This window comes from Engystomops pustulosus, chromosome 1, assembly GCF_040894005.1.
Source record: "Engystomops pustulosus chromosome 1, aEngPut4.maternal, whole genome shotgun sequence".
Classification (NCBI taxonomy): domain Eukaryota; kingdom Metazoa; phylum Chordata; class Amphibia; order Anura; family Leptodactylidae; genus Engystomops; species Engystomops pustulosus.
This window is the reverse complement of record NC_092411.1, coordinates 272297396-272369484: the sequence shown is the minus strand read 5'-3', so window position 1 is coordinate 272369484 and position 72089 is coordinate 272297396. Positions and strand designations below refer to the sequence as shown.

Genomic DNA, 72089 nt, shown 5'->3' with positions numbered 1-72089 from the left:
TACATACTCTCCACACTATAGATGATTTTCTTTAACAACACAAACAAAGAGACAACTACTTTTACCATCTACTATAATGCTGTTACACTGCCAGGAAACCATGCTACAACTCCGGCATTGCCCGATAGAGACACTCAGGCCAACCTAGGGGAAGTTCTTAAATGACAAGTTTCCAGGTATGAGCCAATACTTATCACCTATCCTATGGAATGTAAGACAATGTTCAGACTGTGTTATTGCTGTCCGTTCTAAAGATACGTTAGCAGGATTGCTCATGTGTCTTTACAACGAGAGCTAAGACGAATCGCAATGCATACACAGAGTGGAATACGTCCTCCTGTTCCACACCGGAAAGCAGGAGGAGAAGTAAACAATGAAAGATGCAAGTTTTAGGCAACTGCCAATGTTCTAGAGGTTACCCCAGTGACATAACCTATAGCACATATGGTCAGTGATATCACTGGGGACCCCTCAGTGTACAACCAGTGGAGGCCGGTGATGGATGCAATACAGTGGCATCCATCCACCATAGGCTATTATGGTGTTTTTTGATCCCATGTTTTTTGCAGCATACAAAGTATACTGATCATACAGAGGAAAAAAAAAACCTGCCAGTATATCTCTACGAACACTCCGGGTGTATATGTTGTGAGCCCTGCTGGAATATTTACTGAGCAGTTCACAAAAACAAGCTTTTCCATCCAAAATCTTATCTTTTGCAGGAAGGGTCTCATAAGTATCAGCTGCCTCTAACCTGTTTGAGTTGCTCTCGTAACCGTTCCTCGGTGACCCCCAGCGCTCTCATCCCCCGGGCACGGCACGCTGCCTGCAGCTCCTTCACATTCAGCGTGTCCACTCCTTCCTCTGCAATCAGCTGACACCAGGAAGAACACAAAGCCACATGACTAAATATCGCACGCCACCAACAATTCAACCTTCTGATACATAGTGACGATGAGGATGCAAAGGATACAGGTGCATCTACACAAAGACACTTTACCTTGTCATCCGCCTTGATGGTCCTCAGCTTCATGGTGAGCTGGAAGCGCAGGAAGTTGTTGGTCCCGATGGACTGCAGCTCCAGGAGCTTGCACAGAGCCACCAGCTGCGGCCTGGTCAGGTTATCCAAGGTCAGCTCATCCTCAAACAGCTTGGAGAAGCGCACAATCTCTTCATTACTGGGCCTCTCGCCGGTGCTCCGGATCTGGGGATAAAACACGATTTTCCAATTACTACAAGTCAGAAAGGTGGAGATTGAGAGAGGTTTCCTTTAAGAGCTGAATGAGATCCGTCCAAGGCCATATAATAGGGCGAGAAGCCAAACTTTTATGCTGGCTTCACGTGCCTCGAAAAATTTTAATCTTTGACAAGGTAGCGGGCGCTTCAGGTCAGCTGAATCCAGCTGACAAAAACTAAGTTTCCCAGGTGAACTCCACCATGTGCAAATAGCCTTAGGCAGTGATTTGGTCAGAGTTTTGCATCGGGTATTGTGAGCCAGCACCAGGCTGGGAGAGGCAAAGGGGACTTATGAATAAGGGCTTAGGTATCTCCATGCTCTTTATGTACATCAAAATTCGGACATAAACCTGCAGTGAGATTCTCATTGTGATTTGGCTGGTTGCAGATTCCCAGCAGATGGTGAAGTCCACAGATCATGTTACCGCTCGCTTTGCTATTCCCACTAGGCTGGGAGTCATGCCGTTCACAACTAAAGAGTTAAATCTGTGCACAGCGAATGGGACGTGGTTATGTAACTTATGTCCTCTTAGGTGTCTGACCTTTCAGTCAGTTTCTAGTTCCCTGGAAAATCATTCATAATCTTAAGGCCAAAGGGACTTTGTGGAGGGTGAAGGAGACGGCAGTAATGACTCTTATCTCCTGGTAAGTCCCTGCGACCGCTGGTAACCTGGCCGAGGAATACTGGGACTGCTGGGAGCAACTGGAAAGCTTTGGCATATACCTATGATATATATGTAATAGAGAGGAGCAGACCAGACATTTGTTTTCGGGTTTGGCACCACGACCCAGACATATTGTGGGATTGGCGGGCGGAAAAATCTGGCAAATTGACACCCGTAACTACTAGCCATGGCTGTGCTTGGCCGGGAGTGTCCCCTTTTAGTTAGGGGCGTCAGTTCAGGCCGCTAGTCCGGAAATATGTCCAAGTCCACGCAACCTTCGGGTCCGCTCCATTCTAATAATAATCACTACCATAGCCAGAAGTCATCATGCCACTACCTGGAATACATAATGGGGTGCTTCCCTCCCTAAATATACCCATAGTAGATAGTCCTAGCCCTGATAGAGGTGGGACCAGCGCCTTAAAAGGTTCCCTGACCCACCACTCTTGTACACTATTCACCCAGTCGTAAAGGAACACAACAAAAGCCATACCTTTTGAAAAAAGTTGGAAAACTCTTCGGTCACGTTGCCTTTGGCGGCTTTGTTCCTGAGGGCCATCTCCTCGATGGTGTCTTGTAAGAACTTGGCCAACTCTAGTTTCACCCTCAGCTCCTTCTTCAGCCTCTCCTCCTGCGGGGCAATAATATTATAAGAAATTACACAAGAACATCTTCCTTATATCCGGAGCAGTGCCACCGTTGCCGGTAGGTTGTGGGTGGTACTGCAGCTCACCGTCATTGAAAGATGTGCTATTCTAGAAATGAAGCTGCCATATTTTTCAATTCCCATTAACCCCCATAAAGGCTGGAACCACACAGATATTTTGGTTACTGATTTAGGTGCCAGCCACATGCAATAATGTCTAGGACTGCATGAAGAATTTGGACGGGCTACATAACCCTAAACCACAACATGTCTTTATTTTAGGCCTCATGCACACAACGGCGGGCTTAAACGCGCCAGGTATGTGGCCCATTTACAGCCGGGTGATGAAGGGGTGCTGCTGCTCACCCCTCCCTTCTCCATCGGAAGCCGAGTGGCCACAGTGTGGAGAGACATTGTAACCGGGTGTAATAGGCCTCTGTGGGGGCCATGATCCAGGGAGAACTTGTGCTGCCCCAATACGCCCGTGTGCATGGGTCCTAACCCACATGACAGTGTGCGTCTCCAGAGCAGATCCTCACCTTCTTAGAAGTGGTCTCAAACGTGGAAGGCAGCATATTTGGAAACAGCTTCAATACAACTGGAAGTAGGAACTCCATGAACGGGACGATGATGAAGACGAGGAAGGGGACCAGCCGGAAGAGGTCGGCGCATATCCTCAGGAACTGCAAGAGACAAGCACAGCTACAGACTAATGCACACAGCGCATCCGCCGCCATTATTCATCCCCAGGATCTTTCCATTAACTTCAAGGTCAATGGGGGAGATTGATCAGAAGCGTCTGAGGTAAAACTGTTCTGGTTGACTATGAAACCAATCAGAGCTCAGCTTTCAGTTTAGAAACAGCTTTGGGAAAATGAAAGCTGAGCTCTCATTGGTTGCCATGAGAATCTAGAACAGTTCTGCTCTCAGACACTTCTGATAAATCTCCCCCCATTTATATTTTTAAAGGGGTACACAGGCTGTGTCATTAATGTGTCTGAGTGACAGATCTCATCACGGTGGGTACAGCGAGCAATGCCCACACAATCTCTATGACCGATATATAGATACGAGATAGATAGATATACAGACTTAGAAACCACCAGTAATCATATACCCATCTGTGTTGGGGTTTTGCTATGGGATGTAACAAAGTTTTAGCTCCATTATGTACTAAGCTGTCCTAGAGTAGAGGAAAATAAAAGAAATGTGATTTTGTTCTTTCTTTCTTCAAGAACAGCGCCACTCTTGCCTACAGGTGGTGTACGGTAGCGCAGTTCAGCTTGATTGGAGAAATCCTTTTGATCTACCATTGTTGATGCCTCAAGTGATCGGCTGTGGTAGGGGGGGCTACTTCTGCTCATCTTGTAACTCACCCTTGATTTTGCTTAAAAACACTTTTTTTTTTTTTTTTTTTTAAATGTATCCTGAAAAAGAGCAAACCCAACAGCCTCTAGTGACCTCCATATGCACAATGTGCAGCTGTGTGTATGAGGGAGTGTTATTCCAGACATATACATTCGGGTTACCTGCTGACCACTACATGGGGATCACATGTAGCTGGGGGCATTGTACCCGGGGGCTCTGGAGGTCTCTGTATAGTGTAGGTGCCATGTATAGAGACCAGCATGTGGAGGCTGAGTATTACTACCCTCACAGAATGAAACAGAAATTTACTACAGCTCTAAAAAAAAAAAAAAAAAAAAAAAAAAAAAAAAAGGAAAAAAGAGGAAAAAACACACACACACACACACACACACACACACACACACACACACAACATTCCGAAAATAATGTAACTATGACCACAGCCACAAGACAACCTCATATATTTTATACACTTATAGGAAACTTGACCTTTTAAACATCATACAGAAATCCCTAGCCCAGAGGGGAATTCAGGAGAGGACCGGTAAGGGTGGTCCGACTGCTGGAACTACTACCAAGAAGCAATAGGGTGTTCTGTATCCCCTCCATCCGGGTCACAAGACCACAGCCCACCAGGAGCCATGGGACAGGTCATCAATACCACAACTATGGAGGGATCCAACCCGTCCGCTGATTCCAGCAGCCTACAGCACTGGTATAGGAGAACAAGCTGCAAGTATAGCTCCATGATCTGTAAAGTGGACAGTGCTGGGAACTGCAGCTATTTAAGTATCAGATCCACAAAGATCATACAGATAGATTAATATGAACCTTCCATCTCTGATTACCCAGCAGGGAGGGAATAAAGTATGACAGTAACTTTTCCCCTACTTTGTCTGTATTGTTTCATGAAGAAAACTTTTACACAAAGCAAACTGTACCCAGTCTCTCCACGGACAGTCCAAAATTTTGGACCTTTCATTCTGCGTTTTATTTCTCCAAATTTGAGTTCTCCCTGAATAAATCATAACAAATGTCGTTTTCCCACAATCCACCACTTTTACCTAATCCATAGGATAGGTGACAATTGTCCGATCAGTAGGGGGCTCCACCACTGACCCTCTAAGCATCACACTGGGTCCAGTCCTGCTGCACAGTCTATGAGTATTGGCCTAATGGTAACATCCAGAGCTCAGCAATATCTGTCAGGTCTAAAGACTAAAAGGGGTTTTCCAGGATTAAAATACTAATGACTTGTATGATAAAACATAAGATCAGATAAGGTCTGACACCCAGGCGGCGCACCAATGTGCAGCTTCCCGGGCCTGCGACATTGCGTCCATCAGACACACGACCCAGTTGCAGCTGAGCCCTATTCAAATGCAGCATTTGCAGTACTAACCACGACCACTGTACAATGTGTGGCACTGTGCTCGCTTAGCATTGATAAGACCGCAGAGCTCATTCATACAGCCGATATGTGGGGCTGTCGAACACTCACAGATCTGTGTCCTGGGAAACCCCTATAAAGTGGAGAGGCAGCAGGCATACTCTAACACTGCTCTGTGCTAAACAGGGGGGCTCAGGACCCCCGCACTAGTGACTGTTACTGTTCGTGTCACATTACAACTAATCTACTGTAGAAAAGGAAACAGTAGCCGGGTGTCCGCCCCATTAATGTGATACCCCAGACGACACGACATGACAGACGTCAGTGAGGTTTCCCGGCAGCCGCTCCTGATAATTGCAGAAAACAATCAGCGAGATTTACTGGGGTGTGAGCCAGCGCCTGTGTGCAGACATGTCCCTGCCAGAACAGACTGTACACTCACCCACAGCAATGCCACGAGGTGCCAGTGTATAACCCTGATCATAATACCCCCCAGACCAGGCACCAGCACACATCACTTAACACCCAACCTAAAAGGGGGACTTCATCCTACATCACCCGAATTTATCCCCCTGCAGCGAGTGTAACACAGACCACGATTACAGCATCAGCCCCTCTCCTGACACATTTACCTGGGTGATAAGCGGGGCAATGTGCATCTGGGAGCAGCTCATCTCTCCCTTTGCCAGGGTACACAAGTTAAAGGGGTTTTCCATAACTAAAATATTGAGGGACTGAAGGTGACCTCTTACATCATCAAGGACATCCAGCGGTCCGTCGGGTTGTTCCATGACCCTTGACACCTACAGTCAGACCCAGACACCTAAAGCAAGTACACAATTGTGTCCTGTCTGCCGTTTAGGTTTTAAGCATTCCTGGAAAACCCCTTTAAAATCCGTAATCACTACACTTTATCCGTCACAGCGCTGGACACTGTATAGTGGTGGTGCCTGGTATAACAGCTCAGACAAGTTCAAATGACAATGAGCCAGAGAGCGGCCATGTGACCAATGTATGTGACATCACTGGGAGTGGAAAGTGCCAAGTGTCAGCCCATCACTGATCTGCTGCTAAGATCCATCTGGGAAAATGTCTTTATGGTGTAATTTTGCAGTCGGTCTATAAAATAACCTGATGATCACTTCACAACAACATGGCCGCTCGCCAGAAAGCGATAACAGAGACTACTAGCAGGCCTTTAACCAGATCCAATATGGCCACCATTCCCACTCTCAAGTTTCTCCAGGCATAAACAATCAAGAGACTTACCTGTCTCCTTTCCCGTCGGGATAAGTTACCCCCATTGAGGATATTCCACAACATCCGTGCTCCGATTTTGGTATCGATCCAGAGAAGTCGGAAGCCGTGATAATAGTGCTTTAACTCGTCCATGACCCGCTGCCCTATAGACTTCTTGACGGTCTCCACCTCTGTGTTAGGACTGTACACGGGGCCGCCCTCCTCCAGCTTTTTGTTTTTGTCCTTCAAAGACTTCAGTGATTTTTCTACCACAGAGTCATCGTATAAGGGGCTTGTAGAGTGCAAACCACGGACGGATGAGTACTGGGGTCCCAGACTGGCGGCCGCCCCCCTCCATGCGGCCGATGGATTGTGGACTCTAAAATAGGTTCTTTCTGATCTGTTAGTCCATGAAAATCCGGGATTCCCGTCTGGAAAGGAAATGTAAACAGGAGGAGCGGCTGTGCAGGTGCGGACGTGAGAACCCCTGGGGGACAAACAGAGATGCAAGACGCAAGTTACATGGATTATCACGGATATGACTACAAGTACTGGCCAAACTCATCCAGGACGGAGCCCGATATTCTAGTTTTATCGGAAATCACTAAGCAGCCCCACAAATGTTCTGCCTGTGCTGTACCTGGTGTTGTGGCAGCGTTTGGTATTGCAGCTCAGCCCCGTTCGCTCACATAAGCCTATATGATATCATTTACATCGACCCCCCCCCCCCGTTCTTGTGATCTGTGGAGGTCCTATCACGGAGACCCCCACAGATAAGCAAGTTTGGTCCTATCCACAGGATAGAGCCGAACTCATTTAATGGGAACCCCCATTAAGTATGCGTGTCACTCCCCATTCATGGATAGGCAAGGACACATACAGATACACTAACATTTCGCGCTGCACATGGGTTCCCAGACTTTCATTCTCATATCATATGTAGGCCCAATTATATTCTTGTAAAAAAAAAAAAAAAAAAATCCATAAAATCTGCGTACCACCATAAGGGTCAGAGCTCCAAATTCTCTGCTTCCTCTGCAAAGCTAAAGCGCTGCTCCAATATCAGACACTCAGTATACCCACAGTTCAATATCCATTCATCACATGGCCCGTTTACAGCTTCATTCTATGAAACAGGATGAGCTGCAATACCAAGAACAGCCACTAGACAGCGAACGGAGCTTTGTAGGAGTCACTGATGTGACAGCTATCAAAGGGGGGTGTGAGATACGTAGCGATACTGTGATATCCATTCCATACCGATCCTCCTCTCTACTGAGAGGTAAATGATTCTAGAGGACCCCTTTAAGAGCCTGCTCAGACTTAATACTATGAGGACAGGGGACAACACACACGTACCTTTGATTTATTAACCGTAAGGACGCGCAACCAAGACAAACCCGGTCCGGGAGGAGACCTGGGGAAGAAAACGGGATTTGTTAATAATATACACACAATATACAATGGATATTCGCTGCCTTGGTTCTGCCTTCTCTCTATAACCCAAATTCTAGTAAATAGACATGCATGCTCGGCCATGCACAGAGGAATGGCATCTCATCTGTATGGGGGATCCTAAGTGTCCACATATGACGGCTGTCCATTACCATACGATCTGCGGGGGGTTGGACTCCCACCAATCTCCTACACATAGATCAGCAATGAATAAGCTGCAGAACCTCTTAGCCAAGAGAACCCATTTGCATGACATTAAGGCTTTGTTCTACAAATCAATGCACATTGGGAGACAGAACAACATGCTCCTCATTGGCAAAACCATCCCCCACGGGGGACACATAAGAGGACATTGGGCACTTACATAAGAAGACAACAAATAGTTAAAAGAACATACATACATACACACATATATATATCAGGACAAAGAGAGAGATGCCAGGCGTTACCAGTGCCCAGACTGTGCCAGAACCTATAAGAGGCAGGAGGCAGGGGATTACACTATACATAAAATCATATATATATCTACGTGTCAGATAGACATAAAAAGGTCATATGGAAAGGTCGCATAGAAAAAGAAATATAAAGATTGCACAAACATAGGTAACAATAAGATGAATAAATAGATAAATATAGTTACAAAAAAAAAAAAAATAAATAAAAATGTAGTTGTTAAGACACAATGACACCAGAATGTCTCAGTAGGGATTGGATCAGTACGGATCGGATTTCCACAAGGGATATTGTATGGTTCTGTATAGCTGTGTGAACAGCGCCTTACACCCGGCATCCCTGCCTTCCTCTATCCAGCTCCAGGAGACAGCAGAGATTATAATAAAGCATGAACCAGCATGTACACCGGGGAAGACAAGTCCAGGCCTCACACATCAGCCCCATGTAATGCAGGCTGTACATACTGATGGCGCCCAAAAAATATCTCTTATAGACCCCGGGCCCTGTGTGTGTGTGTGTGTGTATATATATATATATATATATATATATATATAATATATGACAGTACAGACCCCCGGGCCCTGTGTGTATATATATATAATATATGACAGTACAGACCCCCGGGCCCTGTGTGTATATATATATAATATATGACAGTACAGACCCCCGGGCCCTGTGTGTATATATATATAATATATGACAGTACAGACCCCCGGGCCCTGTGTGTATATATATATAATATATGACAGTACAGACCCCCGGGCCCTGTGTGTATATATAATATATGACAGTACAGACCCCCGGGCCCTGTGTGTATATATATATAATATATGACAGTACAGACCCCCGGGCCCTGTGTGTATATATATATAATATATGACAGTACAGACCCCCGGGCCCTGTGTGTATATATAATATATGACAGTACAGACCCCCGGGCCCTGTGTGTATATATATATAATATATGACAGTACAGACCCCCGGGCCCTGTGTGTATATATAATATATGACAGTACAGACCCCCGGGCCCTGTGTGTATATATATATAATATATGACAGTACAGACCCCCGGGCCCTGTGTGTATATATATATAATATATGACAGTACAGACCCCCGGGCCCTGTGTGTATATATATATAATATATGACAGTACAGACCCCCGGGCCCTGTGTGTATATATATATAATATATGACAGTACAGACCCCCGGGCCCTGTGTGTATATATATATAATATATGACAGTACAGACCCCCGGGCCCTGTGTGTATATATATATAATATATGACAGTACAGACCCCCGGGCCCTGTGTGTATATATATATAATATATGACAGTACAGACCCCCGGGCCCTGTGTGTATATATATATAATATATGACAGTACAGACCCCCGGGCCCTGTGTGTATATATATATAATATATGACAGTACAGACCCCCGGGCCCTGTGTGTATATATATATAATATATGACAGTACAGACCCCCGGGCCCTGTGTGTATATATATATAATATATGACAGTACAGACCCCCGGGCCCTGTGTGTATATATATATAATATATGACAGTACAGACCCCCGGGCCCTGTGTGTATATATATATAATATATGACAGTACAGACCCCCGGGCCCTGTGTGTATATATATATAATATATGACAGTACAGACCCCCGGGCCCTGTGTGTATATATATATAATATATGACAGTACAGACCCCCGGGCCCTGTGTGTATATATAATATATGACAGTACAGACCCCCGGGCCCTGTGTGTATATATAATATATGACAGTACAGACCCCCGGGCCCTGTGTGTATATATAATATATGACAGTACAGACCCCCGGGCCCTGTGTGTATATATAATATATGACAGTACAGACCCCCGGGCCCTGTGTGTATATATAATATATGACAGTACAGACCCCCGGGCCCTGTGTGTATATATAATATATGACAGTACAGACCCCCGGGCCCTGTGTATATATAATATATGACAGTACAGACCCCCGGGCCCTGTGTATATATAATATATGACAGTACAGACCCCCGGGCCCTGTGTATATATAATATATGACAGTACAGACCCCCGGGCCCTGTGTATATATAATATATGACAGTACAGACCCCCGGGCCCTGTGTATATATAATATATGACAGTACAGACCCCCGGGCCGTGTGTATATATAATATATGACAGTACAGACCCCCGGGCCGTGTGTATATATAATATATGACAGTACAGACCCCCGGGCCGTGTGTATATATATATATATATAATATATGACAGTACAGACCCCCGGGCCGTGTGTATATATATATATAATATATGACAGTACAGACCCCCGGGCCGTGTGTATATATATTATATGACAGTACAGACCCCCGGGCCGTGTATATATATATAATATATGACAGTATAGACCCCGAGCCATGTATATATAATATATGACAGTACAGATCCCCGGTTAGTGTGTATATATATAATATATGACAGAACAGACCCCCGGTTGGTGTGTATATATATAATATATGACAGTATAGACCCCCGGTTGGTGCGTGTGTGTAAATATATATATAACACATGTATGTATGTCCCGGCCTCCTCTCACCTCTGTTACTGTCTCCCCGGTTCCACCGCAGCGGGGTCCGGGCCCCCCAGGAGGTCCTGGGCAGGCAGCCTCTCACCAGCAGGGCGGCCATAATGTGAGGACGGGCGGAGGAGGATGATGATGATGATATTACAGATCAGTCCCGGGATGTGTCCTGGCTGTGCTGCTCCATGTCCCGCTGCCAGAACAATCTCCACCTCTACCGCGCCTGCGCACAACCAACTGCCGGCGAAGGGGCCGCGCTACGCGGTGACGCGAGTGACACGTGACAACCCCGTCATGCGCTCGCGAGGCCATTTTGGGTTACTGCTGTATGGTACAGGAGGCAGCGGCACGCGATAGTTACAGGGTCGAATGACGTAATGGCTCGCGTCTCGTGCCAGCGGCCATCTTGGTTATGGGCAAAAGGCCAGCGCCGTGACATTGCAGGAGATTGCTACACGAAGGAAGAGGTCACACAGCCGTGTCCTCACCCGGGTGACAGTATATTACGTCATATTGTCATGTCAATTTTATTTCTCTTTTATTGTAGCTGTAAAACATTTCTGAAAAAAAAAAACCAGTAAAAACATTTTAAAAACCACATTTTTGTGTTGCCGTCACAAGTAGTTGTAGTACTGTGCAGTGCCCATATATACAGGATAGGAGTAGTAGTACTGTGCAGTGCCCATATATACAGGATAGGAGTAGTAGTACTGTGCTGTGCCCATATATACAGGGTAGGAGTAGTAGTACTGTGCAGTGCCCATATATACAGGATAGGAGTAGTAGTACTGTGCAGTGCCCATATATACAGGATAGGAGTAGTAGTACTGTGCTGTGCCCATATATACAGGATAGGAGTAGTAGTACTGTGCTGTGCCCATATATACAGGGTAGGAGTAGTAGTACTGTGCAGTGCCCATATATACAGGATAGGAGTAGTAGTACTGTGCAGTGCCCATATATACAGGATAGGAGTAGTAGCACTGTGCTGTGCCCATATATACAGGATAGGAGGAGTAGTACTGTGCAGTGCCCATATATACAGGATAGGAGTAGTAGTACTGTGCTGTGCCATATATACAGGATAGGAGTAGTAGTACTGTGCAGTGCCCATATATATAGGATAGGAGTAGTAGTACTGTGCTGTGCCCATATATATAGGATAGGAGTAGTAGTACTGTGCTGTGCCCATATATATAGGATAGGAGTAGTAGTACTGTGCAGTGCCCATATATATAGGATAGGAGTAGTAGTACTGTGCTGTGCCCATATATACAGGATAGGAGTAGTAGTACTGTGCTGTGCCCATATATACAGGACAGGAGTAGTAGTACTGTGCAGTGCCTATATATACAGGATAGGAGTAGTAGTACTGTGCAGTGCCCATATATACAGGATAGGAGTAGTAGTACTGTGCTGTGCCTATATATACAGGATAGGAGTAGTAGTACTGTGCAGTGCCCATATATATAGGATAGGAGTAGTAGTACTGTGCAGTGCCCATATATATAGGATAGGAGTAGTAGTACTATGCTGTACCCATATATACAGTATAGGAGTAATAGTACTGTGCTGTGCCCATATATACAGGATAGGAGTAATAGTACTGTGCTTTACCCATATATACAGGATAGGAGTAGTAGTACTGTGCTGTGCCCATATATACAGGATAGGAGTAGTAGTACTGTGCTGTGCCCATATATACAGGATAGGAGTAGTACTGTGCTGTGCCCATATATACAGGATAGGAGTAGTAGTACTGTGCTGTACCCATATATACAGGATAGGAGTAATAGTACTGTGCTGTACCCATATATACAGGATAGGAGTAGTAGTACTGTGCAGTGCCCATATATACAGGATAGGAGCAGTAGTAGTTGTAGTACTGTGCTGTGCCCATATATACAGGATAGGAGTAGTAGCACGGTGCAGTGCCCATATATATAGGATAGGAGTAGTACTGTGCTGTGCCCATATATACAGGATAGGAGCAGTAGTAGTTGTAGTACTGTGCTGTGCCCATATATACAGGATAGGAGTAGTAGTACTGTGCTGTGCCCATATATACAGGATAGGAGTAGTAGTACTGTGCTGTGCCCATATATACAGGATAGGAGTAGTAGTACTGTGCTGTACCCATATATACAGTATAGGAGTAATAGTACTGTGCTGTGCCCATATATACAGGATAGGAGTAATAGTACTGTGCTGTACCCATATATACAGGATAGGAGTAGTAGTACTGTGCAGTGCCCATATATACAGGATAGGAGTAATAGTACTGTGCTGTGCCCATATATACAGTATAGGAGTAATAGTACTGTGCTGTGCCCATATATACAGGATAGGAGCAGTAGTAGTTGTAGTACTGTGCTGTGCCCATATATACAGGATAGGAGTAGTACTGTTGCTGTGCCCATATATACAGGATAGGAATAGTAGTACTGTGCTGTGCCCATATATACAGGATAAGAGTAGTAGTACTGTGCTGTGTCCATATATACAGGATACTAGTAGTAGTACTGTGCTGTGCCCATATATACAGAATAGGAGTAGTAGTACTGTGCTGTGTCCATATATACAGGATAGGAGTAGTAGTACTGTGCTGTGCCCATATATACAGGATAGGGGTAATAGTACTGTGCCCATATATACAGGATAGGAGTAGCACTGTGATGTGCCCATATATACAGGATAGGAGTAGTAGTAGTTGTAGTACTGTGCTGTGCCCATATATATAGGATAGGAGTAGTAGTACTGTGCTGTGCCCATATATAGAGGATAGGAGTAGTAGTACTGTGCTGTGCTCATATATACAGGATAGGAGTAGTAGTACTGTGCTGTGCCCATATATACAGGGTAGGAGTAGTAGTACTGTGCTGTACCTGTATATACAGGATAGGAGTAGTAGTACTGTGCTGTGCCCATATATACAGGATAGGAGTATTAGTAGTTGTAGTACTGTGCAGTGCCCATATATACAGGATAGGAGTAATACTGTGCTGTGCCCATATATACAGGATAGGAGTAGTAGTACTGTGCTGTGCCCATATATACAGGATAGGAGTAGTAGTACTGTGCTGTGCCCATATATACAGGATAGGAGTAGTAGTACTGTGCTGTGCCCATATATACAGGATAGGAGTAGTTGTACTGTGCTGTGCCCATATATACAGGATAAGAGTAGTAGTACTGTGCTGTGTCCATATATAGAGGATAATAGTAGTAGTACTGTGCTGTGCCCATATATACAGGATAGGAGTAGTAGCACTGTGCTGTGCCCATATATACAGGATAGGAGTAGTAGTAGTTGTAGTACTGTGCTGTGCCCATATATACAGGATAGGAGTAGTAGTACTGTGCTGTGTCCATATATACAGGATAGGAGTAGTAGTACTGTGCTGTGCCCATATATACAGGATAGGAGTAGTAGCACTGTGCTGTGCCCATATTTACAGGATAGGAGTAGTAGCACTGTGCTGTGCCCATATATACAGGATAGGAGTAGTAGTAGTTGTAGTACTGTGCTGTGCCCATATATATTTAGGATAGGAGTTGTAGTACTGTGCTGCACCCATATATACAGGATATGAGTAGTAGTACTGTGCTGTGCCCATATATACAGGATAGGAGTACTGTGCTGTGCCCATATATACAGGATAGGAGTAGTAGTACTGTGCTGTGCCCATATATATTTAGGATAGGAGTTGTAGTACTGTGCTGCACCCATATATACAGGATAGGAGTAGTAGTACTGTGCTGTGCCCATATATACAGGATAGGAGTACTGTGCTGTGCCTGTATATACAGGATAGGAGTAGTAGTACTGTGCTGCACCCATATATACAGGATAGGAGTAGTAGTACTGTGCTGTGTCCATATATACAGGATAGGAGTAGTAGTACTGTGCTGCACCCATATATACAGGATAGGAGTAGTAGTACTGTGCTGTGTCCATATATACAGGATAGGAGTAGTAGTACTGTGCTGTGCCCATATATACAGGATAGGAGTAGTAGTACTGTGCTGTGCCCATATTTACAGGATAGGAGTAGTAGCACTGTGCTGTGCCCATATTTACAGGATAGGAGTAGTAGCACTGTGCTGTGCCCATATATACAGGATAGGAGTAGTAGTAGTTGTAGTACTGTGCTGCACCCATATATACAGGATAGGATTAGTAGTACTGTGCTGTGCCCATATATACAGGATAGGAGTAGGAGTACTGTGCTGTGCCTGTATATACAGGATAGGAGTAGTAGTACTGTGCTGTGCCCATATATACAGGATAGGAGTAGGAGTACTGTGCTGTGCCTGTATATACAGGATAGGAGTAGTAGTACTGTGCTGCACCCATATATACAGGATAGGAGTAGTAGCATTGTGCCCATATTTACAGGAAATGAGTAGTAGTACTGTGTCCATATATACAGAATAGGAGGAGTAGTAGTACAGTGCTATGCCCATATATACAGGATAGGAGTAGTAGTACTGTGCTGTGCCCATATATACAGGATAGGAGTAGTAGTACTGTGCTGTGTCCATATAAACAGCGTAGAAGTAGTAGTACTGTGCTGTACCCATATATACAGGATAGGAGTAGCAGTACAGTGCTGTGTCCATATATACAGGATAGGAGTAGTAGTACTGTGCTATGCCCAAATATACAGGATAAGAGTAGTAGTACTGTGCTGTGCCCATATATACAGGATAAGAGTAGTAGTACTGTGCTGTACCCATATATACAGGATAGGAGTAGTAGCACTGTGCTGTGCCCATATATACAGGATAGGAGTAGTAGTACTGTGCTGAGCTCATATATACAGGATAGGAGTAGTAGTACTGTGCTGTGCCATATATACAGGATAGGAGTAGTAGTACTGTGCTGAGCTCATATATACAGGATAGGAGTAGTAGTACTGTGCTGTGCCATATATACAGGCTAGGAGTAGTAGTACTGTGCTGAGCTCATATATACAGGATAGGAGTAGTAGTACTGTGCTGTGCTCATATATACAGGATAGGAGTAGTAGCACTGTGCTGTGCCCATATATACAGGATAGGAGTAGTAGTACTGTGCTGTGCTCATATATACTGGAGGAAAGTAGTAGTACTGCTGCCAAATAATGAATGAATGGAATTTTCTGCCACAGCTACAATGTGTGAATGCTCCAGTAGAGGGAGCACAGCACCAAAGTGATTGAGAACTTCATCTTTATCATCACCGGTGTGAAAATACTCAAAATCTGAGTGAAAAACCTACCTAGTTCTAAAACATACCTGTGGAGAGCTGTCTACTCCACCACTTCATACTCTTTTGCCATATTTGATTATCTTGCCCCCTAGCATTTGTATTTTCCTGCCACTGTAACTTGATGAGGGCTTGTTTTATGCAGGACAAGTAGTAGTGTTTAATGGCATTTTGGAGTACATACATTTCATTGATCAATTTGTAACTCTTTCTGGAAATAGAAAGAAAAGTAATGTCTACATGCCCATACAACTACAGCTATACACTGTTTCCCAACCCCTGTAAGACAGGCCGAGAGCTGTGATAAATCCTATAAAGTTGGTCAGAAACTCAACCTGTCACAGCAATCACAATCTCCTGGATTTAAATTGACAGTCCCATATTCTGCAGATCTGCACAACAGGTCATAGATCTAATTTAAAGGGGGTTTACCCTGAAAGGACGCACATCCCTTATTCTGTATCCCCTATGCCCCATACATCAAATAACATGGGGTCTATTGAATAAGCAGGATATGTCCAGACATAAAGCTGCTCCATTCATCTCTATGGAACTACTGAGACTGATATTTACCCTCTCTGGTGCTCCCGATGTCTCACGCCGCTGGCTTTTGGGTGCCGTGCACGCTCGGCTCTGACAACTTTAGCCCACTCTTCTCCTGACCCCAGCACTATGTTGGTTCCCACTGTTGAGGTGTCACCACGTGTCGCTGCTCTCCGGAAGGGATGGTAGGGCCTGGTGCACCCCAATGGGTAATAAGTCCAGAGAGTCAGTTTCCTTCTTTACTGAAGAAATTCAGGTACAAAGCAATACAAGCAAAACATAGGGGTGACTTCTCCAATGTACTCCGTGGCAGAAGAAGGGTTAATGCCGAGGAAAAGCCTGGCCTAGCTGTCCCTCTCTTTCTCAGAAGGCTGGAGCCCAGGGTGTATCCTTGGCTGAGCTCCTTCTTCTGGTTGCTCAGGTAGACTGGCAGTCTTCTACTCCAGATTCTGTTCCCTAACTGGACACTAAGGACTGGGACTGTTCTCCTTATATACCTTCTACCAGGGGAAGGAGCGGTTACATTTCACCACAAATACAATGACAAAGAGTTTCCTGTAGACTTACATTGCGTCCCCATAATATTCTATGGCAGCAAGATTCTAAAGTGTAAACAACTTTCCCGACAGCAGCTGTCACTCTAAAGGTCAGGCTGTCTGCTTGTCTGGTAAACAGGTCTGTACTATAGATGGAAAATTACTGGTTTCTCAGAGATACACAGTCAGAAATTTCTCTCCAATGTTCATTAACCCATTTACTAGTCTATGGTACTAATAAACAGAATGTACATAACAAACCAGGGATATTACTCATAGATCCAGGCACCGTGACTGTGATATCTTCTTATATTTGTTCTTCACTAAAAAAATTAAATCAAAAAGATTTCTTTCTCTATATATTTAATAACTACGAATCATTTAAACGTCTACTATAGCGGGGGTGTAACATTGCGCCTGGTTTTATCATGAATAAACTGCTGCTACTGTGTGTGAATAGGCCCCTAACATAATGGTCTGGTCCCTTCCCCCCCGCTCACCATTATTTGTAGCTCGCCCTCTGATCTTGGCGCTTCAGTTCAATTCTTCTCAAAAAATAAAGCCCTGTGGGAGGCCGGGGAGTCCTGACATAAGGGGCCGGGATGAAAGGCTTTCTTCTCACACACACACATAGGGGTATACGAGGACGGGAGTAGCTGACGGTACGATTTGGTTACAGTACAAAACTAGTACAGGTCCAATAAAATCCGGGTCACATTCACCGCCACAAAGTGAAATGTATCTGTATAAAAGAGGTGAAATAGAGATACATAAGACCCTGATGGACCCTCGATGGATTTTAGCACAGATTTTCTGCTGCCAATTGTCATGCTATAATAACTCATCATATAGAAATAAAGAATAGGATGAAAATAGACTTTGAGGAGTGATTGGAAGTTAGGGAGATGGAGAACAGCAGATACATTGTATCATTTCCACCAGTTTCTGCCGTAAGTTTAGCCACATCTGCAAAAAGTAGCAGTGTCCGAACACTATGGGGGAAGATCCGGGTCTCTATCCCTCTTATGTTTGGTTCGCGGAAAAATGGGTGAGACCTTTTAATAATAATTTTTATTTATACAGCGCCATCAAATTCCGTAGCGATTTACAAATCACCTCGGAATTCTCTACTGCTGTATGGCAGTATATGGGTATTTTCCTCCTCATTCATTACAATGTGCTGAACATTGTAATGAAAGGATTAAAACGAGACATCCTCGGGTCTTCGGAAGACCCGAGGCTGTCATGCTGATGGATCGCCAATCCCTGATGACGTCACGGGCAGCGACGATCCTTGTGCAAGCTCTTGTATTACCCCCTCATTTTCATAGAATGTAAAAAACAAGGGGTCAATCGGACCTCATCACTCCTCAGGGTGAAGACACACATGGCGTTTTTGGGCCGTTTTTACTAAGTGCGTTTTCAGATCGTTAAAAACGCATGCGTTAAAAAACGCATCCGTTTTTTAAAAACGCATGCGTTTTTTGAAAACGCATGCGTTTTTGTCCGTTTTTCATTGCGCAATTTCGGAAAAACGGACAAAAACGCATGCGTTTTCAAAAAACGCATGCGTTTTTAAAAACCGGATGCGTTTTTTAACGCATGCGTTTTTAACGATCTGAAAACGCACTTAGTAAAATGGCCCAAAAACGGCCCAAAAACGCCATGTGTGTCTTCACCCTCAAACTAATGGAGCAGACGGCCGCGCATGACTGTTCTTCTCCATTAATCTCTCTGGAGCTGATGGAGATGGGTGAGCGTGGCCGTCTGCTCCATTAGTCTGATGGAGCGACAAGGGGTCTGACGGAGGTACGTGGGAACCCCATCAAACCCCTCGTTTTCATAATCTGTGGGGTCTCAGCACTGAGACCCCACTGATCATCAGGTTTTCCTGCAGATAGGGCCCAACTTTCCTTTCCCCTTTTAATATGATGCTAGCAGCATGTTTCTAGGTGCTACAGAACAGGTGATAGGGGCTTCTGAATTGACACTGCACCTGCAACCACTAAACTCGACTCATCTCATGTGAAAATGAGAAGAGTCATATTTGCCTGCCTGTGAGGAGACTTTTAATAAGTAAACAGGTGCGATTTTACATAAATCAGTGGATTCTAGAAAGAACATTTCACCCCCTATCTGTTGCTCCCAAGATTCGGCGCTTAGTTAAAGGAAACCTATCATTTGATTTGAGGCATCATGAAGCAAACATACCTTGAGAATGCTGTAGCTACACTGATGCAGAAACATATCTTGTTCAATCCCTGAGCTTAGTGGTTTTGCTGAAAAAACAATGATAAAATTCAGGATAATGAGCCTCTGTTGCTCCTGTGGCTGCCCCAGCGCTTCTCTTTTTACACTGCTCAGGAGAATGAGGTCATCACTGACAGGCAGAAGTAATCATTCGCTGCACCATCCCTCAGCTGCTGTGTATGAGTCATCCAGCTCAGGTTCCATTAGTCCTGTCTGGAAAGTTCAAGAATCTCCGTGTAATGTGTTTATGTACTGCAAGAAGCATGCAATCCAGCTTCCCCAAGGTCCTGAATGTCATGAGTTGTTTTTCTGAAAAAAACAATTAACTCTGGGCTTAAACAAGATATGTTTCTGCATCAGTGTAGCTACAGCATTCTCAGTGTATATTTTGTTCATAATACATGAAATCAAATGGTAGGTTTCCTTTAAGCTGTCATTGCAGGAAAAACAACAATATTGGTTAAAATTGAGTAAAGTAGCAGAAAAAGAGCTATTGAATGGCTGCTGTAAATTCAATGTTTCCCTAAAAAAAGAAGCAACATGTTGTGTAGAGCGCTGCTCAGTACTACAGGCAGTCCCCGGGTTACATACAAGATAGGGTCTGGAGGTTTGTTCTTAAGTTGAATTTGTATGTAAGTCGAAACTGTATATTTTATAATGGAAGTTCTAGACAATTTTTTTTCTTTTGCCCCAGTGACAATTGGAGTTTCAAAATTTTTGGTGTAATTGGACCAAGAATTATCAATAAAGCTTCATTACAGACACCTTACAGCTGATCATTGCAGTCTGGGACTATAGTAAAGCATCCAGGGAGCTTCACCAGAGGTCACAGTGGGCAGAGGGGTCCGTCTGTAACTATGGGTTGTCTGTAAGTCGGGTGTCCTCAAGTAGGGGACCGCCTGTATAGTGATAGACCCTACTGAGAGACAAAGCAATGACTTGTGATCCCCGCTGTATCACTCTGAGAAATCTCGGTGTGACTGATGCTATTATTACCCTGCGGAGCTCCCCCCCCCCCCCCCCCGGAGGAAGTGGTTTCACTACAATGTAATCTAAACTGATAATCTTACTCTAGGTGTGTTACACACTCATGAAAAATCACCTACCCACCCCGAAAGTACATGCAAATCCACCCCGGTCTGGTGCATGACCTTATTCGGGTGATTGTAGTGCGGTCCACGTCCAACGTCACTAATGAGTAAACTACTCACACAGTCTCTAAGGGCGAGGAAGGGCTCAGTCATATAGAAACAGATTTCTAAATGGTCCTGTGATCCCCCACCAGGGCTCAGCGAGGGGCTGCTATTAATACTACGATTCGGTTAAAGCATCGTCTTTGTTGCAGCGGCTTCAGGATAGACCCAGAACTAAATTACATGAAGGAAATCTACTACCAGTATCCATCCTGATAAACCAGGGACATTACTCATGGATCCAGGCACCGGGACTGTGGTATTTTCTTATATTTGTTATCCATGACCTCCTCCCTTCTATAATACACTTAAAATTATGCTAATGTGACAGAAGGGCTCTAGGGGGCGTTACCAGAGCCCCCCTGTGCTGTAGCTTCTCAGGCTGATACACTATCATCCCCTTCCCTCTTCTTACTTAGTGGGAGGGGAGAGATGCTCCTGCACAGTGTAACAGCCTGTGAAACAGCAGCACAGGGGGACTCAGGTAAGGCCTTCTGGCTAATTAGAATCATTTCAAAAGTAGACGTTAGAAGGAAGGAGACCATGGATAACAAATATAAGAATAAGAATGCCTGGATCTATAAGTAATGTCCCTGGTTTATCATCATGGCGCTGTATTAATTATTTTAATGAAATTATTTGAAATCCACTATATTCGGCAGTGCGGCGCAGATAATTGTGCACGTATAAAAAAAAAAAAAAAAAAAAGAGGACGTTGCAGAGTAATAGGGGCCCTGCGCGCAAGAGCTTACAATCTATGTGAAAGGGGCGACACACACGAAGTGACAGCGCTTGTATAATGCTCCAACCATTCATTATAATGAAAAGCAAACACAAAAATTTGCTTTTATCATTGATTATTTTGCCCAAATATACAACAAAAAAAACCCCACAAGAGTACCCAAATTTATTTTCAATCATTTCACCTCCCCAAAATGACAGAATAAAAAAAAAATATGAAAAAAAATCCACATTTGCCCTAGTAGTAAAACTAAAAACGACAACTTGCCCGACAAAAATCAAGCCCTCGTAGTTTAAAGGCATTTGATAATAATTCTGGAAATCCTTACTCAGGCTACATTCACACAATGTATACCGGCCGTGAGCCCATAGAGGTGTATGGGGGACATATATACGCTCGTGTGAACGTAGCCTTACTCCGCTGCATGCTAAGGGGGAGGTTTTGAACCCATTTTGGTCAATCAGTGACCTCCTTGGACCGTGCAGTGTCCAAAGGCCTGACCAAAGCGGACCCAGTAACCTCCCTGAGGGTTTTTTTTAGCAGCACCCCTTCCCCAAGGTTTTTCCAGAACTTGAGGATGATCCCTTTAAAAAAAGAGTTCCTCAAAATACACCCCAGCACATTTCTTTTTATATATTTAATTAAATAATAGATTTTATCTTGTTGGGCCATTTGGGACACAAAACAAAACCCACAGATCAATATGGTTCTATTGTTTAGTGTCCACAATCATGACAGCAGAAAATCCCTTTAAGTTCCAGGCACCTTTTATCGGGGACATATAATATTCGATGTAATAATGTGTGTGTCTGCATTGTGTGATAGCAGGAGGACACTACAGGAGCACTGTAAGACAACATGGCCTCCTCCTCGAAGGAGAAGCTCATCACTGGCGGCTGCTCTGTCAGCTCCTGCACTTGTTCTCATCCTCCACCCTCAGCGGCGACACCTTATATACCCACAGGCCACGCCCACTCTCGTATTCCCGCCAAAATGGCGCGACGCGAGACGGGCACGGAGCTGCCGGTGTCCCTCCGCTCAGTAATGTCCGTGTAACCTCTGAGGTTGTTATCGGGATCTGAGAGGATCACCGGAGCCGGTAACGAGCGGTGAGTTAACATCGGCACGGAACTCCGGTTACAGACAGCAGCCAATCACCACCGCTGTTGTGTGTTGTGATGACGTCACATAAGTCTGGCTCCTCCCTAACTGTGACCTGGGAGGACAAGTGACGGTTTCTCGCTCCAGATGTTGTGTGTGAACAGGGTGCGAGTAAGCACGTACACAGGGTGAGGGATACTGTTAACATGCAGTCTGGGGGGGGAGGGAGGGAGTGTACTTACCTTAATTCAAAATAGATGCCTTGGCTGGAACCCACCTCAGCCAATCAGTGGTCTCCGCTGATCACAGGATGTCACTAGTCAGGAGGAGGCCACTGGTTGGCCAATGGGGCCAGCCATCATTATTGCAGACCGCTTGTACTGGCAGAGTCTACAATAAATGTAAGGTTTATTCCTAAATGTCATATTAAAGGAAATATACCATCAAAATCAATCAATACCATCAACCACGGACACTTAGGCCTATTGCCCACGAGGGCCACGCTCCCCGATCATCGTCGGGTCCATAGAGATTCAAAAGCAATGAAAACAGGTGCATTTGTGCTTTAAAAAATGCACCCGTTTTTGTCTTTGCGTTTTTAAAAACGCAATACAGGCAGTCCCCAGGTTACATACAAGATCGGTTCTGTAGGTTTGTTCTTAAGTTGAATTTGGATGTAAGTCGGAACTGTATACTTTATTATTGTAACCCCAGTCAAAATTTTTTTGGTCTCTGTAACAATTGGATTTTAAAAATGTTGGATTGTCATAAGAACCAGGAGTAACACTAAATCTTCATTACAGACACCTGTGATAACTGTTACAGCTGATTATTGTCTAAAGTACAGTAAATTACCAACATCCAGAGATCCGTTTGTAACTAGGGGTCGGATGTAAGTCAGGTGTTCTTAAGTAGGGGACCGCCTGTACAGGTAGTCTCCCGGTTACGTACTGAAGGACACCTGTCATCAGGTCTGTGTCACTATTTCTGTCACCTCTACCTGTTGGAGCAGCTCACAAGGATCCCATCCCAGCCTTTATCTAGTTATTTCATACATTAATCATTCTAAAATCATAATTTCTTTATTATGTAAATGAGGCTGGTCACATGGTCAGAGGCAGTGATGTCACCCCTGTTCCCCCTCCCCTCCCCTCCCCCTGCTCATGTCTGTGTGTATTGTATGGTAAAGCATTGCTGGTGTGTGTGCTGCATCTGCTGACATGCTGCATCCACTCATATACATAGACATCAGCTACACATGTACCTGACATGTTCTGCCATGTGGCTGTCTGGAGCTGTTGTATCTCTCCATTACACATACACAGGCTGCAGGGGGCGTGGCCACCAGCACTAGGAAGCACATGGAGGAGTCATTATACCATTATACCTCACATCATTATACAGGCTGTCAGTCATGTGTATAGGTGTATCTCATACACACACAGGCTGTAGGGGGCGCCAGCAACAGGAAGCACATCATTATACAGCCTCACACCATTATACAGGATGTCAGTCATGTGTAATGGAGGAGACATTATACCTTATAGCTCACACCATTATACAGGCTGTCAGGGGGCGCCAACACCAGGAAGCACATGGAGGAAACATTACATCATTATACAGGCTGTCAGTCATGTGTATATGAGTATCTCACACACACACAGGCTGCAGGGGGCGCCAACACCATGAAGCACATGGAGGAGACATTACACCTTATACCTCACATCATTATACAGGCTGTCAGTCATGTGTATAGGAGTATCTCATACACTCAGGCTGCAGGGGGCGCCAACACCAGGAAGCACATGGAGGAGACATTACATCATTATACAGGCTGTCAGTCATGTGTATAGGAGTATCTCACACACAGGCTGCAGGGGGCGCCAACACCATGAAGCACATGGAGGAGACATTACACCTTATACCTCACATCATTATACAGGCTGTCAGTCATGTGTATATGAGTATCTCATACACACACAGGCTGCAGGGGGCGCTAGCACCAGGAATCACATGGAGGAGACATTATAACTCACACCATTATACAGGCTGTCAGTCATGTGTATAGGAGTATCTCATACACACAGGCTGCAGGGGGCGCCAACACCAGGAAGCACATGGAGGAAACATTACATCATTATACAGGCTGTCAGTCATGTGTATATGAGTATCTCACACACACACAGGCTGCAGGGGGCGCCAACACCATGAAGCACATGGAGGAGACATTACACCTTATACCTCACATCATTATACAGGCTGTCAGTCATGTGTATAGGAGTATCTCATACACTCAGGCTGCAGGGGGCGCCAACACCAGGAAGCACATGGAGGAGACATAACATCATTATACAGGCTGTCAGTCATGTGTATAGAAGTATCTCACACACACAGGCTGCAGGGGGCATCAGGAAGCAGCACATGGAGGAGACATTATACCATTATACCTCACACCATTATACAGGCTGTCAGTCAAGCACTAGGGGGTGTGGCTGTGCCTCCAACTCATGAATAAGCTGGACAGCATGAATATGCTAATGACTCATTGGACATTTCACAGGTCATTTGCATACAGCTTTAGGACCTCATTGCTTAGGTTTACAGACATGTAGAGGGATAATGAAGGGATAGAGGCAATGCTCTCTAATGGCAGTTTATGAAAATATATTTAGTTTAGGGGGTTATTTGCCTGACGGGTTCTCTTTTAACATTGCATTAACCCCTTAACGCTCTGCGCCGTAGCTCTACGGCGCAGAGGTATAAGGAGTGTATGAAGAGGGCTCACGGGCTGAGTCCTCTTCATACAAAGGTGGGGGTTTTTGCATTTTGCAGAAAACCCCCACCGCTAATAACCGCGGTCGGTGCATGCACCGATCGCGGCTATTAACCCTGTCATTGCCGCCGACAAAGTCGACGGCGGCGTTTACGTTTTTACGATCGCCGCACCCCCGAACGTCATCGGTGGGCGGCGATTGGTTGCCATGGTAGCCTCGGGTCTTCTTTTGACACGAGGCTACATGGCTTTTGGAGATTCGTTACAGTGAGCCAGTGGCTCATTGTAATGAATGACCTGCAAAAATGCCATATATTGTAATACAGAAGTATTGCAGTATATGATAGGAGCGATCTGACCATCTAGGGTTAATGTACCCTAGATGGTCTAAGAAATAGTGAAAAAAAAAAAGTTTAAAAAAAAAAAAAATTAATAAAATAATAAAAATTCAAATCACCCTCCTTTCCCTAGAACTGATATAAAACATAATAAACAGTAAAAATCACAAACATATTAGGTATCGCCGCGTCCCAAAATGCCCGATCTATCAAAATATAAAAACTTACGGCCGACGGTGACCTCCGAGACGGGAAATGGCGCCCAAATGTCCGAAATGCGGACCCTTTTACATCACATAAAAAATGAAATAAAAAATGATCAAAATGTCGCACAGACCTCAAAATGGTAGCAATGAAAACGTTGCCTCATTTCGCAAAAAATGACACCTCACACAGCTCCGTGCGCCAAAGTATGAAAAAGTTATTAGTTATTTTTTTCTTTTTTGTACACATTCGTTTAATTTTTGAAAATGTATTAAAACACAATAAAACCTATATAAATTTGGTATCACTGCGATCGCACCGAACCAAAGAATAAAGCTGAGGTGTTATTTTGAGTGCACAGTCAAAGTCGAAAAAACTGAGCCCACAAGAACGTGACGCACATGCGGTTTTTTTTCAATTTTTCCACATTTGGAATTTTTTTTCAGCTTCACAGTACATGGCATGTTAAAATAAATAACATTACGGGAAAGTAAAATTTGTTACGCACAAAATAAGCCCTCACACAGGTCTGTACACGTAAAAATTAAAAATTTATGGATTTTTGAAGTGAGCGGAAAAACCCTGCGTCCTTAAGGGGTTAACAATGTGTTTTTTAAACGCAAATGTTAACAGTGATGTAATTGGGCAAATTTCCTCTCAACTGTTGTAATGCGTTTTAAAACGCAACCAAAGAGCAATGTGTGAACGCGGCCTCAGAGCGAGTTCCCACGTGGTGTTTTTCATGCGTTTTTGCATTTGGCCAAAACGCATCTGCCTTTCCAATAACCTGCATGCATTTAATTGGAAAGGCATATGCATTTTGGCTAAACCCCCTCCTACTTGCTGTTTTAGATGTGTTTTAAAATATGTCACGTGGGAACGATTCACTAAGATTGTGCGCCCGATATCCTGCATGTGTCGCTCCCCGCTCAGGTCCGACAGAGTTCACGTTCTTCTTCCTGGTGCATGTAAGGCTGGTGCCACACGCACCGTTTTCAAACGCAGACAAAGCCTCGCCTACCGGGGCGGGCCGCGGCCCGATCGCATCAGCGTTTCTATGGAAATGCCTGCGATCGGGAACAAGCCGCCAGTGTTTTGCATTAAATTAACGCAAAACACCGCCGGCTCATTCCCGATCACAGGCGTTTTCATAGAAACGCCGATGCGAGGCTTTGTCTGCGTTTGAAAACGGTGCATGTGGCACCAGCCTAAGTGCTTGGTCTTGTGACACAATGTGAAACTTAAATCCTGCGGTTTGTGTCCGAATCAGTCAGATCGTCCGACGGCCCGCCCCCGATTTCTGTCGCATGAAAGCCGACGCGATTGCGGCAAACTCCCCTTCTAAATACCCGTCCCAGCCGTGCAAAACCCAAAAATGTCGGAATATCCGAGACGAAATTGTGGTCCGCAGACCCTTAGTAAATAAGCCTCATTGTGTTTTTAAACGCAGTCCTAGGGCTTTCCCTGTGATTACTTGTGTTGGTAACATTGCGTTTCCATAGCGTGAAAAACAGCGTTACCTCGACATGTGATTAAGGGAGAAGGTATAGGGTTATGCCACACGTGGGGTTTTGAACCTGTTTTTGGGCCGTTTTTTAAGCAGTCCGTTAAAAACCGCTTGCGTTTATGAACGGTTTTACCAATTATCTTAATTAAAATGGGTCAAATGGGTTAAAAATGCCACGCGTGTCGCCAGCCTTAGGGTGAAGACACACATGGCGTTTTTGGGCCGTTTTTACTAAGTGCGTTTTCAGATCGTAAAAAACGGATGCGTTTTTGTCAGGTTTTCCGAATTTGCGCAATTAAAAACGGACAAAAATGGATGCGTTTTCAAAAAACGGATGCGTTTTTTAAAAACGCATGCGTTTTTTAACGCATGCGTTTTTTACGATCTGAAAACGCACATAGTAAAAACGGCCCAAAAACGGTGCAAAAACGCCATGTGTGTCTTCACCCTTAGGGTCTTGGCACACGTGCCATTCAGGCTGCGTTTGCGAACGCAGACCAAGCCTTACCCACCAGTGTTTAATTTAATGCAAAACACCGGCGGCTCATTCCCGATCGCAGGCGTTTCCATAGAAACGCCGATGCGATCAGGCCGCGACCCGCCCCGGTGGATGCGGCTTTGTCTGCGTTTGCAAACGTAGACAAAGCGGTGCGTGTGCCATCGCCCTTAGGATTGCTTCTTAAAAGGAAATGTGCAAGCGCAGACCCAGGGTGCGTTCACATGTGGCGTTTTGGATGTGTCTTTCCATTGCATCCAAAACACCACGTGTAAACGCACCTACAGGCAGTCCCCGGGTTACGTACAGGCAGTCCCCTAGGTTTGTTCTTAAGTTGAGTTTGTATGTAAGCCGGAACTGCATATTTTATCATTGTAACCCCAGCCAGAATGTTTTTGGTCTTTGTGACAATTAGATTTTTAAAATGTTGGATTGTCATAAGAACCAGGAGTAACAATAAATATTAATAAAAGACGCCTGTGATAACTGTTATAGCTGATTATTGTAGCCTAGGGCTAAAGTACAGTAATACAGAATATCCAGAGGGCCGTTTGTAAATAGGGGTCGTCTGCAAGTCGGGTGTTCGTAAGTAGGGGACCATCTGTATATGCTTTCATAGCATGCATTTAGAATGTAACGTGTGAATGCATCCTATTCCATAGTGCAAAACCGACTGAAACCAAGAACACCCCCATTTTACAGTGTTTGGGTCCCACTGCCAACTCTGACTGTGCCAATAGCTGGAAGCAACCATTAACAGGTGGGTGTGAATGTGCTTCATTCAGAGACTAAATTGGAAAAGAAAAACACCTCAAAATATGGATATTGTATTATTAATGATAATGGCTGAGGGGATTACAGGTGGACACTGATGTTATAATGTGCTAGTATGGCGGTGTTGTGTTTGATGATGACGCAGGCCGCCATCGCTCCTTCTCTCTACGTCACACCCCTCAAACGTTAGATTTGAAATTGTCCGGTTTGTGCCGCCGCTGCCTCAGCGCCGCGTCAGCCAATCAGGAGCCGGAGATTTTCCCGCGGGCAGCTGCGAAGGGGTGGGCGTGCCGTGTGTCTCTGGTGGGCGTCTCTGTTCGGATGAGGGGAGGGGCTTGTCGCCGCCGTGTGCCCTGTCTCTCTCTCTTGGTCTCCCTCCATTGATTGCCAGCCAGGAGCCGCGCTCGCCTCAGCCCCGCACGTCAGGAAGGATGCCACATACAGGTCACTATCCGCTTCTTACTGCGCGCCCGGGGCCGCCCCGCGCGGGTGCCCGTGCCCCGGCCGCCGCCGTTGCTTCACGCTCCCACAGCGGAGGGGAGGGGGGATGTGTGCGGCTGGGCCTCAAACTTGGCGGGATCGTCTATGTGCGTCTATTCCCGAGGTGTAGTGAGGGCCCTGCCACAGACACATCCCCTGCTATGTAGTGTCTGTAACCCCGGGGCCCGCCAGCTGCATTATAAGCCTATAATCTCCAGCCTGTCTGGCGTCTGATATACAGCCTAGACCCCCCAACTACAGACAGGATAATGGGAAAGCTGGATGACTGCCCCATAGTAACCATTTACCCAGCTTTCCCATTGACAGATGGCTGTGAGGGACTCCTGGGGGGGCTATGTGGTGTTCAGGGGTGTGAGAAAGCTTGGTGACTGCTCTATACGGTCCCCATAGTAACCATTACCCAGCTTTCTCATTGACGGATGTCTGTGAGGGAGTCCTGGGGGTGCTATGTGGTGATCAGGGGTGTGAGAAAGCTGGGTGACTGCTCTATATGGTCCCCATAGTAATCAATACCCTGCTTTCCCTTTGACAGATGAGGGAGTCCTGGGGGTGCTATGTGGTGATCAGGGGTGTGAGAAAGCTGGGGGGGGGCGCAGGTTTATGAAGTGATCTGTGGTTAAACCTGGAAGTCCGTGACCAATTGTTAGGTTTTCTGATTGGCTGCTGTGATCACGTGATAGTTTCCAGGATCGGCAGAAGGATTTAAAGGGGGTTTTTGAGGGGGCAAAAAAATGAACGGTGCAGGTTTTGTCTAAATATGGGAGAAATAAAATCAGTAGTGTCGGAAGTGATGACGTCTCGTATGATTGGCTCTGCCATCGCTTCCGATCTGCCGGGACCAAAACTCTGGAGACCCGAGACGCATCTGGAGGTGAGAGAACTCTCCAGAGACGTCATTGATTAGGAAAAAAAACATAATTTTTTTGGGTTTTTCTTTATTGTGGAAAACCCCTTTAACGTGTGGTTGCTGTGCTGCATTCACATGTTGCCTTTGAAGTACACGGGGGAGGAGCTACGCTTGTACATTTTGGGTTTGGTGAGCAGTAACGCATGTTTTGGATAGAGATGAGCGGTGCCGATGGTTGGGTTCGGCAGCCGGACCCAGACTTATTTCCTGCTGAACAGCAAATGTCTAGCTGTGGCCAATCATAACCGCTTCTAGGGGCGCCAAATTTACCGGATTGGCCGTTCGGCAGGACATATGTCTGGGTCAGGAGGCCAAACTCAAGCATTGGTTCCGCTCATCTCTAGTTTTGATTTGTTTACCGGCCAAACATGACAGGTTTTGGGAGTCACCATCTCCTCATTGCGTTTCAAAAGCCATGCCTACCATAGTGTGTGTGAACGCAGCCTTAAAGGGAACCTGTTGGATGGTTTGGGTCCACTACATCAGCAGAACATTGTTCAGCAGGTGAGACAGTCTTGGTAGTTTTGGAACTGGATGTTGAGTCTTGGATCCATCTCTGAACGTGCAGAATGTACCCACATGATACTCGGACTCCCCTGCCACCGTGTATAACTGGTAACCATTGCAGAGTCGTCTGGTTGGCTGTGGGTCTCTCGAATCTACTGACAGGTTCCCTTTAATGACCATGCACATCCTAAAAACGCCATGTTGCACTTGATTTGGGCTGAAGAATCTGTCACTGGAAATCCATGTACTTCACCTGAATGTGATTGTTGTGGCAGAAACTTCTGCAGTAATTTCTGCCGTGTCTGAATACACTCTTGTGAGGTGCAGTACCCAGCTTTGTAGTGTGTGCTGGTTGTCGGGTAGAAATTGAACTTACCCTGCTGGTGACAGTGATGTCATCACACTGCACAAAGTGATGTCATACTAGTGACTATGTGAATGTCCTGCTAGTGACAGTGATGTCATCACACTGTACACAGTGATGTCATACTGTGATTATGTGAATGTCCCGCTATCTGTGATAACTAGTTGTGACTGTGCCACAGCACACACTGATTGTGGTGGTATTTTGCATCGCTGAAGGGGGTGCGACCTCCATATTAAAGTTGTGCAGAACCTTGAGAAGAATGTTGTCTTCTATTGGTTAGTATAGAGCATGTCCTGTATTTGGTTAGCTGTGGTGCAGTGTTCTGATTGGTTGCACCCCATTTTCTGTGCACTGGCATGGGGAGACTGCAGGGCCTGATTGATGCTGTAAAGGCTTTTAGTCTAGGCAGTCCTCCTTATTTCTGCTATGAGACGTCTAAGTGACCTGGCAAGGTCGTTGTATAAGATCGACTTAGGTTACACCAAAAAAGATTAGATCTGGTAGAGGACCGAAAAGCTACCAAAAGCATAGATAAATGCCACTAAATACTTGAAAATAAAGGATCAACCCTCCAAAGTATAATCAAATATCATTCTTTATTGAGACATATAAAAACACAAACATCACAAAACATAAGATCGACTTAGGTGCAGAAACTGTTGTAGGTGTCACCTGACTCGGTTTTGTGTGAGATCTACCACGGGACTCCGTATTGCTGAAGCTTATTTAGAGTCTTGGCGGACACTTGCTTTATGGGATCCAATGGCTGATTACCGTCAGCAGTATTGACAATGCAAAATTACAGTGTTGGGTATTGTTCCTGGAGATCCGTGTGGTTACACCTCCTGTATATGATGTTAGTAGCAGCAGGACTATGAAAAATGCATTTATATTTTAGGATTGTTGCTATTGAAGGCACAGCTTTACTCTTGAAGCTCATGGCTGCTGCCTCAGTCTACACCGGCCTTGTGCTGCCCGGTTCGGTCTTGTGTGTCATTTCTTAGTCTGAACCGTATTAATTCTCCCGTGTTTACGATACAAGTCAATGGGTCATGGAAAAAATTGGTTGGCATTAGAGGGCAGCTGAGAATCTGCACATACTTACCCCCGATTCTGGTTCCTTCTGTGATCCGGTACTTCGGGTTTTTGTGCTTGCACTCCACCAAAGATCTGGGGAGTCACGGGATCTGCTTCAGTAGTTTTCTGGGACCCAAAGTAATGTCCCCTGATAAATGGAAGTGACTAAGGCCTCTCATTGGCTGATGCGGGTCCCATGACTGCCTAGAACTTCCAAGAGGACACCAACCCTAAAAGTACCAGGCATGCCGTACCCCTTTTTGTTGTTGTTGATGCCCGACTTTGGCTGAAACCAGAACTTGGAGGAAAACTACCATCAAAATCACAATGATAAACCAGGGACATTACCACAGTCACGGTGCCTGGATCTATGAGTAATCTTCTTATTTTTGTTATCCACGCCCTCTTTCCTTCTAAAATCAGCTATTATAATTCTGCTAATGAGCCAGAAGGGCTCCTGGAGAGTGTTACTAAAGCACCTCCGTGCTACAGCATCACAGGCTGTTACACTGTGCAAGGTACAGAGGAGGCCATGGATAGCAAATATAAGAAGATTCCCACAGTGTTTAGTAACAATATTACTCAGCGGTGAGGGAGCCCCAGTCCCTTCTCTGCTGTTGGGTTCTCTTAGTTTGGGAGAATGTCATGATTCCCTATGGAAGTTTATCTGGCTTCCTAATCTCTTCCTCACTGTCCTAGTGTTGTAGTGATAATGGCAGCACATGTCAGCAGTGGGGTCATGGCTTGTTGCATCCTCCCGCTGGGGTAAGATATAACCCTGTATACGTGTGTCCTGTGCTCGGTACGTCTGGGGGGGGTGCCGTATCACACAGGTTTTAGTACTGGAGTCTTGGTGTAAAGCATATGTGAATAATAACTTGAGACGCCTGGAGCAGGGTGTAATCTCGCTGAATGACTGCCACCTCGGGCCTGTGTTCCTCCAGGAGTCTCGGGCTTCTGCAAACAATACACTGAGCTGTAGAAGTCAGCGTGTTCTAACCCTTTACTATCCAACCAGATGGTTGCACTTTATATCGGACGAATTTTATATCTGTAGTATTCGGATACCTTGTCTCCTTGCATTCCTGTAAAATACACAGGAGCAGATGCCTGGAAGTCCTTGTCGGGGTGAAAGTTGATCATCTTATTAGTCATGCTGGCTGCAGGGCAGTCCTGCTCCCATAGGGGGGGCTTCAGGGGAAATGCTTAGTTGAGTTTCAGTGATTTCAGATTACACGGGTGTGTTGCATGATGGGAGAGCAGGAGAGGGGCCTAATCCTTTTTTCCTGTGACTCAGGAGTAGTCATTCATTTGTGAAGGGGCATAGGAGGGGGTTTGGTTATTAAGGACATGTGTATTATAACTTGCTTTATGCCTGACAGTATAGTTATTGTAACTGGGAAGAATCTCTGTGTTATTTCGGGGTACATGTATATGGCGGCGTGTTATATCTTGCCTGGAGTCTATGGGTGCATACGCATCGAATTTTGTTCATTGAATCAATTGAGTATATAAGACAGGTCTGTATTCAGTACACGGTGAGCCCAGACCTGTAGTATGTAACTGTGGCCATACATTTCTCTATCCTCCCACTAGGGGTATTTTGAGGGCCAATCCCTTGACGCAACTTTTTCATGATTGTATGGAAGGTTTGTTAAAGAATATCTTCAGAAATAAGAGGCGCTCAGCAGAGTGGAGTACATGGCAGTGTATATGAATGCGCCTTAGTAGCACTTCATTATATTGTGTCGGTGTACAAGGAGCTTTTATGTGGTTACCCGCAGGCCGAGGGCTTTGTTGCCCCTGACAACTTCTGATTCCGCATCGGAAAATGTATGCACTGTGCAAGTGTGGGACGGCAATCCAGTGTCACTTGTGGGTCTATTTTTGGGTGCGATTATCCAAATCTGCGTTTTATATAAATTGTATTTGATGTGTCCCCGTGTTCTAATGTTCCTCTTTCAGAACATTTTACGTAGTGCAGGAAATCTACTCGGGTAATTGCACTAGAATTTTTGGCTTAGTAAGTGTTCCAATAATTGGTCCTTCTGTCTCACGCCAAAATATTTGATCTTTTGGACCATTTATGGATATATTTCAAGCAAAGCTGTTTCCTGCTATTGGTTGCTTCTGATTTATGGCATGGTGTTATCGTATTGAAAGGGAACCTGAAGTCCGAAATTAACTGGATACCAGTATATTGTCCAGCAGCTGACTTTCCATGACCCAGTGTGGTGGCATCGTTCAAAAAAATCAACTATGAAGTGTGATGTAAATTTGTTGTATAAAGTCAAGTAGGTGGAGAGTTTAACACTAGGAGATCTGGTTAGTGATGTCTCTGGATGTAGTGGAGCTTGACTTTGGTGCTAAACCTCTGCCTCCATGACTTTATAGTACCAACTTACATCACACTTCAAAGTCTGGGAGTTTTAGCACCAAAGTCAAGCACTCGCTGTAATTGATGGTCCTACATCCAGAGATATCACTAACCAGATCTTCTGAAGTCTGCTGCACAACGTCAATCACAGGGGAGGAGACGTTCAGAGCTCTTGACCTTGACTTCAGTGTTAAACTCTCCGAATCCTTAACTTTATACAACAAATTTACATTTCACTTCAAAGTATATTTTTTTTTTTTGGAAGTGGCCACATTACTTGGGAATGAAAGAAACAAAAACTAGAAGCTGTTGCACTGCCTGACAATTTACTAGTAGCGGTTTACTAGGCCAATTGCTGATGACACGTTCCCTTTAACGAATATCATGCATAATAGCCCAGGGGCACTTACTCATAGATCCAGGCACAGTGACTGTGGTGATCTTATATCTGTTATCCATACATCTGTACAAGTGTGTCCACGGTTGGTGGCTGCACATTCTCAGTAGTTTTGCTCTTTTGAAGCTGTAATAATCAGCAGTAGTTATTATTGTTCATCGTTCACAGAATATATTGCCATGTATCATTGGACGTATGTGTTGTAAGCTTGTTTTGGCTTTGTTTGTGGACTTGTCACTAGATGGTCTGAAAACGGCAAGTGATGCATTTAAAGCGCCACCACAGGCGAGGTCAAGAAAGTCTTATTGAAATTGTTGAGAGAGGGATCATGCGTAAGGGTTAGACTGAATTCAGATTTGCAATTACTAGATGGGCAGTAATGCCACCAATGGATACCGTGGCCTCTGATATTGAGGGTATGAAAGGTTCATAGACCGCCTCTGGGCCATACACCAACTGCCGGTCATGTGAGTCCCCGTTATACGCACGGGCTAGCAATGTATATCCGCTCTCAGGTTATGGGATAGGAGTGAAGGTGATCATTAGTGTTATCAGCCTTTGATGAAGAGATCTGGTACAGTTTCTGCATCTTTATTACTTTTTTATGGATTATTCAGTGTTTAACCTGCTGCGACTTAACATTTCTTACAACCCATCAGAAAAGGATACAGAATTGTAACATTTGTTGTGTTTTGACTCAATACAATTGTAGCAAAGCCACAGGTATGGGTCAGATGGGGAACAAAGGTTATTAGATATGCAGGACTATTATAATATAGCCTATCCCATTCAGTGTACTCTCCAGATTAAGGGTTTATAGGGGTCACAAGGTGATCATGTTACAGAGACCATTGTTGTCTTTAATAGCCCTACCTAAAAGGTGAAGTTACAGGCCAAAAACCTAGCTTTGTCAATATGACAACTCTTCCCGTCCCTAAACACAGCGTAGTCCAGATGAGCCGCGTTCATATTATGTCTTGTTAGAAGATTTAGGAAGTTTTGAACACATTTGTCAGACTTTCACACCATTGGTCTGATTACTTTGTCCTGTTTCTTTGTCCTGTCCTGTCCTCCTGGGTCAAGAAAGCCATTTGTTTAGCTAAATAAATGTTTTAATGTCTAGACCCAACCAAGTTTCAGGTCTAAAAATATTATAGCTTCACTATATTGGTATTGCATGAATGGGAAGTTTAGCTTATCAGCTATAAGGGGTACATCACCCAGAACCCCCCACAGTTATGCTGCCTCCCTGGCCTGGGCCGCTACTGTTCTCACTTTTTGGGGCCTGACGAGTGAGTACTAGACACTGGTGATCTGATATTCATGACCTGTCCTATGCGGTGTTTATCGGTCTATATATAGGATGTCATCTGTGGTTGATCCTCATTCACACTGCTATTGCCATCTCTGCCTTGTAGAGGATACCTCCATAGAATATGTCACATAGAGATTGTTCTGTATCAGCTTCGAATCTCAAGACTATTTCTGTTGGCTATGCAGTCATAGAAATTGTCACAGCTACTCCCCTCATCCTCTTATGTCACTATCCCCTTTCTAGGGTAGAGCAGGCAGACATGCCCAGCCCGTTCATGTAAATGATTTGATGAAGGTGACGCCCCTGAGAAGTCGTAGAAGCGGCGATTTGCGCGGTTTAGTCACGCCGTATGTTATGTTTTGTGGCTGATAGATGTAGGTAGTGATGGCAGCTCCTTTGTATGCCCGGCGTGCCATCCAGTGACTCACTGCTAGCGATGTTCCTCTGCTGTGGAAACATTTTGTAAACTATCTCAGCGCGTTTACATCCCATCTATATTAATAGCTCACAAAATATTTTGCACATAATAATTCACTGCGAAAAGCGATCCAGTACCCTCCTGTCAGTATCGGGTCCGCTGCTCCTCCCAGGCTGTGCGTATTCTGCGGCGCCAGCGTTATGAGCTGGGGGTTTTTTTTTTTTTTTTTTTTTGGGCTAATGTGAATTTGCATTTGATTATTTGTGTCTTTTATGTGGAGCTTTAATCAGGAGTCTGCATTACATTATCTCCGCCGTACTGATCCTAATTGTGCGGCCGCTTCTGCTCGGCTCGGTTTTCCCTGTAGTCAGCCATATTGCAGCATTCTAGAATTCCCTAAAATGATGTGGCTGCAGACTGGGCTTGTTTAGGTTTTGGTTGTGACGTGGACATTTTAATCAGTAGGTGACAGATGTCAAGTAATCCTCCCATTTTTATATGTATATACACGTTGTGTTTGAGGGTTTTCTGCAGCTTAAAGCCATTTTGGGTCTTAAAGGAATCCTCCATCCAGGCAAAAAAAAATGGTATGCATTAGTAGTCCTGGTGCCCCCTGTTCTGCTCTGGAAGACCCTATGATCCATTCACCTTATTTATTGCATCTGTCTCAGTAGGGAGTGACATTATAGGGGAGGGGGGTAATGCAACAGGGGCAAATTGTATGTCGATTATTCATGTTGTCACATATGTTTGCATTGTGGGTGGAGGGTCACTTGAATCATGGTAAATGTCACAGCCTTCAGCTGGCCATGTGTTGGGGGTGCAGATCCCCTTGTCTTTCTGAGACCTGGCCAGAAGCAGCATAGGGATACAAATCAGATTGTTGCAGTTACTCCACAGTGATCACGAGAACAGGGGTCCTGCTCTCGCTTATTGATGGAGCAGCAGGTTGGACGTGTGTCAGAAATTGCCGAGCACGAGGCTTGTGTATCTCTGCGGTTCTCTTGAACAGATACCCTTGAGCGCTGTGTTCATAAATTCTGGCACTCCTGAATGCTTGACCGGCCATCCCATTCGATTTAATTAGAACGTTGTGAATATTACTATAATAGAGACGTTTAAAGGGTCACATGTGTTCTCTAGGGGAGCCCCTCTTCACCTCCCTACCTCACAGGAGCTGCCATGATGCAACCACCTGTGTTAGGATTTTATTGCTGGGATCTACAGAGCCTCAGGGGATCTGTGAATAAGGCCCCATTTTCTGACACGCACATATATGGAGGCTTGTTGCACCTAGTACACGGCCGCCATAGAAGTGGATTGTGCACAGCATGGTACGGTGAGCACATGCCGTCGCTGGAAAAAAGATAGAGCTTGCTTTATCTTTTGCCGGACGTACGTTTTGGCAGCACGTCTCCCTCTCTCCCGGGAAACGTCTGGACGTAGCATATGTTTGTGTATGTGTAAGCAGCCTAAGTTAGTGGGGAATTCCCCTGTTTTGGGGGTTACAGTTGAGAACCTTCTACTATTGGAACAAAGAAAAGCATGTTTTAGGTTACTTCTGATTAGGTTTTGCCTTTTGTTTTCCAGTGGCTTGAGGCTGGACAACTACTTGAAGTTCTGTATAGAAGATAACAGAATTGAGCACAATGAAGCAAGTTCCTCACATCATTCCCAATCCGGCTGTGAAGCCCTCGCCTCCAGAAGTGAGCCGTGAGTGCTCGGTTTTCCTAGGCAGGGCACAGATTTCCACTACCATACAAGAGGGGGTTATACAGAAGCTTAACGGCCATGATGCATTACCTTTCCTTCCGACGGACAAACTGAAGGATCTGACGTCTCGGGTGTTCAACGGGGAATCGGGAGCTCAAGAAGCCAAAGTGCGCATTGACGCCCCTGAAATTCAAGGCATTGAGACCCCTCCCAACACAACGCCAACCAAGAACGGATCCCCAGAGATAAAGCTCAAAATCACCAAGACCTACATGAATGGGAAACCCCTGTTCGAATCTTCTATATGTGGCGAACAAGGGGAAGAAGCTCCAAAACCCCAGGAGCCTGAGACTAAGGGGAAAAGAGGAAGGAAGAGGAAAAGTATAAAGTTTGAGGCAAATGAGGAAACGAAACTGAGTGATGAAAACCTAGAGAAGTCGAGCCCTGAAGAATCCCCTCAAGAAAAGGTAATTTGGATTTTATTATTGTAAAATTCCTTCTCTTGGAGCACGACTAGCCATAAAGTGGATGTTGTCGGATACTGGTTACAACATAACTGTTTCACATGAATTTCCATATAACTTTTAATGCTAATGAAACTAATAACTCGCAAATTGCATATTGTAGCAGCAGCGATGAGTAGGTGGTCTTTCGTGTGTAAAAACACTGCTCCACATGCCTGTGGTTTATCCACTTCTGTGGGACAGAAGGAAATAGATGTGAATACTGTGCTGGACACTTGTTGGCCTCTACCAATCTATTCACTAAAATCAAAATGAAGGAAGCAGGTAATAGAAGGCAGGACAGCGTTCGTGTCATAATGGCTGCCTGCTATTCACTATGAGACGGAAGAAAATGGCTTGGGGTCCTGTAGGGGAAAATGTAGTATTACCGAAGGAATATGTGCATTACCTTGTGTATTTGGATGGGTAAAAGTAATGATGCATTTAGTGTCCCAGGGAATCGGGGCACTATCCAGTGACCAGTTAGCCCCCATCATCAGGATATGCAATAACTGAACATCGAGCTGATTGTCCCTGCACAATGTTTGCACAGGACAAGGTGCGCTTTTTAGTCTTATTGTAATTTTCTTTTCTTCCCACAGTCTGCTCAGGCTTTAGACCCCTCCAATCCCCCAGAACATGAAGAAACCAAATTCTCAGTTGGTGACCTGGTGTGGTCCAAAGTGTCGGGCTATCCATGGTGGCCGTGTATGGTGACATCTGATCCTATTCTGCACAGCCACACCAAGATAAAAGGTACAATTCAATATTCCCTAAATGTTTGTTTGGTTCAGTTATGTCCCGTAACCTATTCATGGGGAAAAGGAGCTAGACTGTCATTTACTATAATAGGACAACTTGTACAGGAACAATAGGGAGGACATTGTCAGTTTAGGTTTATGTTCAGTGTTCAGACCCGCAACAATATGTCTTTAAGCTTCCAGTTACTTTTAACTAATATTTTATGATTAGTATGTATAAATAGTTGGTATAGTATTCGTTAGGTCAGTCACTGTAACTGACCCAATGTTATATCGGCGAATACGGTTGCCCTTGAGGCGATTTAGCTGTTGTGGAGAGTATTGTAAGCAAAATGCTCTTTGGAACGGTCTTATCTATGACAACCCATAGGTAGCCACCTAGTTATGGCCAAATGGTTATAGTCAGAATGTGCTCTATCCGTATGGGAGACAATTTTTTTGATGCTCTTCTATGGGTCAGACTTTGACTAACAAGTTATCTACCTATAGGCAGGACAAGATGAGAATTGATCTGACTACTTCTCAACGTGCCGGATCCCTAGTCCTATCCTAGCACAGACTAAATTTGCTGCCCATGCCCACAAATTACATTCCCCATTCAATGACGTGAGGGTTGACGTATCACGTCACTACACCAGATGATATTCACACTGGGCACGCCATCCGTTGCACTGTTTCTGTTTTATACCTTTTATGAATGATTTGTATGTGACCTTTACATACTTTTAATTCTTTAGGGCAAAAAAAGAGCATCCGTCAATACCATGTGCAATTTTTTGGCAATGCACCCGAGAGAGCTTGGATATTTGAGAAGAGTTTAGTGCCATTCAAAGGAGAACATGAGTATGATCACCTCTGCCAAGAGAGCGCAAAACAAGCGCCCAAAGCTGAAAAGCTCAAGGTGCGTCACTATCCGCTCGGGCATCCGCAAACCTCTTTTTACAAGTAAACTCGTCCTTAACACTTCTTTTTGTCTTTGCAGCTTCTGAAGCCAATAACTGGGAAACTTAAAACCCAATGGGATGTAGGTATGGAGCAAGTGAAGGAAGCCATATCCATGTCCAGAGAGGAGAGGAAGGAGAAATTTACTTTTATATACATCAAGGACCGTCCCCATCTTAATCCTAAAGTAGGTGGGGAAGTGGATATCCCTGTGGAGTCCTTTGAGGAGGATGAAGAGGATGAGCCCCCTGAGAGCCCCAAGAAAGATGAGGTGCCCAGCAAGAGGAGGAGGGTGTCCAGGCAGTCATCTTCTAGCTGTCAAGACACTGACCCCGATTGGAAAACCACTACAAGCTCAGAGTCGAAAGGTGGCATAACGTCGCCACCGCCGCCGCCGAAAAGGAAATCTGGAGGGCATAACTCAAGAGGCCGAAAGGGAGACGCTGTGAACCAGTTTTTGGTGTTCTGCCAGAAGCACAAAGATGAGGTTGGTCATTAAAATTTTGCTTACATTGTCACGAGTAAGGCCAGATCAGTCTCCATAGAAGTCAATTGTTCATTGGAATGGTACGGTTAGCACACAATGGCCCAAATTTATGAAAATAGGTGTAAATTGCCTTAGTGCAGTGCGCCAGATAATCCAGTAGTTGCATGCTCTTAGTTATTCAGGTCCATTTGCAGGATGTGCACACAGTTGCACCTGTTTGTTGGTTTCTTGATGCACTTCATGCAGTTGTGACATAACTGTGTTGGAGCTTAGTATTAAATGTGGCGTAAACTCCGACTGAGCATTACCACGCCTCTTTAGGTGCACAGATTTCAAGCGTGTAAGACAAAGTGCAGTTGTGACACAAAAGTGGCGTAAATACTTGTGCAAGATTTTTTTTTTTGTGCAAACTTAGTGCTGATTCACACGAATGTGTGCAGCCAGTGTAAATGTGCTGTATGGTGGCGCGATCCCACAGGCTGCACACAGAGTATGGAAGTCCCTGCATTATATAGAAACATAGTGCAAAGACGTTCCCTCTGCTGACTGAACATCCGCACTAGAACTATATTACCGTATATACTCGAGTATAAGCAGAGACCCCTTATTTTACCACCAAAAACTGGGAAAACCTATTGACTCGAGTATAAGCAGAGGGTGGGAAATGCATTGGTCACAGACCCAGCCAAGTATATAGCCAGCCTGCCCCCCAGTAGTATACAGCCCAGCCCAGAATTTAAAAAAACAAAAACTTATTTACTCACCCTCCGGTGGCCCCGATGTCATCGCGGCTCCTCTTCTTGCTTGCCGAGTCAATACATGAATAAATATAGCACAGGTATATGATGATATATCTTTGCCAATGTCTCATTGCGCTATGACAATGACGGGCAGTGAACTTCAACCTAAACCTACTTTAACCCCTTCGCGCTCCGCGGCGGATATATCCGCCACGGAGCGCAGTGACTTAGCGCTCAGTGGCGGATATATCCGCCACGGCTCCTATGCCGGCTCGGCTCTGGATCAGAGCCGAACCGGCATCGGGAAACACGGGGTGCCGGCTGTAACTAATAGCCGGCACCCCAGTGTAACACCCGCGATCGGAGTTGTCTCCGATCGCGGGTGCTTAACCCGTTAGATGCCGCGGTCAGCGCGACCGCGGCATCTAACAAGTATCTGGGGGGTCTTTCCCCCACGATCGGCCCCCCCGAACCGTTTTCGGGGGGCGCCGATCGTTGCTATAGTAACTCTGGGGTCCGATCTGGACCCCAGAGTTACTAGCAAGAATTGCCAGTAAGATGGCGTCTGTGACGTCATCTTACTGGCAAAGTGCCAGCCTATGCAAGTGTATAGGCTGACACTGATAATACTCTGCAATACATGAGTATTGCAGAATATTATCATGAAGAAGCAATCAGAAGATTGCTTCTTCATGTCCCATGGTATAAAAGTGAAAAAGTAAAAAAAAAAGTTATTCAATAAAAAAATAAAGTCATAAATCACTAAAAATGCCCCAAACCCCCAAAACATATAAAGAGACATATAACTCAAAAAAAAAGTCTAAATCATAACACAAACCCCACATATATAGTATCACCGCGTCCGTAACAACCCGTAGAATAAAAGTAAATCATTATTGAACCCCCACGATAAACGCCGTAAAAAAAAACTGTTATAAACCCTCCAAAAATTATGATTTTTACCTTTTCAATCCCACAAAAAATGATATAAAATGCGACCAAAAAACCATATGTACTCAGACATGATACTGGTGCAAAGTACAACATGTCCCGCAAAAAACAAGCCATCAACCAGCTCCGTAGCCAAAAACGTAACAAAGTTATGCCACTTGGAAGATGGCAATACAAAAATTATAGATTTTTCCCCACATTAGGGTTTTGTTTGACAAATTTAGTAAAATGTAAGAAAATATATTCAAGTCTGGTATCCCCGTAATCGTATCAACCCATAGAATAAAGCTAACATGACTATTAGTCTATACGGTGAACACCAAAAAAAAAAAAGTCAAAAATCCAGTACAGAATTGATGCTTTTCTACTCCTGCCCTCAAAAAAAGTTCCTAAATTTTCAACAATAGGTGATACCAACCCCAAAATGGTAACAATGGAAAAAGCATCTCATCCCGCAAAAAAAATGCCGTCACATGGCCCCAATAACGAAAAAGCGAAAATTTTATAGCCTTCAAAAGGGGCCAATGAGGAAACTAAATTCCTGGCAGCTGCAGCGCCCTCCTTCCCTTCTGCGCCTCGCTGTGCCCCCATAAAACAAGTAACGGCCACATGTGGGGGGTCTTTGTACTCAGGAGAAATTGCAGAACAAATTGTATGGTGGGTTTTCTCTTTTTATATTTTGGAAATGTGTAAATTTTGGTGCTAAATGAACGTATAAGGGAACAATATGACCATTCTAAATTTCACCTCCATTTTGATTCAATTACTATGAAGATCTCAAGGGGTTAACAATCTTCGTAAAAGCTGTTTCTGATAGCTTGAGGGGTGCAGATTTGAAAATGGGTTGGTTATATAGGGGGTTTTGATGCTAAATATGTAAAATTTCATTCAAAACTGTATTTATCCCCAAAATAGTCAATTCTGAAAATCCGGAAAAGCGATATTCTATTTGCAAGCCGCGTGACGTCAAAATAAATTATCCAGATATTTCAGAAATTATGAAAATGTAAAGTAGACAAATGGGAAATGTTATTCAGCAACTTATTTAGCTGGTAAATCTATCTGCCTGAAAACGTGATGATTTAGAATTTCGAAAATGGCAAATTTTTCAAAAAATTCATCACATTTTCTTTTTTTTGTAAATAAACGCAAAACTTATCTGCCAAAATTTACCACTAAAATGAAGTACAACATGTGGGGAAAAAACAATCTCAGAATCGTTTTGATAAGTAACAGTGTTCAAAAGTTATAACCATATAAAGCGAAGCAAGTCAGAATCCAAAAAATCGGGCTGAGCCTTAAGCTGTAAAATGGCTGCGTCCTTAAGGGGTTAAAAAAACAAGTGATTCTCTCATCCTACCACACTACAGCTTCTGTTAGCTGAAATGGGAGCCTGTCTGGTGTAAAGAGCCAAAATATGTATATATGATGGAAAATATGTGGCACTCACATGCACATTTCTCTATGTACCAAATGGAACTGTTCTTGGTGAACCCCCTGGCTCCTCGGCAGACGCAGGGTTAGAAATGCGGGGTGTGAATACATTTAAACCCAGCGATGCCGGGAGGTGCTCAAGTGGTGGCAGCCTGAGTGCCCCCGACTAGTTTACATATTTTTTAAAACTTGTGCTGTTTCTTTATACACCAAGAACAGTTTAATCCATAAATAAAAGTGCACATAAGTGCTGCACATGTATCATCAGCTAAAATGATAGATGTCCGTTAAGTTATATAGAAAATTAAAGGAAGGTAACTCTAAACAGCACCCGAACTGAAAACTTTGGGGCTACTATAAAATATGTCCTTGGTATCCAAAAGAGAAAAGGGTTATTAATTGGTAAATACTTGGTTTTATAAGTTATATTGTATTATAAGAGAAGTTAACTGTAAAGCAAAATGTCATATAATAAAACTTACATTGGTTACCGTACATACTTGAGTATAAACCGATTCAAGTATAAGCCGAGGCCCCTAATTTTACAACAAATGGCTGGGAAAACGTATTAACTTGAGTATAAGCCTTATGTGGGAACTGCATTGGTCACAGCCTCGCCCAGTAATGAAAAGCCCCATGCATCTCCTATTAATAAAATGCCCTGCAGCAGCCCCCTATAAATGAAGTACTCTGCAGCCCCCCATATTAAGGAAATGCTCTGCAGCCCCATAATGAGATGCTCTACAACCCCCACCCCCCCAACCTTGTTCATAGACATCATGCACCACATGAACCCTTGTTTCATCCTAGTTAAAGGCCTTATCATTTAAAATACGGGTAAAACCATTGGTCATCTTTTGGTGTATTTTATTCTACTATAAAACATGTAATTTGGATTGTAAACAAATTCTTTTTGTAGAAATTCCCAGAATTCCAGTGCAAACTTGTAAAAATTTGTGTGACTACTTTTCATATACATTATATATAGTTAGTGATTGTTTGGGTTTTATTTTATTGGGAAATACTCATATTTATTTCAGACTATGTAGTTGTGATTTATCTGTTTTCCCTGGTCACTGTGGGGGCAAATGCCTGGGGCGCAGCTTTATTGGATCTGATTAGACCCAGCAGCTCTGCCTAACCCTAGCAGACCTGTCTATACAGAGGACAGCAGCATGTCACTGCATGGTGCTGCTTCTGGGCTATGCACTGAAGAAAGGAGCAGGCAGAAGCTGTAATAAACTGCTTTTACCTTCCTGCTACGGTCTCTGGTTGTCTCCCAAAAGTGCAACAAGGTCAAAAGACGTCTCTGCAGATTCGGGAGCTGTACTGCCGGCAGCCTGGATAAAGGAGTCTGTAAATCAAACGTGGTGTATATAGTGCCAAGGTTATCTGTCTTAAGATGTGTAGGATTGCGTTGAAATTGAAAAACTTTCTCTTCCCCCTCCAGGTAATAAGTGAACACCCTGACGCTTCCAGTGAAGAGATCGAAGAGTTACTCGAGTCGCAATGGAACATGCTCAGCGATAAACAAAAAGCCCGCTATAATACAAAGTTTGCCATAATCACCTCGCCCAAATCTGAAGAAGACTCTGGTAAAGCTGATACTGCACTGTACTCTAAGGCATTTAAATAGCTTTCATGCTGCTTCTCTGGGAGCAAAAAACCTTTCTACTAATCCCTTTTACTATACATATATATATATCTATAGGCCATTGTTTTGTATGTTCCACGTAGACGCAGTGACCTATCCTCCTCTTTTATCGGTTTACATATAACACACAGATGTAGAGAGTCTATTTTATAGCAATGATGATGATAAAGGAAATGCCGACGTCCCTGGGTTTACGTTTGACCACCATATTGGAAGCGTCTCTCTACTAGTGGCCAAGCGTGGTCTTCAGTCAATTCCTCTTCAGTCCTTACTGAGGGTCTATAGACAAGTTGCCGTATTGGGCACAGTTTTGTAGAACTGTGATATGATCGCAATGTAATAGATCCTTATTGAAGCAGTAATGGTTTCCTATACATGTACCATCACTCTCTGCAGCTATATACCCTCCCACCACCACTAATATAACACTTGTGTTTACTGCAATCGCTATTTTCTTAGGTATACATCATCTCTTTTTAAGGTCTTATGAATGTGGAGTGGAGTCCCCATCCACAGGGCTTTAATTTAAAGGGGCGGTTTGCAGATTTTATTTCAAAACGTATATTTGTCTGTGGATAGCCAAAAACAATCCAACTATACAGGAACCAAAATTGTTTATGGTTCCTTTTGTTCTGCCTAAAATCATATGTATTGAAAGGAAGGAAAATTAACTCTTGCTGCTTTCCTCCACATACGGCGCCACACTAGTCCACAGGTTGTGGGTGATACTGCAGCTCAGCCCCAATCATTTGTGTTTGAGTTGAGCAGTAATACCAGACTCACACCAGAGATCTAATTGTATTATTTCTATCCATTGTATATTTTATAAATGAAATCCTGCAAGGAAAAAAAAAAGCCCCCAAAATGAGTGCAACTGGAATATGACAGAATAGAAGCTGCAGAACATTGGTGACAAAGTTTACATATCTGAATCTCTAGTGCAGTAAAGTTGGATGAAGAGTCACATGGGTTTACAGAAGGAGATACCATAAAAATCTGACCGGAGGCGGGTCACAGCGCCTCGATTGAGAGGTGACTCAGGAATTTCAATGTAGAGGGGTCTCGCGTGCGTAGCCTCACCCACCCTCCTGTCACACAGTTATGGTATATAGTGGGAAAACCCTCTTGGCACTCTGACTATTGCTTCAGATACATGGGGGGCTTTTTTGGCATACATTTCACCCTTTTATACTGCAGTCTTTAGTCACCTGTGAAGTATAAAATGCTGATAACTGTATCCCGTTAATGTAAAGAAGTCCTTGGCTCTCCTTAGTGGAAAGAAAAACCTAGGATTACCCTGGTAAACCTAGAAAGGCATCACACACTTTGCTGTTGTTGGTCTTTTTTTTTGTATGTTTTAAACCCCCTTATCACTGGAGAATTGATTGTCATGGAATAATTGCAACCCGCTTAGATTGGGGGAGCGATCCAAGCCTAAAAAAAAAAAAAAAAAAAAACCACCTTCTGTATCCTTCAAGGTCCAACACCGAAGACGACGGGGGAAGTCAAGCGCAACGTATTCCAAGAGCAGCCGGAGAGGAGACCAAGATCAAGAAGTAATTGAAAAAAATTTCATGTTGTGTCCGGTCATTTCTGATAACGTCCTAAAACTCACAATGGAATTATATAATTTTTTTTTATTATTATTATTTTTTATTTTTTTAGGCAATGCAGAAATGGGGTAATTCTTTTTTTTTTTTTTTTTTTTTTTTTTTCCCCTCCCCCTCTTTAAACCTTAAAAAAAAAAAAGTGACATGTACCCCACGGTTGCATGTAACCAGGCCTTGTCATGCAGCGTTTCTATCCATTTACCCCTCCTGCCAGATACAAGGTAGACTCTACCCCACTTCTGTTTCTGTCTAAATATTGGGCAGCGTCCCGTGCCTAGGAGCTGACTCTCCCTATGAAGAGACTGCTTGTAAATAACTTTTTATCGTGGTTCTGTCCCCCTCCCCTTCCCTCTTCGTTGTGCAGTCACACATTGTATGGGCACAGTGGTTCCTCCTAATACTTAATGGTAAACCTGTTCATCCTAATAAAGGAGTCATTTCATCTGTTCTTCTTACATGGAGTAACTATAGTGGTTGTTGCAACTTGCTAGCCGTGTCAGATACCGAGACCCTTCTACTACTCCTCTTTTTGTGTGCTGGGGGGGGCACCCACTTTTCCGGTGTATTATCCGAGTCGCATGTTACCGAGTCGCGCTAACAACGTGACAACGGAAGGAAAACTGTGATTATTTATATGCTGTGCGTCCTGATGCTTTTCAATTTCTTAAAGGTAAATGGTTGACATGAGCCAGCAATAAATAAAACAATTGACCTTTTACTATGGCTTTTGGTCAAGTCCTGTCTTTGTGCACACTACACATACATATGACTAGCTGCGGATGTGGGATATCCTGGGGGAGGGGGACTACATTACTGGATGAAGTCTCGGACCTAAGACACTTTGTACGGAGTCAGGCAGATTGCACTCTCCATTAGATTGTATGTAGCAATAATCGCCCCATTAGTATGGAGTAGTAGTACAGAGTCCTAGGGACTCTCAAGAAATAAAGGGGTTTTGTGAAATTCATCGAGTGCTGTGGTTTTTCCTTACTGTGTGTGCTAAATTGGATTCTCCCAACGTAAAAGGGAGCCTATGAGGTCCAAAATGCCTCTCAAAGCAATCTTGGTGCAAGAATTAGTTTCTAGTCCTCTTTGAAGTGCTCCCTGGGGGCGGACCTGATTTTTCTACGAGCCGTAATGTTTATAGGGCAGGTATTTCAGAGGAGCCCCAATTCAGCCCTGCCCCTCTGGCACTTTGAAATTGATTTGCGTATTTGAAAAGCCCAGAATATCTCTGCAGGTCTATTTCTGCTCCTGTTTGGGAGGCATTTCGGATATGACAGGCTCCTTCTGTTATTTAACGTATGATCCAGTTAGCGCCACCACAAGGGATTTGAGTAACTTGTTGAGACCACGTTCCTGTGTGCTGCTTTAGCCCTGTTGGTGGTGCTTTGGAGGCCCCCTGACTGCCCAAGTGTATTACATAGATGGGCCTGGTACTGTATACCACAAGGAATGTTATGGGTCCCATTGGATTATACATTTATAGCGTTTCTTATCATAATAGAGGAAAGCACAATGCAAATTTCTCCAATATTTTTGAGGGATGCAAATGTACAGTAAAGCAGACTAGGAGGGGGACAGGATATAAGCGCAGGGACAAGTGCTGCTGTCTCTTATTTCCATATGTGCAAATCTGGGCTTAGGCATAGCATTGTTATATAAGGGCTAGCCAGGCGAGCCCATCTTATTCCTGGGTTTTTTCACACACATTTCACAACCTCCCCCCAAAGGTAGATTGCGTGGAAATACACGAAACCACGTAGAGGCGGAGGACAACGCGCACGATGATGATGAAGACAACGACGCTCCTAAGAAGAGGCTCAGGACCCCAAACCAGAAGGTAACGACTTTCCATGTGCTGTAGTTTTCTACTAACACGGTAGCCAGTGCCGAGATCTAACCCTGCTGCCTGGCAGCAAAAGCCTAAATAGTGAGAATAAACCACTTGGATCAAATATTTGTGCAAAGAGAGAATGGACTTGTCAATTTTAGGTTGGTACATTCATGATTTATCCCATAATGGCGACCTTTGATATTTGCTCACTACAAACAGTGAAAGAAGGTCTCCATAGCTGGTGGATCACACAAAGCGTCAGGTCTGTCCTGTCACTATCATTCTGACGTCTATGTGTTTGCAAACGTATCTACTCTGCTTCAGTGTCATGTGACCAAATAACATCACTTCCACCTCAGAGTTCACAGAATACACTATACTGGTAAAGGGAAACCATAGAAATTTGGAATAGAAAGACTTTCATCCAGAAACTGCACCACACCTCCGCTGGATGTATGAGGTATTGCAGCTAAGCTCCACTGAAGTAGATGGGGGCTGAGCTGTTATACCTGGTCATGTCTGTGGAGGGGATCGTGTATGGGGAAGTAAAAGTTGTATGTACATGACTATGGCATTAGCTGAGTGGTCCTGCAGCTTTGTCCCATTAGTTTACAATAGCAGACGTGACCGATACATAGAGGAAAACAAAAATGGTGATGCAACAAGCCGCCTACAGCAGCCCTAGAGCGCTCTAACATTGCTGGAAAACAAACGACATATAACCCGTCTAGCTCCAGTGTGTGTGTGTGTGTGTAACCTTACTGCAAGACCAGATGTGTGTAGGGGGCTCATGATGGTTTCACAAGAAGCGAGTCACTTTTATTGCATATTAATCCATTTAAAAAGGCATCTAAACTTATGCAAAGTCTTCCACACTTTGAGCTGTGTGCAGGATGGTGTGATACGATGAGTGAAGGTGTGTTCTCAATGACACTGCACTCCTACATCATGTTACATACATGTCTCATGCTCCGGGTTTGTAGAAGGGACATCCTTACTTCCCGGATGGGAAAGTAACACAACCATCCTATTTACATTAGAACTGCACACTTTGGGTAAAAAAAACTGCAAGACACCCATTTTTTTAAATGTTATTTAACACATCCCCCTCATCCACTATAGAAATCACTAAAATGCAAATATATATTCACTGAATTCTGATATGTAAAGTCTTTTTCTGTTCTACATATGTAAGACCTTTAATTTTCAATGCACTCCAGACGTGTAAGCCCCTAATTATTAATAAGCACATCATAGATTTCTTAAAAAAAAAATTTTATTTTCTCAGTATTGCCTAGGATTATAGCTTTTTCCTTCCCTGCAATAGGAGTGAGCTGTAATACTAACACAGTGTGGGCTGCGCGTGCACGGCACAATATTATTGCTGTATTTTGCACAGCTTACATAGGCAGTCACCTGACTTGTGTATAACACCCCCCTCCCCTGTACATGATGCTGCAGACGTCCTGCGTCATATCACTTCCTGCTCTCACACGCCATGCGTAGCTTGTGGCTGCTCTTCTGCAGGATGTCCACTAGATGGCAGTCAAGGTCTGCTAGTCAGAATATTAGACCAATTTATTCCTACAACCTCCCCCCTCCAGTGATTTACATGTAATAATCCTGCTGTGTGTACCCACTTCATGCACATCTAGATTATACAGAAATATGAAATGCCTTATGTTTGGCAAGGATTTGTTTGCATAGATTTCCGTGCTTTCGTCTAATTTTATCATTGACTTTTTATTTATTTTTTTTACTTTTCTCTCCACTCTAGCAAATGGAAAGCACTAACGAAAAGTCCTTCAAGAACTGTAGAGCCAGAGAGAGCGCGCCTGTTAGATCACAGTCGGGTAATATTACTATATATATATTCCTGTGCCCGCACCCATCATCACTTTTTAACTTTACAATTGTCTTGCAAGATCATCAGGGTAGCAGCGTAAAATAAGAGTAACAAGAGCAAAGCAATGTGTAGCCTCTGTTCAGTGGGTGCTGACACCCAACCTTTTGTCCAGACGCTATTCAGTTTTTATTAACACCTCGAACAGAGATGAGGGCAGAAATCTCAGTCTCTCCCACTTCTCAGATATGGATGGCTAAGCCTAAGGGATTGACCATCACTATAAAACGCATGGACAATCCCTTTAAAGGGGTTTCATTGCACATTAAAAATTATTTCATGTAATCTCATTTGAGTGCATTACATTCGTTTCATTTGTATATCGCCCTATAGGATCTTGTGTATGAAAAATAACTTAGGACCCCAGTGTTCAACCTCACATAATAACATAGAAGGGAAACCTCAGTACCTCTCATAGTTCTCAGTATGAATCCAATCCTTAATACAACTTCTTCACAGAAGAAGTTGTATCCCCATGTAAATGTACAAGTATACTGCAGTGGACACCACTGGTGCCACAGGATTTACATTGATCACATTTAAGCCTCATTTAGTGTAGACTTTGTACCGTTTTAAGCTGTAGAGAGCAGAGGAGTGAAGCAATTGGGCCATACCCTTTTCTGGCTGAGTATATTTGAGGGTGACCTTTTAAGAATACGATTTCTCCATCAGAAACCATGTTGACATCATGTCTGACATGCTCACCCTCAAATATACAGGCAGTCCCTGACTTAAGGACACCCAACTTACAGACCCTCCCAATTTATAAACCCTTCAGAACGTATCTTATGTACATAACCCGGGGACTGCCGGCACTTGGTTAGCCCCAGAAGTGTGTAACCTGATTTCTTCGCTCGTAAGCCTCATTTAGACATTGATCACAATTAACTCCCATCTACTAATATAAACGTAACTAATTATTACATCCACTTTCTGATGACTTGATCATACCCAGTTTCCTCGTTGTTGTAGTACCCGATAGTAAAGGCTTTACTATTCCGGCAGTGCACAACCTCTCCGATGCCTGTAAGCCACTGAAGAAGAGGATCCGTAATTCTGATGTGGCCTCTGTCCCGCTGGCTGTGAGCAAGAGTTCATCTCCTGTGTCCATGATGGAGAACGAGGTACAAACACTTCTGTAGTTTGGATGTGGCTGAACGAATTGTTCTTGCACAGTGTACACACCATATAAAGACTACTGCGTGTCAGTTTTCACTGATTTTGTGCCAAAGTCAAGTTGAAGGTAGCATCCCGGTCATTGCAATGCTTTAATGTTATAGCATCCCTATTGTTAGCGGGAGATGACAAATTTCAGCTTAAGGCTGTGGCTACATAGTCCCATGATCAGACTATAGTCAGACATTGCTAACATAAAGTATAAAGGTTTATTATTGTAACAGTGTACATAGGAGGACCTGTCAGAGTGAATTGGAACCCTAAACCACCCACAGGTCCTTGTAGACTCGGGAGTTAGTGTCCCAAAATGCCCTTTAACTATTCCTCCTATGCCCACTGTTACAATAATAAACCTTTATACTTGCCTTCGCAGTCGCACATTGAAGCCGGCGTACTACACCCCGGCTTCACTGTACATGTGCTTTGGTTCAGACGCTTGCACGTTAGAGAGGGTATACAGCTCCGCTTTCAGTAAATTACTTGCAGGCATGGGGAACGCCTAATTGGACCCTTTAGGGTAAGTATAAAGGTTGATTTTTGGAAATCGGTCACAGAAGGACTTAATAGAGGGAGATTTGGATCAGTGCGTTTGGCATCCCTAATCACCATCGATTACTAGAACAATGCTAAGAAATGGACATCTATAACTCAATGTGACAATGTATTTATGTGCCGTTTTGGATTTCTTTGGTTGGGTACATACCTAATCACCATGACAGGTCCTTTAAACTAGCCAATACTAGCTAAACATTACTTTGAGGACTCTCATTATAAAGCAACATAACTATCTCTATATTATTCCTCTCCATGCCTGTAAAGTTCTGCAGCCCTCTTGTAAATTTGTCTCACCATCTATGCAAATGATCCCTGCTCAGCCACTCTTCCAGTTCCCTCGCTGAAGCGGGAGCTGATTTCTTTTCAGCTAATCACATATGCCGACTGTCCCTTTGAAACCCCTCATCCCTCCCTCAGAAATTCTCTTCAGCAGTCACACAGCCAGCGGGTAAATAATGTAGCAGAGCTGAATTGGCTCAGCTGGAGCAAAGGCATGTCCCTTGTCAATCAGGAAGCTGGAGGAGCGGCTGAGCCGTAAGAACATGAATATACATAGATGGTGAGTCAACTATACAAATAGAAAGTGGAACCTTACAGGCATGGGAGGGAACAATATAAGGATAGTTGTACTGCTGTATAAAAGATACGTTTTACTTAGTGTGGGTTAGTTTAACTGACAGGTTCCCTTTTAAGGGGTGTATCACTACAATATTTCTTTTGTGTGCAGATATCGCTACATAAGTCCAGAGCCGCTGTGCTTCTCCAGTGTCAGGGCTGTCCTGGGTTGAGTTACCATAAATTTGTGTTGTACATTCTGCACTCATTGAGCTGCATTTACAGACATCAAGCAGACAAACTGCTGTCTTCTCTGTATGTGCTTGTCCCCGACAGTCTGGTACGTGACCTGTGACGTTACAATCCCATACGCAAGCACTTTTTCTCCTGCGCCTTAAAACACATAGACGTCATTGTAAAAGGATTAGGTATAATATTGGATCCTTGTGGATGAAGTGGACACCATGCTTACAAGTGTTTTCTATCCCAGGTATCCGATGAACGCTCCGAGTCGCCTTCTGAAAGCGCAGATGAGTCCTCCGTGTGCAAAAAGTCTGAGAAAGGAAAGAAGGAACATGTGTGCTTGGTAATAGATAACTATACATATACAGTATTAACCATGTTCCTTTTTTTTTCACACTATAAACCAACACCCACCCACCCTTTTTCTCCCCCCACCCTTTTTCTCCCCCCACCCTTTTTTTTTTCATTTAACATAGTTTTGTTTCTGTTCCAGCTCTGTGAAAAATCTGGGGATCTCTTGTTATGTGAAGGTCTGTGCTGCTCCGCTTTTCATCTGTCATGCCTCGGACTCTCAGAAAGGCCAAATGGCCCTTTTCAATGTGAAGAATGTATTTCCGGTATGAGGCAAAAAAAAAAAGTCTTCATTTTATCATACTGTGTATGTAAGGTTTTCTGGATGAGATGACTTTTCCTAGCTACAGTTCTGGGGACCATACAACCTTTTGATCACTTTTTATTAAAATTTTTGTGTTTTGCACAATGGCATGAAGGTGATGATTTGGATCAGATGATTGGTTTTTCTTTCATTGGGTTCACCAATGGATTTTCCTAATGATCTGTAACAGTGTGCCTTATGCACACTGTTACAGATTGGGTTGAATGACGGGCCCTGGAGTCTTGTACAGATTCCAGACCGTCATGTTGACCCATCATTTACCCCTGATGACTTCACTGGGTGCAACAATCCCATAAAAGATGATGGCACCACCCACCTTTTGCATGTAAATGCTTCCTCTTGTGTTTACTGGTTGCGACAAGGGTAATAGCTGTGCCTGTAGCCTTTTCACCTCGTGAGCCATATTCCCACAACTGCACCATGACATTAATATCTTGAATGCACAGAGTAAATATTAAAATTTAATTCTGAGGCTTAAACAATAAATTTTTGTCTTCCTGTGCAGGGATTCACTCGTGTTTTGTGTGTAAGGAGAAGGATGCTGATGTGAAGCGCTGCAGTGCCTCACACTGTGGCAAGTTCTACCACGAGTCCTGCCTAAGGAAGTATCCTAATGCATCATTTGATGGTAAAGGCTTCCGCTGCCCACTCCATCACTGTGCCAGCTGCCTGATTGCCACCCAGCCAAATGCCAGGACCATCAAAGGTCAGCAGATGGCGCTCCGTGTTACTAAGTTACATGTGCCCTGTGGTGCTGGATTGTAAATCTGTGTTTTTATCGTTTAGGTAAATTGATCCGGTGCGTCCGCTGCCCGGTGGCGTACCACGGAGGAGACACCTGTGTGTCCGCAGGGTGCACACTACTATCTCCTTCCAGCATCATCTGTTCCGCTCACTTTGTTGCCAAGAAGGGTAAAAGTCACCATGCCCATGTCAATGTGTGCTGGTGCTTTGTGTGCTCTAAAGGTGCGTCTTATATACTTATTATTTTGGCATTTTTACATGTTTTTATTTTTTATATTAAATGTAAACAAACCCCTTTAGATTCCGTAAAAGTGCAAATTGGGAAAGTTTATTGCAAATGTAGGTTTATTAGAACGTCCAGCAGCCATAGTAACCAAAGTTTTGTATAATTGGTGCTGTAATTGCTCAGGACAAGGTCACCCCTAGGACTGCAGAACATATAAACTTTCCAAATCAGTAAAAGTCCCCATTTGATGGATAGCTACACTATTAAGCTTTAGGTATCTGAGTCCTATATGTAGTGATATTCTCTCTGTTTGTCAGGTGGCAGCCTGCTGTGCTGCGAGTCCTGCCCCGCTGCTTTCCATCCGGACTGCTTGAATATTGAAATGCCAGATGGCACCTGGTTCTGCAATGACTGTAGAGCAGGGAAGAAGCCGCGATATCAGGACATTATCTGGGTGAAACTGGGCAACTACAGGTATGAATGTGTGTATATGTAACTATTTATAGGGAACCTGTCAGGACAATTTAGGGAACCTAAACAAACTACAGGGTTAGTTTAAAAAAAAAATCATAATAATAAAGGAATTATTAGTGCATTGCATGCACAGTGAAGACTGGGTATGCTTCTGAAGCCATGCAGGAGGAGGCACTGAGATTTTGCGAAGTACGGTATTTTTCGAACTATAAGGCGCACAAAAAATCCAGTGCGCCTTATATATAAACTGTACTTACAGACAACAGCTTCCTTGAACCGTGCACAGGTCTGCCACCTGCTGGTCATTCATCCTTATAATCCGGTGCGCCTTATATATATGAACTTAGACGTTTTAGCAGGTATTTATTGATGGTGCGCCTTATAGTCTGAAAAATACGGTTTCTATAGGTTTTTTTTTTGTTTGCTCTTTTTACATTGTGCCCTCTTACAGTTGATGTACAGGTCGATCTGGGACCCCAACACACAGGTCTGTAAGTCCCAAATCGACCTGACAAGTTCTCTTTCATAACACTGATTGTAAAGGGGTAACAGTCGCAAATGTGTAAGCAAAAAATAGCCTACAATAGCAAAATACAAACACAATCAATAACCAATAACATTAATTGGTTAATAAACCGCATGATTTCTACCACCCGGGACTTGAAAACAATCACATCTGTACTACTACAATTTATTGTTTTACGTTGCATAGATGGTGGCCGGCAGAAGTCTGTCACCCAAAAAACATCCCTCCAAACATCCAGAAGATGAAGCACGAAATCGGCGAGTTTCCCGTTTACTTCTTTGGTTCGAAAGACTATTACTGGACGCACCACGCCCGGGTATTCCCGTACATGGAGGGGGATCAAGGCAGTAAACATCATGGAGTCAAAAGCATTGGCAAAGTCTTCAAAAATGGTGAGTGTGGCATATGTACTCCTTGTAGATGTTATCTTCCCAGTGAGGCTCCCTGCTCTAGTGCTAGACCCTTTACTTGACCAGGTTACAACCCAATCAATCATCTTGATCAAGATCTGGAATATTGCAAATGGGATTTAACCCAGCCCCCAAAAATTTGACGTAGTCTCATCCACGACGCTTTCCATGCTGCTGGTCGGCTGGTGATAAGAACGTCCTCACAGCAGCCATGTTGCCGATAACTTCCCTTAAATGCTTAGTGAACTCTTCTATTTACTTTCCTTTTCAGCCTTGCAAGAAGCTGAAGAAAGGTTTAACGAGATTCAGTCTCAGCGAAAAGCTAAAGAAACTCAGGAAAATGAAAAAAAGCCACCGCCTTATAAGCACATAAAGGTACGATGTAGGGGATGACTGCACTCACTAGCGCAGTGATGGCAAACCTTTTAGAGACAGAGTGCCCAAACTACAACAAAGACCCGCTTATTTATCGCAAAGTGCCAACACAGAAATGTAATTTGTGATTTATACTCCCTTCTCTGTCACAGTTTTCATTGATACCAGCCCCTGAGGACACCAATAAAGCAGAAAATAGTCCCAGGTAGCGCTGTCACTTTAAAATACCTCTGTGCACAGCAAGTACTGGGCTGTCTGGGGCTGCAGGAATATACCTGGAGTCCTCTCTGGTGATGGCCTGAGTGTCCACAGAAAGGGCTCCGAGTGCCACCTCTGGCACCAGTGCCATAGGTTAGCCATCACTGCACTAGCGGGTAATATGTTTTCATTCTTAATCTAAGGGGCTTTCTTGTGTTTAGGTGAACAAACCTTACGGGAGAGTACAAGTTTACACTGCTGATATATCTGAGATACCCAAGTGCAATTGTAAGCCAACAAGTGACAAGCCCTGTGGACTAGACTCCGAATGTCTGAACCGGATGCTCATGTACGAATGCCACCCGCAAGTGTGCCCCGCCGGAGATAGGTGTCAGAACCAGAGCTTCACCAAGCGTCTGTATCCTGAAACCAAGATCATCAAAACCGAGGGGAAAGGATGGGGTCTCATTGCTACCAGAGACATAAAAAAGGTAAATTGCAGAGTTAGTTGTTGGCCAGAGATTGGTATTCCTAGCCAACCCCCTCTAAAATGAACAGAGAAGCAGCTCACAATTGCCCCTGTTTATCTTTAAGGCACTGACAGAGACGGCCATGTGCAGTACTACTACTTCCATCCGTGCCATAGAGTGGAGCTGCAACAAATATGTTCAACCACCTGGGGTATAACATTGTTGTGATATAGAGGTTTCACCACCGGGACCCCCAACGATAAGCAAGGTGCTCCCCTTCCTGTGGATAGGGGATAACTTGTTGTGACTGTACAACCCCCTTTAAGGCTCCATATAGACATGGCATTGCAATAGTGTTTTCCTATATGCAGAAAATAAATGTTTGTAAACACCATGCACAGCTTTTCCATTCAGATTCCCCAATACATGGTGGTGGCCAATGAATTTATATAAATCAAAAGCTGCTGCAAAACTTCAGCTTTAAAGGGGTTGTCCGAGTTTTAAAAAAAAAAATATATGTGGCCGGGAGCAGGCTGCCTTAAACAATAAAGCTGTAATTACCTTCCGGTGCCCTCCCGTATCCAGCGGCCGGACACGACAACCTTCCGGCCCCCATACACAATGCTGTGTATAGGGACGGATAGGCGTACCCGGCCACGGAAGCTGAATGCAGCGCTGCTCCGGCGGCCATGTTTGTTTACATGGCGCCCGGACCGGAGCGACAGCAGCGCTGGATACCGGAGGGCACCGGAGGTAAGTACATCTTTATTATTTTAGGCAGCCCGCTCCCGGCCACATATTTTTTTTTTTTATTTTTTTAACTCGGACAACCCCTTTAAGTATCAGTCGTGCATGAAACAACTCACGTCCACGTCTATTGTTTTGCAGGGAGAGTTTGTGAATGAATACATTGGAGAACTCATCGATGAAGAAGAGTGTATGGCAAGAATTCGCCACGCACAGGAGAACGATATCATGCACTTTTACATGCTGACCATCGACAAGGTACCTGGCAATAAACCGCTGCTGCAAAATTATTCGGCATCTATCACTAAAGATCTAAGTGCAAGTAATATATAGCAGGTTATTTATAGGGGAAGCTGGGACTGATTGTATGGGGTTTCATGACATCACTGCAAATTCACATTTGAATAGTGAATGTCATGATTGCATTTAGAACCTATAAGGTATTTAATGGTGTCCATTATAAAAAATAAAAAAAATTCCCTCATGTACAGAACTCTTGTTTTTCCTGATGCCACGAAGTAAAGGAAAGGGAGAGGGGCTTATATGTAGTCTGTAACCGTGCCAACGCACAGGTCTGCATAGGGGCCGTAAGCATGGAATGGAAAGTGGAGCTTTAATACCATCGCAAGGAAGTTTAAACTCTCAATGGGGAACATGTAAACCCCCTCCTACACTTCATGTGGGACATTTTATTAAAATGTAATATTCAGTTTATCATATGGGCATTAGGTTGAGCTCTGCACCCCCTGCGCTGTGCATATGTGGTGGTCACAGTCGCTGAGGTATAAGAGCGACATTATTGTACTGAGTTTTGGGAGTGTCCTCTGCAGCTTGATGAGACACTACAGTGCTCAGTATAACACCTCCGCAGGCCATGAAATGATATGGCACATTATAATCTAACCCTCCTAAAACGCATCTCACTACTTGGCATTTGTCTGCTTGCAGGACCGAATCATTGATGCGGGACCCAAGGGCAACTTCTCCCGCTTTATGAACCACAGCTGTCATCCGAACTGTGAGACCCAGAAGTGGACAGTAAATGGAGATACCCGTGTAGGTCTCTTTGCTGTGCGGGACATACCCTCAGGTAATGATTGGCACCTCAGTAGAGGGCTCCTTACTGTTAGGCTGCATGCACATGGGAGCGCGAGCACACATGCTGCCACCAAGGGATGGAGATCATGTGCAGAAAGCCTTATACTGGCACATAGATGCCTCCATTGTACGAGCAGTCATCCCCAACAATTCTGAATCATCTCTGTTTATCCTGGAAAAGGATATATCAGGAGTGGGGACACGTTCTCTTTAAAGGAACTCTACCAATTACAAGATTGCTTTTTAAATCCTACAAACCTTTAGGTAGCTGGAGACATGTTGAGACAGGATGTTCGCTCCATAGCCATAAAATCAAGCAATCTTGCTAAATAAACCCTCTTAAAAATGATGATAATTACACTCGGGCACTCGAGGCATGTGACAACGGTGCTCCTGGGAACTCCTGCACATGCGCGATCAGCATTGCTAACACGCCGCTGGTCACTCAGAAGGCATGAGAATTGGGGAAGGAATACCTGTTTTTACTGTTAAAGAAGTGAACGTCCTTCCTCCACATGTCTCCAGCTGAATTTAAAAAGCCGTTTTGTAAGTGGTAGATTTCCTGTAATGTGTTACCTGCTGTATGAAGATTATGTATTCCCATGTGTAATTTATTGATTTTTTTTTTTTTTTCTCTTTTCTGTTCCTACATTTATTTTAAAGGCGAGGAGCTAACATTTAACTATAACTTGGATTGCCTGGGGAACGAGAAGACGGTCTGCAGATGTGGTGCACCGAACTGTAGTGGATTCCTTGGTGATAGACCAAAGGTTTGTCTTTTGTTAGAGGATTGCAGTGAAGGTTAATATAAAATATGTGTGTATTTGTGCGTGTGTGTATCTGAGTGGCAGGGATTTGTATTGATCTTCATGATAAACCATTATAGGTACAGTCCAGTCTCAGCTGATTGTATTCTACCTTGTGCAGGGCCTGAGGAGCAGGACTCTAGGCTCTAGGAATACAATGAGAATGAGTCCTGCTCCTCCCTCCAGGCCCTGCATTATGTGTTATTCAATTCATTAGCTTTTCCTCGTTTGTTTCTTTTAATGCGTGCTCGGTGGGGGCGTGAAAGTGCATGAAAACCACAGCTGTAGTTGCTGCTTCTGGCCAATGCACAAAGCCAATTGCCTCTGGCTAGATGCCCCATGTGTGTATGGCGAGCAACAGATTCAAGTATTGCCTCTTAGCCCAATCCCATCAATGGGGTGCAGTACAACACTCAACCATTGAACCAGAGAAAGCAGCCATGTTTTCTTTATCCTGCTACCAAACCTTTAAACCCTTGCAGGAAACCGACATAACGATACAGGCAGAGCCCTCTCCATACAGACCCGACCCAGAGTTACCCCAGAGACTGGTGCTGGCAGTAATATAATGTATCTTATTACATATATTATAAATGTAATAAAAAGTGATCAAAAGGTCTTACACTGACACCATTTGTGGGACTGTAAAAGTCATCACGCCCTGCAAATATGAAAGTTATTAGCGTAAGAATATGGCAAAACGGTTCTTTTTTTGGACTGAAGATGAAAATTTTTTTACATCGACCGAAGGAATAAATGAGAGGAGTCATCTGGAGAGCAAAGCCCCAGCTCTAAAAAAAATGGCTCTCAAAAAATGTTTACTGCATTTTTAATTCCCCCCTTTCCTCCCATTACAGGGCATGGAAAATTAAATATTACTAGAATGTGTGATTTGTTATGCAGCAAATTAGGCCTTATAAAGCTAAAAAAAAAAACGTTTTTGGGATTTTTTAGGGGAGCAAAAATTTTAAAGGGCAAAAACTAAAAGCGCAGCTAACCTCTAAAATATTACACGAAGGAGCTGATTATATATTGCGGCTACAGAGCACTCCCATCATCCATGGAGCTTCCAGTACCTGTTGAGGATTCCACGTGTGGCAGCTTGTGTTATGCTACAAGGTCAGGGGATTATTACACCTTTTTCCTGATACTTTCCCCAGAATTCAACAATCGCGAGGCACGAAGAAAAGGCCAAAAAGAGCAAAAAAAAGCCGAAGAGACGTCGGAGCAGAGCGGATGGGAAGAAAGAATCCGAGGATTACTGCTTCCGCTGCAACGATGGCGGCGAGCTGATCGTGTGTGACAGGAAGTTATGTACCAAGACCTATCACCTGTCCTGTCTCGATCTTGATAAGAGGCCGTTTGGTGAGTGACTTCAGCAATATAATCTAAGGACATCTACTACCTTTATGTGGAGGATTGTTAACCAAGCACAATGAAATACTGGTAGGATTTGCTCTTTTTATGTCCGGGTTTTTACAGAAAAAAAGGCTTTAATAATTTTTAAACCCCATTTTTCTTAAAAACAAGGGCATAGGAAGCATAAAGAGGAGCAGATCCTGCCATAAGACCAGTATGTCAGTGTGCTTGGTTTAATATCCTCCATCCCGGTGGTAGATTTCCTTTAAGTGATTGAGAATTAGAAGCAGCAAGCTTATCTCAGTACATAATTTTGACTTGTCCTCCGTCTCCCTCGGCTATTCATCTTGTGGTGTCAAATGTGTATACGCTGTACAAAGTGTAGCAGATCTAATAAGTGACAATTTGCATGTCTCTTCCAGCATTCTCCTCCTCCCTTCTCCATAGACTTCCATGTATAGAGCAGCCTGATATATGAAACTTTGTAACAGTTTTTTTTTAATATGGGTTTATGAAAAGTTTGATAATTGATGGTACACCTTGGGGAACCTGTCATCAGATTTTACCCCATTTAACTAGCAGCCCCCTCAGGTAGGGTATGAAATTTCCTCGCCTATTTACCTATAAAAGAAAAATCTCCAAGATCATGTGACGGTGAGCAGAGTAGAGTCATATTTTACATCTCTACCTTCTGTTCTATAGCACATAGATACATGGTCCTGGCATCATATTCAGGATAAGAATCCCATCTTTCAGACCACTTGTGGCTCTTTGTTGTACAGAACCAGAGATCAATTAGACACCGGTGAATATGAGAGCTGAAGATAAATATCCAAACTGTAGATCCCAGAACAACAAACCTGATGGGATCAGAAGGAAGAGAATCTTATCTTTTAATATGACAGTGTTTTAGGTGATATGCAGGTGTCTGAACGGACTCTGCTCCTGCAGCCTATAAACTGGACTCTTCTCAGGAAAAAAATGACTTTTCTCTGCTCATTGTCACATGACTTTAAAGATTTATTTTTTTTTAATGGATAAATGGGTGGGTTTTAAAATGGGATTCTAAAAGGGAGATTTCATCCGTTACCTAAGGGGCAGGTTCCCTTTGAGAGGGGAGTTAGCCCTTTAATATTTTTTGCTTGTCTTCCAGGTAAGTGGGAGTGCCCGTGGCATCACTGTGATGTCTGTGGGAAGGCGTCTGTGAGCTTTTGCTCCTTCTGCCCAAACTCCTTTTGCAAGAATCACCACCATGATGAACTGTTCAGCCGGACGTCGGAGAGCAAGCTCTGCTGCCAGGACCACGACCCGGACGAGTTCATTGAAGTAGAAGCCGCTGAATGTACAGTGAAAGAGCGTTCAAAAGCCAAGTACAAGAGGAGCCAGAAGAGGCGATAACCCGCAGACTGCAGCACTAGTGTAAATATGACTGTGAATAGGAGGCCGTTTCCATATACCGCTGTACAGCCTTGTGATATATCTATGATTCAGGAGAGCACGTACCCACTGAGCCATCCTCTGCAGCCTCGGCTGCTCTGCACTGATCCCCATGTTGTGAGAGGCCCACACTTACACAGCATTACCGTTATATCCCTCAATGGAAAGCCGCAGGGACTCTGACTGGAGCCGCTCGCAGGATTTTAGAAGTGTAACCTCTGCGTTTTATTATTATTATTTTGTAAAACAAGACACTATTGGCTCCACCACGGAAATCTATATATATATATTTTTACACTATTTTACTAGTCCAGAAGATTTCTCGTGTAACCTTTTTTTTTGTTTTAACAATTTATAGGTACATTTAACAGAATATTTTATTAGCTTTTTGTTTTTAAAACTTTGGCGCTTTTTTTTTTTTCCGGGGGCAAGGGCTCATAATGCATGCAGCGCCAGCTACAAGCGCCTGTCATGATGGAGCTACTTGCAGAGTAGAGTAATTGCGCCGCAAACGGAACGGTAATGTAATGGCGGCACAGCATGCATCCGGAACGGTAATGTAATAGCGGCACAGCATGCATCCGGAGCGGTAATATAATAGCGGCGCAGCATGCACCCGGAATGGTAATGTATTAGCGGCACAGCATGCACCCGGAACGGTAATGTAATAGCGGCACAGCATGCAACCGGAGAGATAATGTAATGGCGCAAAACGCACCCGGAACGGTAATGTAATGGCGGCACAGCACGTACCCAGAACGGTAATGTAATAGCGGCGCAGCATGCACCCAGAGCTGTAATGTAATAGCTGTGCAGCATGCAACCGGAACGGTAATGTAATAGCGGCACAGCATGCATCCGGAGCGGTAATATAATAGCAGCGCAGCATGCAACCGGAATGGTAATGTATTAGCTGTGCAGCATGCACCCGGAACGGTAGTGTAATGGCGGCGCAGCATGCACCCGGAATGGTAGTGTAATGGCGGCGCAGCATGCACCCGGAATGGTAGTGTAATGGCGGCGCAGCATGCACCCGGAATGGTAGTGTAATAGCGGCGCAGCATGCACCCGGAATGGTAGTGTAATGGCGGCGCAGCATGCATCCGGAACGGTAATGTAATAGCGGCACAGCATCCAACCGGAGCCATAGTGTATTGGCGGTGCAGAATCCAACCCGATTGGTACTGTAATGTCTGAGCAGCATGCAACCGGAATGGTAGTCTATTGACTGCGCAGCATGAGTAGTAATGACTGCGCCAACAATGACATCTGTGTGCTACATGACCAGTAATGGCGGCACAGCGTGCATCCCGATCGGTAGTGTAATGGCGGCTCAGCGTGAGTAGTAATGACACCTCTGTGTGCAGTGTGATGAGTAATGCACACATCAGATCTGTCAGGGCCGCCATTAGTAAAAGCAGGACAGTGTGCGGCGTGATCCGTAGTGGCCGCGCAGCTTAAACCCTAATGAAAGTGCCACATAACACCATTGTCCCGAACATGTTCCATGGGACAATTTTACCATTTTAAGTGACTGCATTTTGATGACCGGGAACTAATTGAGCAAAAAAAAAACCTATTTTTTTTTCTTCCCTTTCCTGAAGTTCAGTCCCGGTTCGTGTGCTGGTTTTACAGATGTACAGTTGCTACCTCACCCGGCTACTAGTGTGGCTCTCACCTTGAATTATTTTTCTACGATTATGGGGACGGGGTCTGCAGTTTTCTTCTTCACAATGCGGCGGAGCGTCCTCTCATCTCCGCTGCTGCCTCTGGCCGTGTCATCTCAAGCTTCTTACTTGTATCTAGAGGCAGAGTTTTTTTTTCTGTTCAGTTTTTTTGTATTACTTGGTGTCATATAATTCTGTATTTTCAGGCTGGGAGTTGTGTTTTGGCGCCAGGCAATGTGTTTTATCTGGATAATCGATACAAACGTGTGCAGGAGCATAGAGCGTGTACACGGATCCTGGAGATGGTTGTTAAAGAAAAAAAAATTTGGGCTCTATAAAGTTTTTTGCTGTGTGTTTATATGGCCCTTTCTCACCCCTAGACTTGACCTGTGCAGGTGACTGGGGGGCTCCAAAAAACTCATCAATGGATCGGTTAGGACAAGCGAGAAACATGGGCATTATACTGCCACTAGGGTCATGCTGCTAGGATAGCCCGTGGGAATGTGTGAATATGGATGTAAGCGATCTGGAAAGGGGATGACTATCTTTGAGCGCAGCTGGTCATTTAGTAGGGAATGTGTCAGCAGTTTTGACCATAAAAAGCTGTAGACCATGTTGGGTATTGTCCCCGGTGATCTGTGTGGTCACACTTTTGTGTGTATTGTTAGTAGCAGCAGGACTGTGAAAAATGCATTTATATTCCAGGATTGCAGCTGGTGCGCCAGTGTGTAAGATTTCTTCCCTGTACTGCTGTACAGCCCCTCCCCTTCAGTAACTGTCATAGAATTTAAACCGAAGCTTCTACAGGAGGAGGGGCTATGCAGAGATCTTGCGAACCAGCTACAATCCTGGAATATAGATTTTTTTTTTTTTTTCACAGTCCTGCTGCTACTAAAAACTACACAAGGGTGTGATTACTTATCTATCCAGGGTCAAAACCCATGACAGATTCTGTTTTAATGCTCCATATTGTTTGCCCTTATGAGACCCAGGTCCCTCATCAGCGCCTCGCCTGTAAACTGGATGGATGTGGTATTTCAGCTGCAGTACCAGAACCACCCAAGGACAGGTGTGGTGGTGGTGGTTCTGATTTTTACTTGCCGCTTCCTAAATTCAAGTCTCCTTTAGTGATGTGTCAGTGCTCTAAGGGGATCCTGTATGGTGTTCAGAAATTGGGGGGAGGGGGGGATGTCTCTGTGACCTGGACCTTTAAATTATTCTGCTCAGTGTATTCGGGTTCAGTTCAGACACTGAGTAGTTCTGGGAAGCCTAGTCCATTACCCTGACTCCACACGCTCCCCCGATTGGCCCTTCCACCTCTCATATAGTGCATGTATCTTGTACCCCATTATATTGGGCCAGTAGGATGTGTACACAGCCTGATCCTTTATGCAGTCTATTAGTCCTGGATTATCCTGCAATGGACACACATCGGTAGACGAGGCGACGTCATCCCGTCCGGAGTAAAACAAAAAAACTAAATGTTCCTCACCAATGAGACGCACTTTATTATGTAAAAGCTTCTATTTTATCATTACTTCAACTTGAACTCATCCGTAAAAAAAAAAAAATGTCGTAATTTCTTTTTTTTCTTTGTCACGTGCGGTCAGAATAGAGAGTTTTCAATACTTCATCTGCGTCCCGAGAGTTTTATTCTAGTGATCGCTCTGTACGTATAACATCCGGACCAACCCAAGTGGGCGACAGCCATTTCTTGTGTCCTCCTATGAGATCGATCTTGTGGGGACATGAAGTTGTGGTGGAGTATTAAACACCCCCAGGTATATAGAGGGAGCTCCCCTGTATACTGATCTACAGTACACAACCTAGAAGATGGTGGTCACACAGCTCTGCTACATCCAGTAAGTCACAAACGCCTTCAGCTACTTTCATTCCCTTAGCTCTACTACATGCATACACCCAGCTCTGCTACATCCATTCACTCACACAGCTCTTATTCATACCCAATCCCAGCAGAAACTTGTCTGGGCCACCCTGAGCTATTACTGCCATGATAAAAGGGTTTTAGGACCTTTCAGTGATAGAGCATGTGATCCAAGGTCCTGGAGCAGGGAGAGAGCAGTGCAGACACTTGTCTCTTGGAGACAGTCAGGAGGGTCCGGCAGTGCTGTATTTTTCTTGCTTAAAAAAAAAAAAGTTGCCTTTTTGGGAAAAATATGTTATATTGATTTATTTGCCACAAACCTTGGTTATATCCTTCATCAGGATCCAAGGTGACTTAACGTGAACTTTGCTTGTATAGGACATTAAAGATCCAACACCATCGCTTCAGTAAGTTTAAAGGGGTCGTCCACTTTTAGCAAATAATTGATATGGTTTGTGTAAGATGAAGTTATCCAGTTTTCCAATATACTTTCTGTATCAGTTCCTCACTGTTTTCTAGATCTCTGCTTGCTGTCCTGCTATAGAAAGCTTCTATGTATACTTCCAGTGGTTAGAAATCTGTCTATGGTGATGTGATGGACGAGGTGCACTAGTCATTAGTATTACACAACTCCTATTAGTCTCCGTTCTAATAATGGCTCGTGGACCATGGACAGATTTCTGTCCACCGGATGTAAACATAGAAGCTTTCTATAGCAGGACAGCAAACAGAGATCTAGAAAACTGTGAGGAATTGATACAGAAAGTATATTGGACAACTGGATATATTTTCCTTTTACAAATCATATCACTTATTTCCTCAAAAAGGGACAATTCCTTTTAATCTATGCATTCAGCCAACAATACTACAGAGCCCCTAAACTGTAGGAAGGGAACATTCTAGATAAAATGCCTCCTCACAATTCAGGACTTCATTTAAGTCATTTACCCAATAACATGAATGTCTACCCCATCATGGACTTCTAGTTCTTCCCATCCTCCATGGAGATGTGCTGTGATTTCATGTGATCAGATACATACATGAGGTATAGGACCTTGTATGACATCTCCCAGGTCATCATGTAACGGAGCGCTCTCAGGATTCCAGCAAGTCACTGTGTTAAACATTTAACACCATATTGTCTACCTCTAATGATAGGTAAATTACAGACACATACAGTCTGTTTAATATTTGCGAACGGTTCTTAAATGCTCGTTTTTTTTGTGGGGTTTTTTTTTTTTTTTTCCCATTTTGGCTTATGGACACATACAGATGAGTTTTTCTCTTCTTGGCTTCAGTGATTTGTCACCGATACATTACTGACCCATTCTTCTCAATGGGCTTCTTCACACTTCTGTTTTACTGATCAGTTGTTGTCGATGAACTCGAGAAGAACAAGTTCTAAACTGGTCAGTTAAAAAAAAAAAAAAAACTGAATTGTGAAAAAACCCATTAAGAATAGGTCACTATTGTATCTGTGACAAATCACTGAAGCCAGGTAGAGAAAACCCATCTGTACGTGTCCATAAGCCAACATGGGTTCACCAGCCTCCCTATGCAGGACTCCATTACTATCATTGGACTCACCTCAGGTGAGCTGCATACAAGTTTACAACACTGGAGAGGAACCATTTGGGGCAGTTAATAATTTTTTTTTTTAAAGAAGTATTTATTTTAGGTGGTTAATTTAAATTGCAGGTTCATTTTATTTTACCAACCCCATAAACGACAACCATCGTGATCAGGAATGGCGTCGGCCTACTGGATTCTCCGTCCTTGCGTAAGAAGAGCTTCAAGGTCTCCAAAGTAACCTGGTGGGACAGAAAGTGTCTTCAAGACAAGGGATGGAACTAATGTCTGGACTCTACACTTAAGAACTTACAATAAGATAGGTCTACAGAGAAGACTTCACTTGCCTACCCTTTGTCCGCGTTACGCCAATATCGTTGATTGAATCCTATGGGCCGTGGCCTTCATCTACTAAACCATGTAATGGCAGAAAGGACGGCTCCCGGGGCAGAAGATAATGGGGTGGATCATGGGAGATCAATCTGTCTCACACCTCATAAATCCTATAGATCAGTGATGGCAAACCTTTTAGAGACAGAGTGCCCAACCTACAACCACAACCTACTTTTATGTTGCAAAGTAGCTGTATCGCAAGTTTCAACCATATTGGCGTCTTGAGGACACCAATACACTAGAAAGAAGATGGAGAAATATGGATTATAGCTTCCTTCCAGGGTCCCCTGAAGAGGAAGAATCAGGGGACCCAGAGCAGGAGCTCCAACGATAATCTATCCCTGTCCACACCTTCTCGCGTCTCGTGTAGTCCTGGCAGCCAAGGATGTTGCACTGAGCATAGCATGTCCATGGCTGTCTTGGACCGCAGGAGGAAGCCTTGAGTCATGTCTGGCAAATTCTGTGCTGGGGTGAAGGCCTGGGTGCCACCTCTGCTATAGGTATAGGTAGGAGTCCTTTAGAGAAAACCTACATTGGTCGTCGTCTTTTCCCTGCCATAAGCTATACAGATATGTACAGTGACCACACAGGCTCCAGATATGATCACATCTTCATGGAGACAAGCTAATCATCCGTGCGTTTTTTTTTATATTTTTATTAATGACCTTGTAGTGGGTTTACACAGTCAAGTTTCAATATTTGCAGATGATACTAAGCTGTGTAAAGTAATAAATACTGAGGTCGATAGTTTAGCATTACAGAGGGATTTGTGGAAGCTTGAGGAGTGGGCAGATAAATGGTTGATGAGGTTTAATGTAGATAAATGTAAAGTTATGCACTTGGGCCATGGAAACAAAAAATATAATTATGTTCTAAACGGTCAATTACTTAGTAAAACTGGAGCTGAAAAGGACTTGGGGGTGTTGGTGGATGGTAAACTTAATTTTAGTGACCAGAGCCAGGCGGCTGCTGCTAAAGCAAATAAAATTATGGGATGTATCAAGAGAGGAATAGATTCTCATGATAAAGACATAGGGCCACATTTATCACTTTTGTGCGCCTAAGTGTAGTAGTTGCGCCTAAATTCTGGTGCACTGTTTTGCCAGAATTATCACAAGCTACGACCATCTGTGATAAGTATATTTTCTGCCTCTTATTAATCACTTTACTTTAACACAGTTTAGGTGCAATGTTAGATTCGGGCACTTCCATGTGATCCTGCTACAAGCTCCTCTCTGCTTCTCCCACAGCCCAGAATGAAGATAACACTCACAGCAGCACCCAGGTGTGTGACACCCTGCACCCAGTGATCTCCTCAGCAGCACCCAGGTGTGTGACACCCGGCACCCAGTGACCTCCTCAGCAGGGGCTTCTCCTGGAGGGGATCCCCCAGTGCTGGTCTCCTGCTGCACCCCTGTAATCCTGCACAGTATCCCCCTCAGACACTGTGCAGAATTACATGGGGGACACTTGTTTGTAGTATCTGCAAGCTTGTGCAAAGTTCTCTTGCTCTTGCTGTGAGCTCAGCGTTTTGCAGAATATTTAGTAAATAGAAGGTGATGAACTGTAAATAGAGTCTGCAGCTCCTGTCTGCAGTGTATCTAATGTATCTATTATATGTTCTAGTCGTGTCTGCAGTGTATCTAATGTATCTATTATATGTTCCAGTGTCTGTAATGTATCTAATGTATCTATTATATGTTCTAGTGTCTGGCTGAGCTCTGCTGCTAGAAATGAGCTCTTCTGCAAAGGGGCTCAGTGCTTTCTTCTCAGATAACGCCACCTTCGGGCTGGAGTGTTTTTGCGCCCGTTTTTGCGCCTAAATGCAAAAGTCGCACGTGATGAATATCATTAGGCGCAGCAAAACATCTGGAATTGAACGATAGATGAGGGAAAGGTGGTTATTTTAGCTGTGCGGCTAATTTGACGTTTAATCGCAAAACGGGCGCAAAAACGGTGCGCCTAAACGAAAAGGCGCAAAAACAACAGAAAAAACAAGTGATAAATGTGGCCCATAGTTTTGCCCTTATACAAATCCCTGGTCAGACCACACATGGAATATTGTGTACAGTTTTGGGCACCAGTGTATGAAAAGGATATAGTAGAGCTGGAACGGGTGCAGAGGAGAGCAACCAGGATTATTAGGGGAATGGGGGGATTAGAATACACTGACAGATTAAAAAATTTGGGATTATTCAGTTTAGAAAAAAGACGACTGAGGGGAGACCTTATTACAATGTACAAATACCTGAACGGACAGTACAAGGATCTCTCCAAAGATCTTTTTATACCTAGGCCTGTGACCAGGACAAGGGGGCATCCTCTACGCCTAGAGGAGAGGCGATTTTACCATCACCATAGACAGGGGGGATCCTCTACACCTAGAGGAGAGGCGATTCTACCATCACCATAGACAGAGGACATCCTCTACACCTAGAGGAGAGGAGGTTCTACCATCACCATAGACAGAGGGCATCCTCTACACCTAGAGGAGAGGAGGTTCTACCATCACCATAGACAGGGGGCATCCTCTACACCTAGAGGAGAGGAGGTTCTACCATCACCATAGACAGGGGCCATCCTCTACACCTAGAGGGGAGGATGTTCTACCATCACCATAGACAGGGGGCATCCTCTACACCTAGAGGAGAGGAGGTTCTACCATCACCATAGACAGAGGGCATCCTCTACACCTAGAGGAGAGGAGGTTCTACCATCACCATAGACAGGGGCCATCCTCTACACCTAGAGGAGAGGAGGTTCTACCATCACCATAGACAGGGGCCATCCTCTACACCTAGAGGAGAGGCGATTCTACCATCACCATAGACAGGGGGCATCCTCTACGCCTAGAGGAGAGGCGATTTTACCATCACCATAGACAGGGGCCATCCTCTACACCTAGAGGAGAGGCGATTCTACCATCACCATAGACAGAGGACATCCTCTACACCTAGAGGAGAGGAGGTTCTACCATCACCATAGACAGAGGGCATCCTCTACACCTAGAGGAGAGGAGGTTCTACCATCACCATAGACAGGGGGCATCCTCTACACCTAGAGGAGAGGAGGTTCTACCATCACCATAGACAGGGGCCATCCTCTACACCTAGAGGGGAGGATGTTCTACCATCACCATAGACAGGGGGCATCCTCTACACCTAGAGGAGAGGAGGTTCTACCATCACCATAGACAGAGGGCATCCTCTACACCTAGAGGAGAGGAGGTTCTACCATCACCATAGACAGGGGCCATCCTCTACACCTAGAGGAGAGGAGGTTCTACCATCACCATAGACAGGGGCCATCCTCTACACCTAGAGGAGAGGCGATTCTACCATCACCAT

General features: G+C 44.2%; 2 protein-coding genes across 6 annotated transcripts in view; one reads left to right on the top strand and one right to left on the bottom strand.

Annotated features, from left to right (window-relative positions):
- The window catches only part of LETM1 (leucine zipper and EF-hand containing transmembrane protein 1), an 18713-nt gene extending 7411 nt beyond the window's left edge, over nucleotides 1–11302 (bottom strand). For both annotated transcript variants that reach the window (XM_072126216.1, XM_072126217.1), the window contains exons 1-7: nucleotides 11060–11302; nucleotides 7904–7961; nucleotides 6575–7031; nucleotides 3087–3230; nucleotides 2395–2532; nucleotides 1001–1204; nucleotides 755–874 (exon numbers count right to left, since the gene is read on the bottom strand). In XM_072126216.1, coding sequence (XP_071982317.1) covers nucleotides 755–874; nucleotides 1001–1204; nucleotides 2395–2532; nucleotides 3087–3230; nucleotides 6575–7031; nucleotides 7904–7961; nucleotides 11060–11150 — 1212 coding nt within the window. In that variant the 5' untranslated portion in view covers nucleotides 11151–11302. The remainder of the gene's footprint in view (nucleotides 1–754; nucleotides 875–1000; nucleotides 1205–2394; nucleotides 2533–3086; nucleotides 3231–6574; nucleotides 7032–7903; nucleotides 7962–11059) is intronic.
- An 11232-nt stretch (nucleotides 11303–22534) lies between these two features.
- On the top strand, nucleotides 22535–63842 carry NSD2 (nuclear receptor binding SET domain protein 2). 4 transcript variants are annotated; one of them, XM_072126213.1, is made up of 23 exons: nucleotides 22535–22668; nucleotides 38209–38798; nucleotides 39437–39590; nucleotides 40333–40496; nucleotides 40578–41024; nucleotides 45600–45744; nucleotides 47282–47359; nucleotides 49147–49256; nucleotides 51028–51103; nucleotides 52159–52277; nucleotides 53930–54025; nucleotides 54176–54299; nucleotides 54864–55064; nucleotides 55145–55324; nucleotides 55646–55802; nucleotides 56515–56720; nucleotides 57010–57113; nucleotides 57533–57802; nucleotides 58670–58786; nucleotides 59477–59618; nucleotides 60290–60396; nucleotides 61593–61797; nucleotides 62945–63842. In XM_072126213.1, exons 2-23 carry the CDS (start codon nucleotides 38268–38270, stop codon nucleotides 63187–63189), a joined length of 3978 nt encoding a protein of 1325 aa, XP_071982314.1. In that variant the 5' UTR covers nucleotides 22535–22668; nucleotides 38209–38267; the 3' UTR covers nucleotides 63190–63842. The 4 variants fall into 4 exon arrangements, with proteins under 4 accessions (XP_071982314.1, XP_071982316.1, XP_071982313.1 ...); XM_072126215.1 differs by lacking the exon at nucleotides 22535–22668 and adding an exon at nucleotides 28714–28738; XM_072126212.1 differs by lacking the exon at nucleotides 22535–22668 and adding an exon at nucleotides 29025–29196 and having other exon boundaries at nucleotides 62945–63841.
- The last annotated feature ends 8247 nt before the right edge of the window (nucleotides 63843–72089 follow it).

What these genes read in the sequence shown, in the direction of transcription:
- NSD2 (XM_072126213.1), top strand. Translation starts at nt 38,268, where the DNA reads ATGAAGCAAGTTCCTCACATCATTCCCAATCCGGCTGTGAAGCCCTCG. An exon ending in CAGCCACACCAAGATAAAAG is followed by an intron (nt 39,591 to 40,332) that starts GTACAATTCAAT and finishes TTAATTCTTTAG; the next exon opens with GGCAAAAAAAGAGCATCCGT. An exon ending in TGTCCATGATGGAGAACGAG is followed by an intron (nt 52,278 to 53,929) that starts GTACAAACACTT and finishes TTTCTATCCCAG; the next exon opens with GTATCCGATGAACGCTCCGA.